We start from the raw sequence: 69,523 nt of genomic DNA, 5'->3' as shown, positions 1-69,523 counted from the left end.
TACTTTCAATTATTACCACATATTCATAGTAATCACCTCTAATTAATTACCTTCAAAATACATCTATTTTTTCCGAATACATTCGTCTCGGACAACACCATTATTTAGACATTAAAGACATTCCATGATTCACCGGTAACCATTAATCTCATGCAATTGGTGTTTTCGTACATAACAATATTTTTTTTTACTTTGGTATTAATTGATTGAGCTGTAAAATATCTAGAAGGTTATATTATTAAACTTTTTAAAATTTAGAGATGGGTTTTCAAATTATTTTTTACAATTAAATAAAACTAATTAGCTAAATAGGACAAAATTTAGTTATTAATGAAATTTATGGCGTCTTACAATAATTTTTTAAAAAAAAATCACAAATGATATGATTATTTAACTTTGGATACAATTGAAAAAATATTCCTTCTATTTAAAACACGGTTGATTTTTTATTTGTTGGTATATGATTTTGTTTACTTTGAGAAACATATTATTACTTTTAAGTGCGGAAAGCTGTATTAGATGGAAGTCGTTACAATATGGGGTAAAAAAAGCCAAAATAAGTGATTTTGCTTCACATTTTGCGAGTATTGTATTGGGCCGGAGCGAAAGCAATTGTGATATCATGGCCGGAAAATTCATTAACCAATAAAATTTTAAAAGTACCGATGTTTAAGAGATTTGGGCTTTGTATTGGGCCGGAGCGAAAATAAATCCATAACCATAAACGAATCATTGTCCATTGATGAATCCAGCCGTAAACAACAGACTACAGAGTAGGGGACACATAAACATGAAAAATGGGATTATTTTATATTACATTATCTATTTCTCCCTGTATGATGTGTCCAAATGTTAACCAAAGTATCAACACATGTTAACGCGTCAACCGGCATGATCTAATGATATTAGAATATGAGGACAAATACTTTCATATAACATGTACTAACCCTGAAAATAATGTATGACAAAATCATGACCCTTCACTACCCCCAATTGTGGGGCATGTTACATGGTTTTACTTAAGAGTTATTTGCATCAACCACCCCTGTGAAATATTGAAAATGTATACTTCTCCCCTGTGAAATTTTAATAGGCATCTTCAACCCTGACCTTTTAAAAAATTAGTACACTCGCCCCTTCAGATGAGTGATTGTTGCGTACGCGCCCCTCATTTGACTGAGCAAAAATTTTGATATTTTTTTTGCACCAAATACCCCTGTGAAATATAAAAAATGCATATTTGACCCCTGTGAAAATAATTTTTAAATCTATTCAACCGATAATACATAATTTTTATTAAAATCTAATTATAAAATATTTAGCAAATATTTTTCATTTTATTAATTTTATTTTTAGTTTTAAATTTATTATGATTATATAATTGTTTTCTAAAAAATATTATTATTTTATCTTGTTATCATTATTTTATTAAACTTTCTTTTTGTTTCCAACTTCTCCATTAAAAATGCATTTATAAACGAGATTTAAATACCTAAAAGTACCAAAATATTAAATCAAAATGATAAGTACCATACATTTTTAATTTTATTTATTTTTATTTTAAATTTTAAATTTTAAATTTATAATTTTTAATTTATTTATTTTTAAAAAAATTATTACTTTATCTCGTTATCATTATTTTATCAAATCACTTCTTGTTTTCAACTTCTCCATTAAACATGATTCATAAATAAAAATTTAAATATATAAAAATACCAAAATATTCAACCAAATGATAAGTTCATGAATGTTACTTTTTCGATTTATAATTATATTATAATGTTATATTTTATTATTTATTACAAATTGTGCAATGCATATTCTCGAAAAATTTAAATTTTGGTTCAATAATATATAGTACTAAATCGAAAAAATAATATGTTTGAAATTATCAGTTTAGTTCAATATTTTGATACTTGAAATTATTTAAATACTTGTTTATGAATGCATGTTTAATGGAAAATTTGGAAATACAAAGTGAATTTAATAAAATAATGATAACATGATAAAATAATAATATTTTTTAGAAAATAATTAATTAATGATAATACATTTACAATAAAAAATAAAAAATAATAAAACAAAAAATGTTTTCTAAATATTTATAATTGAATTTTATTAAAAATTGTGTATTATCGGTTGAATAGATTTAAAAATTATTTTCATAGGGGTCAAATATGAATTTTAAATATTTCACATGGGTATTTGGTGCAAAAAAATATCAAAATCTTTGCTCAATCGCATGAGGGGCGCGTGCGCAACAATCACTCATTTGAAGGGACGAGTGTGCTAATTTTTTAAAAGATCAGGGTTGAATATCCCTATTAAAATTTCACAGGGGAGAAGTGTGTATTTTCAATATTTCACATGGGTGATTGGTGCAAATAACTCTTTTACTTAATTATATTTGTGAAACAGGTTGATCTGATCTAAATTTATAACGAAAAATAATATTTTTAAAAATTTGATCGGAGATCTGTTTCACAAAATTGTCATTAAGAAGATATCATAACATTTTTTTTTCAATAAAATACTGATTATTAATTTTTATTAAGTGAATGCATTTTGTGGTAATTTATTATTTAAAACAAAATGAAGACGAGGTTCGATGAGTTTTTCAAATAAATAATCAAGATATCCAGATTAGTTATTTAAAATGAAGTTTAAAAAATTGTAAAGTTTATCAATATTAATATCTCATTTATTGTTCAACAGAGACAAAGTTTTGTTACGTTGAAATATTCTGATCTATCTTCTTGGATTGAAGCTTCCGCCTTGCGAATTCACTCGGAAATAGAAATCTTATCATCCAATATTTTGACATTGTTAGACCAGAAATATTTCGGACGATGGTTTCATCTCATTTCCAATTAAAAAAAAAACAATATAAATTATTATTTTAAGACCGCGTTTACTTGCTATAATAAGTATATGATTATATTAACAATCTTATGCAATCACATGTTTACTTGCTTTTTGAGGGCCCGTATTAACTCATAAAGTTCATCCATATTTACTTAATTTAAACTTTAAACTTTGATGATTTATCACAAATAAATGATGTGATAAATAATCATTTTTAACTAATTATGTTTTCAATTGAAAAAAATTACACTAATATATTTAATTTACTTCCCAAAAAAAATAATATATGAAAATCCCAATTAAAAAATTATATAACATGAATATAAATTTCAAATACTTTAAGATATATTAATACATTTCATTAGATTTTATCCTAATTCATGAGAATTTTTTTTAACTCAATTTATTAATTTTTTCTTTAAAAAATAAATAATTTTTATACTCAATAATTTTGGTCAACTTAAATAATTTACATGTAGATTAATAATAATTTACATTTTTCAATAAAAATCACAATCTCAATTTTACAAATAAAAAACTAAAAATAAGATTATATATTATAAACAAAAGACAAAATTGTAACTCGTAACTTAGTCATAATATCTATCACATAATTGATACATCAAAGTAAACATGTGATTGCTTATGCATCATTATTCAACATTCTATAAAATTAGTTTAATAGTCTTAGTATTATTTATCTATATATAATTAATCTCACTAAATGAACACAGACTAATTGTTTGCCGATAATTACTTAAAACTATACCCAAAAATAATAATGAACGCATGAAAATAACCATAGTTTCTTGATTATCTGTGACGGCCCTTGAAACTCGATATTATTCGCAAATAAAATTTATATATATATATATATTTATCGACTCAGAACTTGGGACAAGTATATTATGCCTTGTATTATTTTTTTACAATAATCTTGGCCTATATTCACTGTATAAGTAAAATACACATTTCACTACTATATGAATAAATCTACTGGTATATATCATACTTTAACAGTGTAAATCTAAGGGAAAAAGACAATTTTACCTAATTAACCAAAAAAAAGAGGCCAACAACTACGGAGCAAGCCACGACCCCGATACTCCTCTGCTTGAGAACATGCACCAAGTACAATGCAACATCATATGCAATCTTTCTTCCTTCATTCACCAACACTCTGTGACGTTTCCCCGCAAAAGCCAAGAGCACCACCACCGTTATGCATGCCAGTGTGGTGGTTCGGACGGTTAGAACGACGGAAACTACGAGAACAAAGATAAAAGAAAGCGGGATGATCATCGACAAGAAGTAGAGAGAAATATAATTTTTTTTATCCGCGATTGAGGAGACAAATATATAACACGAGATCAAGAACATGAAAAGGCAAGTAGTGTTCTTGGTTGTTTTGGTGAATAGATTCATGCCAAGATGATTGGATTAATATCAAGAAAATGAGGGGATCGAATCGGATGATGTATTTTTTGAGGGGTGTAATTTGGGTACCTTTTTATGTTATTGGAAAGTAAATGTTGGGCACTGGAAGCAATGTGGCGCACATGGCAAGGTTGGCTAAAGTGGTACCAACTCCAATAATATAATCAGGAACTCTTCTTTGAGTATGATTGATTGGTCATAATTATATAATTTTTGAAGTCTTCTTATTTGTATTGTTATTGAAAAATAAAGTGTTATTTTACTATTACTATTAACATACATTGAATTCTCACTTTTGTTCATCTCCCTATTACATTTGGAATATCGTAGTTTTTGTTTACACAGTAACCGATGCTCAAAGTTCTCGTTTATTAGCAATAGCATTGACGATTTTTGTTTCGCCCTTTTAAAATAAGAAAGAGGTGTGAAAACGAGGGGCTCGAAGTTTAGGTACTGTTTGATGGATTGGATTGGATAACATAATTATGGATTGTTTAGCTAATAATTATTAACTCATACGTTAAATATCTCAGTCACTTTTTATTATCACACATATCTCATGTATCTTGATCACATATACACTGAGTTAAAATTTTACTTCAAATGTATATCATGAAAAATACCAAGAGAATTATTCAATTGAACCGATTTATATTTGAATTGATACTAGTGATTGGTACACGGTTGTTTTCTAAACTGATATAATGATTTTTCAACTATATTAATAGGAGAATTTCTTCTTCTTTAAGGTGATTAGTATTTTTTTCATTTTTTTAATATTTATATTAGTTCAGTTAAATTAAGACGGCTACAAATATAAATGTATATTGGTGCATGTCACATTGACGAACCAAATTGATTAATATACCGACTTAAATCAACAATAGCTTATGTCAATCAATTTAGATATCCCACAACGTCAAAGTTTCCATTTTATTTCATGTATATTGATCGAATTTAGCTTTATTAAAATAAATAAAACCGTGACAAAAAATCTATAGCTATTATTTTAGTGTTTAAATAAAAAAATAAAGTTATTATTTTCTTAAGATCTAGCTGACCGACACCCGTTCAGAGAAATCAATTCCAAACATTTATTTTTAACTAATTTTGATCAATAATTTCGTTAGTTGTAACTACGCAAATTCCTTTTCTGTGGGCAAGTCAACTAGATTAGCTTATCTTAGCTTATTAATGCACTTGAAAATGCAAAGTAAAAAAAATATACACTTCTTCCTGGAAATAACTAATTTTGATTTCTCCACGCCATTATTAATTTGAAAATATCCGAGTATATACATTAGGTTTTTGGCTTTTTGCGTGATAAATTATAAAAACATCATTGAATCCATCGTTTATTTGAAAAACATTATATGTAAAACGAAGGTTATACACACTGTTATACATTATATTTTAAATTACAAAACTATCTCAATGACGAGAGTCACGAGATATTTCAATTAAAGTATTTGGGATAATTTTATAATTTCAAAGATAAAGCTGTAACATTAATTATACATATAAAATGACTCTTTTTACACAAAAATTTTTATGCCGAAAACAATACATTTTAGTTGTAAAAATGGACAGAGTTGAATAGTTGACCATATCTCACGGATAAATATCTATGAGATTATCTCACGAAGACCCATTATTATTTTTATATATTTTTATTATATGTTACTCTTGAAAATAAAAAATTTCATCTCGTATAAAACTTAAAATGTACATCTAGATTCTAGCATGACCATAATAAATTTTTCCCCCTTAAAAAAAAATAAAAACTTGCCATTATCATCAGGTTATTGGGCAGGCTCTGAAGTTAATGGGCTGGGCCCATTATGATCGTGACCCACCAAGGATATAAGATTAGGATTCTTCCGCTACGGTGGCCGAGTTCGAATTTGAAAAAATGCAGCAATTCCCGGCGTTCATGGCTGAATATCCATGGTCCACACGCATCATTCCCACTTCGTACTTGCTCCCTGCTCAGTGGCCTCACCCCCAAAACGACGAGCTCCTTCTCGCCATGGAAGAATCCGAGTACGAAGAAAAGGTCATTTTTTGTTTCATTTCATTGATTTTATACGCTACCTGTTAGTTTCGAGGTCAAGTGTGGAAAATTTCGATGTTTTTATTTATGTTTGGGCATTTTTTCTCTTGAAACTAAAGATGGAGATATGGGTTGGATCTATTTTTTTTATTGGGACGTAATTCTGCGGTTTGTGGTTTGAAGGGTTCGCAATAGGGTTATGCTTTTTGAGATAAAAGACCGATAGTTTTTGGTTGAGAAAATTAATTTAGATTAATGATTTTGGCTCCCTTTATTCGTTTGTATTATTTTATGTACATGATATGAAAGAATAGTTATTATGCATTTTGGGTTTGCCATTAATGTGGGAACTGAATTTGGTTGCTTAATCTAAATTATAAGCAATTCATCTGTGTTCTGCAAGTTTGTTTGTCCTTGTGAGTGTATCACCAAACGAAGTGAACAACCACAGACGGAGCTCTGATATTATCTATCATTTCACGGGTATCTTCGGGACAAAACAGAGAAAGCCGTTGTGGCCAATTGACAGGCATCACAATTTCGAAAAACTTCAAAATATCATTAACTCCTATTAATGGAGCTTCATAAAAAATTGCAATTATAGTAATGATTAGACAATTAGTTAATTGATAATTTGGTAGACCATTAGATGCTAAATGTTTTCTGCAGAGTTGACCAATTTCAACTGCTTAAGAATTGAATGGGGAGGATTCGATTCTGCGGTCTTAAGCATTGAAGTTTTAATCTGAAGGCGATGCATTATTTGATCATGCATATCAGTGATCCGGGGATTACTTTGTTCTCCTTTTAACATAGAGATATGTAGATGAAAGAGTGGATAGCTAACCCGAGAAGTTTGGTACTAGTCGGAGTGACGATGATATTTAATCTAATCACAATGATAACATTCCTAGTAAATGTGTAAAGAAACATATTAGGGGAAGTATGACATCAGTGACCTTCTGATTAAGAAATCAAATATATGGTTTTCCAGTGTTTATATACATGAGGCACGAGTTTAGATCACATTATAAATGGTGTGGGTCATGGTTATCAGATGACGTAGGGAAGCGATTGTTTGAACTTCAAATCTCCCTACATCCAAGAAAAATCGAAGAAATCTTGTACATTTTCTTTGTTTTGGTACTCACTGGGATAATCTGGTCGGTGAACTTCTGATCCTCAATTTGATTTTTGACTTTTGAGGCATCTGTAAGGTGCTAATCATCTATGGTCAATGTAGTAGGCTTAGATGTTGAGTATAGCTGAAACTTAAGTGAGTTTGTTTGTTAAGTTTTCATTGCTCATGGGTCACAAGACTCATAACATACACACATGGAGGTTGGAGCTTTTTGACAAGGTTTTGAGAAAATGGAACATGAGATATACAAGTATGTGATGCTTTTGGAATTCTTTCGTATTGGTTTTGACAATCAGCTAGTTATAATATACTTTCATCGTCCTAATTTTGAGATTATTAACCAGGCTACAGTCTTCAGAACAGAATAGGTAGAGAACTGTTGCTCCGTCCTCTCAAATCATCCACAACGATTTGACTAAGTGGAAAAAGAAAGTAAGCTAAACGGCTTCTCTCAGAAAATTATGTTTTTGAGGAGAACAGGGATAGTTTTCTCTGTAAACTTGAGATACATTATACTTAGGCTCCGCTTGGCTCCTAGAACAAGATAATTGAGGATCTATAATACGAAGATAATGAGCTTAAACATACAAGTAACAGAATAATTTTCAACTTCAATTATCATTGAACTTGAGCCGCACGCTGGATGAAACAATGATGCAGACTCGTATTCGTCACACGAAGTGGTGGCTTAGTGTTGAAAAGAACTACCACGTTTTAAGTCCAACAAGGCTTGAGAAGTCTCCAGTCATACATACTTTTTACGCTATAAAGTTCTGAAGTCGTTGCCCCTTAAAGTGCATGGAATGGCTTTAAACCAACATAGAACATATTCTTAACTGTTTACTGGCATCTACCTTCTCAAATCATTCCAGTGATTTACTTCTCATGGCTGAATTTTCTTGCATTTATGTTTGTTGCATCTGTAGTGTAATGAAATTAGAAAGGCATGTAACAACGTGATCATCATTGGGAAGGCCACTGCTGATAATGATAAAGAAGATGCTGACAATGAGGCAGATGACGACGACGCTGACAATGCCGAGGAGTCGGAAGGCGACGAATTCGATCAGGAAACTCGTTGAAATGTGTGTAAATTTGCAACCCCTGCATTCTACCGGGGAAGTAGAAGAATTCTTTATCTTCAGTATCTTGTTGTGAGAGTTATATTTGATTGTTGTAAACAAGAATTCAATGATTTTGAATGATTTCATAGGTCAATTTTGTGATATGGATATTCTATTTGAGTCACCTATGAAATAATATTATTTTTTATATTAAAATATTATTTATTATTGTAGGTTTATATTAAAATATTATTTATTATTGTAGGTAGGCCAATAGTGGTTAATTAATAAAATATTAGACCAATTACTATCAAATAATCACCAATTATCAGAGTAAGGACGTATCCTTTTATCTCCAACAACATGGGTACCGAAAATTTCACGATAAAATGGCTGCCGATATGTCAAACACGAAGAAAAAAATATGATGTGGCTGGAATTTTGGTTACTTGGCGCAGATTGAGGACATGACGGCAAAATTTTAGGTTAACGGTCAGGAAATTTGTAATGTGCAAATTTGAGATTTTATTGTGAAATATATTATGGCTTACCAATAATAGCATCAAATTTTTGCAACAATCTTCCGAAGGTCCGATTTCTTCAATGGAATGAAGCTGGGAGGCGAGAAGATCTTAATTTTTTTTGGAGAAGAAGAAGCTTCGTGGTTTTTCAGAGGAAAAAATAGAGGACTCTTTCGGGTGGATGCGAATAAAACCCATGTAAAATATTTAAAAAAAATTAAAAAAACCCCAAGGGCATTATAGGAATAACATACAAATTTTTTAATTTAATCAATCAAATATAAATCACACCAAATACAATATATCTTATCATATCTCAATAATCATATGTACCAAACATAATATATTTTATCATATCCTATTAATTATCTATATATTTCATTTAGTTATCATTCTTTTATTTATCCATCAATTATCACATCACACGAACCAAACGGTGCCTTAAAACATATAGGTGTCTTGTGGTCGAGTTTACTTTCGGTTTTGAAAAATTCATGTAGGTCTTACTCTGTGTGTTTTATTTGATAAAAAAAATTACTCTTATCTCCTGTGTATTAAAGGACAAACTCTATGCTATTATTCGAGAATTACACAATGTTATCTTAAAACCATTGAATTACATTAATATTCTTATATATTTTTACGAAGAAGCCACTCCGAATCTTGAAATTCAATCGTTGAATTTTGACACATTAATGAGGTGAAACAACATATAAATATCTGTATTTGAAAGGTTTATTTTTAACTATTAGACTCAGCTGGTTCATTGACAATAAAAATTTTCTTGTTTTTTTAAAGTAATATAGACATGGTTTTTGGGTATATATATGGACAAGCATTTATAAATATCATACAATGACAAATTTTCCAGTGTCACGCAATTTATGCTTCTCAACGCTCGTCACTACCTTACATCACAAGTTTTATTCCTTTAGGCTGTGAGCTGTAAGTTTGTTCGTCACGTATATGCATCACCACCATCATTATATTTCTATGGCAATGACAATATTGACACTAATTAGTGGTACTTAAATTTGACATAAAAATTCGTTACATTGTGAATTAAAACTGAATATTCGTGATAACTTAAATTAAGAACATTCACAATTCTTTCATATAATTTGCTAACATATATTATGGTTCCGTTAGGGAAAAACAGAAAAGAAATGGTATTCAACAGAATATTGAAAGAAGTTTAATAAAGTACAAATTAGTACTTAATAATCTTATTAACCAAAGTATCATTTTTCTCGTTCCTTTTCCATTTATCTCCGTTTTCTTAGAATCAAATACAAAATGGATTCATTATTTTGCTAAATCAAAAATTATAATTAAAAAAAAAAAGACAATTGGACTTTTAGATATCTAGCTATCATATGTATTCTCCATGGATATTCTTTTTTTTTTTTTTTCTAATCCTTAAAATTCAATGTTTGGTACGTCATAAAAATTAAGAGTTATTAATAAGATGAAATATTTAATAACAAATACTAATAAACAAACAAATAAACAAAGAGAACCATTATTAAGATGAAATATTTATAACAAATGGATGCAAAATTATACAAAAATTGCACTTTTATTCGGTGTTATATATGCATTGGCAGACGTGGAAATCAGCCACTAAGGCCTCTACCGTAGACAACACCTCAGCACTCACACGTGAGCCTTAAATCTCAATCCCAAATGAACTCTCCAATTTTCCGATTAACGCACCCAATAGCAATTCAATCTTCTTCTCAGCTCAAATTTTAAAACCCAAAAAATCGAAATCATCTTGTTATATTTCCCATGGCTGAATGGATTCAATGAGCATCGTCCTTTTCGTCGTTTGTGCAGACACACTAATTAATGAGAATGGTTTTGGTGCGAGACATGGTGTAAATGCCTTGAACTCCAACCTTGATAGCCCCGATATTTACCTGCGGCGATAGGATATCTCACCGCCGGTGAGGAAAAATGGTGCACAGCCGCGCACGGAGGTGCTGCGCGATGGAACACGGAGGCGGTCGTGGTTTTCCTACGCGGTTTCGGAGCTGCAGGGAAGTCGAAACAGGACATAGGAGACGACGGAGGGGAGGCTTTTTTCCTTGATTCGATCGGAAAAAGCACGGCTCTGATTTTCGATTCCGGCGAGACTCTATCGTACTCTTCGATCACATTTCGAAGATCTTCATCCGATCTGATCGAAACCAAAATGTCCAGATCCTCACTCGGCAACTTACACTTCAAACGCATCGAGGATCCGCACGATTCATCGAATTTCACCATCAACTCTGTAATTTAAATACACAAATCAGCTCACTATTCAATAGTTCGCATATTTTCTGATAATAATCAGGAAAAAAAATTAAAAAAAAACGCATACGAACAGAAGAATCAAAGCACCTGAAAAGGTAACGCAACGATCTACGTTGAGTACTCGAGTGTAACCGCCGATGTAGCGCAGCGATGTCTCGGAGGAACCAGGGATGATCTTGCCGCCGTAACTGTATAGAAACTTGATGCTACCGGTGCAGTTCATGCTTGGATCGAAAGCTTCAGTCTTCTTTGCAGAGAGAATAGCAGAAAAGATAGATCAAACGAAGGAGAAGATGTTTAACTGAGGAATGCAAACGACTTGGGAATGAATTTGAGGCCTATTTATAGAGCTTCTCAAATTTGAACGACACTTTAAATTTGTATTACTGTGTATATTTCTTTTTTTATTTTTTCGTGACTACAAGTCGAACTTGATTATTCTTGGGATATCCCATTTTGGGTCATCTTCACATTCAATGTTAGAAATTTAGAGGAACGGTTAACTTTTGGAGCTTAGAGCATATTAATTTTTTAAAACAATATTCAATTTCATAGTATAAAATAAGATTTGCAAACATTATTTTGGGAAGTATTTGTTAAATAGTCAAACCGTTCAAGTTCATGATGAAATTTAAAAGAATGATATTACATGTACATTAATATTTGTATATAAATCTTGCATCACAATATATTTGACATAAATTTCATTTGTCAAAATCTAATTATATTTAAATTATAAAATTCTGCAATATAATAACAAAATTTCAGATATAATCTATATAAATAACGATACACTTTATGTAGCATTATTCAATTAAAATTTATTGATCATATATATATATATATATATCATGGTGAGTCGACATGTGTTTATAAAGTTCTACACACCTTAGCTTTTTTTTGCAAGAAAAAAAGCAATAAAAAAGAATTAGAATAAGTGGCAGCAATGAGTTGGATTGGTTACGTGGGCCCAAAGGGGTAATCTGATTGGCTGCTGCCACTGGACCCGCCCGTTATTTCTGTTGTCTGGTTAGGCCCAAATTACCAAACCCTCTCATTGTTCGACACGCACGTCCAAGTCCTAAACCGCATTCTGTTTTTTAGTGTAACGTTTTTGGTTTTGCTTTTCGCTTTCGAACAACATTTCTTTCAGTAAACCCCAATGCCCCATATGGCGTTGAACAACCATTTGTTATATACGAAGAATAATTAGGTAAACGACATATGGTATTGTGCAAGTGAAACGACTTCGTTTTGATTCGAGTTTATATAGTTTTTTATTTGAACTGAGATGATCATCATCTCAATTCAAAACAAAAATGTATGAGTTTCAATAAAACCATTTCGTTTACACGGTAAATGATATTGTTTTTTCAGTTTTCACCGAGTGCAAATTATTTGTATCCGAATAATTAGATTGACGTGATTTTTCATCTCTTACGTTCAAATGTTTATTTATTATATCAAAGTTTGTTTTTATACAAAGAAAAAAAGAGAACTTTTGAAAATTAATAATGAAGCAAAATACATTGAACCTATATAGTATTACTCTTCGCGGAGCTCGAGGGTGTTGTAAATAAATCCAATTCTTGCATTTTATTTTTCATCCCATTCCTAATACGTTGAATCACCCAAAGAATTGATTTACGCCTTATTTTAAATACCAAGAAGCGACATTGGCCTATATTTATGGGAGTCCTCGAGCCATGCAACAACACGTAATAGGAACATGCCTTTATGATCTTGGAACAATTTCACCTTCTACCATGATATAACATAATTAAAATAGTACGTCCAAATGCTTTTTTTTTTTACATTACTAAGAGATTTATTATAATTGAATTTCGAATATGATACTTAGTTTTAAATTTAAAATCTCATTGTGAGATGATCTATAATTAATCGACATCCAAATACATTGTATAACTAAATTACTTCAATATAATATATTTAGGAATTTTTTTCCCATTAAATTTTCATAATTTTGGGTTTAGATCCACCAAAATTTCGAAGTTTGGTACTTTCAGAACACTAACTTTGAATATTTTTTTTTTGGCTTTCGGATTTATTTCGACGGAATGTGAACGCGAATACGCGATTCTAGAAATACCAAAATGACATTGAAAAATATCAAGCATGTTATCAACGAGCGACTGACGTCAGCAATCGAAGATGACGTCGGCAAATCAGCAAAACACATAAATATTTAAATCATGCATATAACAACATATGAATGGTTATATATGAATGATCGATAATGCCCGTATATACAACATCGGAGAAGCCATTATAAAAATGGCGAAAGTATCTATCTACATATCCACGGTATTGGAAACAAGCAGTCGAATGTCGATGTGTGTCTCTTTTGACACGTCGATCGCATGTTTACACATGCCGACCCTTTGCAGTAACTAACCAAAGGATCGAGGCCACGTATATGATTTTGATTTGAACATACGTTTGCATAATAGAATTAAGGCAAACAGACCATCGAAACAAAACTGATTGGATGTTTCCACTGTCGGATTTTCCAATTGTTGGATTAGGGTGACATGTGTCCCCGACCATTTATTCCAAAGTTTGAACATGAAAACTGGCACTACTCCAGATTTTTTATTTTTTTTATTTTATGATGTCGATTTATCTGTGAAGAGAATTTTGTTGCAAAATTTACGTATTACTCTTTCTGCTGTCTCGATCATACGTGTTTTATTTTCTTTTTATGATTGTTATATATAATTCAGTCTTCATATTTACTATGTGTTTGGATAAATAAAAAATTAAATTTGAAATAGATTTGGATTTCAAACAGGCCGGCCACCTAGGCGGCTGCCTAGGATCTCCCCTTAAGTGGGCCTCAAATTTTTTTAAAAAATATATTGTATTATATAAATATATATATATATAATAAATATATATATATATATATTTGACATTGTGATCATCCATGATGTGCACTTATGTGTGCACCGCTGACGTGACATCATTTACATCCAATAAGTGAACGCCACATCAGCAAGTGCACACATAAGTGCACATAATAGGTGCCCACAATATCAAAACTCTATATATATATATATATATTTATTTTTTTTGAAATTTTATATTCAAAACTCTAGATAGGTCATGAGTCTCTAATGATTTGTTTAAAAAATTAAACATTGTCAATCTTTGTGTTTTTGCTCCTTTTTTTTTTCGTAAAAAAGAAAAAAAAACTTTTTATTAGATATAAAGTTATTTTTTCGTTAAATTGTTTTATTTAGGTGAGTATATTGCTCAAATTGAGTCAATTATCATGACCTTTTTTTTATTGAATTTAATTTTTATTGTATGTTTGTGTATTGCGGTTAGTACTTTAAATCTCATATCAACAATAAATATTTGTTAACATTTAAATTATTTTTTTATTTGTTTGTTTAAATTCGCACTGTGAATTATGACGAGGAAAAGAATACATTTTATTTTATTTATTTTTATTTACATCATGGGTTTCCTAATGTTTGGATATCTTATAGGATATTATTAACCATACCGGTTACGGTAGCTTCTACTGAAAAAAATTTCTCCAAGCTGAAGTTGATATAAAGAACTTACTACGATCAACTATGTCACAATATAGATTGAACGGTTTGACAATATTGTCTATTGAAAAAAAATATGGTAGTTAATCTTGAATATGATGATTTAGTTGATAATTTAAATTTATATTGACCATAAGTTAGTTTGGGGCCTCCAATTTTTTGGAGACGACCCTGATTTCAAATCCATATAATTAATTTAATTTTTTTTTTGTTTTTGGTAGAAATTTTAAATATAATAGTGTGAATTGATAATATAAATTTTTAGATAAATTATGTTTTGTAAAATTTGCAAAGAAAACTTAAAGTCTATGAATAAGTTATATAAATTTAATTTTTTTAGAAAAATTATTATTTTTAAAACTCAAATTCTATGAAATTCCGCGAAATCCGACCAATTTCATAAGAATTTCATTCGGTTAAATAAAATCTCATGAAATCCTATTGAATATCAACGTCTTTCGAAATCTCATTTCACCAACCACTATAAAATAGTATTTGTAATTCTAAATCCCACCAAATCTTATGGAGATCTTTTGTTTCAAACACAGTGTTAGAGGTACGTATCTTTTCTAACTTGTTATTTGATTCTAAACTTTGTTTTCTCCATGATTTTTTTTTATCAACGTGGAAAACGAATAACACTTGTATATTTGGGATGCTGATTTTTCTATTGGGATGTTAGACTATTTCTTGTTTTATAGTTTAATTTATTATGGATGATGTGATGATAGTTTAATTCAATAAGATGAATTAACATTTACACTATGATAATTATGACACTCGGAAAAACCCTCTCATTTAATTTCTCCATTTTGGGATTTCTCTTTTTGGTATGGTTAATTTTAATGCTGAATTGCTGATTAAGACGAGTGAGTTTGTTGATATTAATAACACCTAGTCAATTTTGCACATAATGTGCGTACGAAAATTAAATTTTTTAAATCAAAATATAGTTTTTATTTATCTGTTGTAGATATTTATATGAACTATATAATGAAATTAGGGTAATTTTTATTTAAATTTAATGTTTGAAATTCTAATTTTTTATGATTTTTTAATTATTCATTTATTATGTTTTTTTTTTATTTAAAAAGTAACGATATTTATGGGGAAGAGATAATTTGGGAAAATTTTTGGTGCGAATGACCAAAAGTAGTTATCATCAATATATATCTCGACATTAATAATAGAAACAGATAAGAGATGTTCATAAATAAATGTAATGAATCAAGTAATTTTTATTTATTTATTTATTTATTTATTAATTAATTAATTAATTTCTCCTTTTGACTCTTTAATGTGATTTTAATTTGTACTAAAGACAGCCAAATGATATTTCATTAAATTTTAGCTTTATGTCATAACTCATAAGTTGCATTATATATGACATATGGATCTCACGTGGAGTTTAAAAACACATGGATCTCATACGTACAAATAAATATGAATTGTTAGATGTACATATGAAGATAATGTGCTAAACTCGACTCGTGAAACATATATTCATGGATGCACTATTAAGTAAGTGTTTGAAAATATAAACATAGGTACTTAAAAAAAAATAGCTGAATGGGATTGCCGAAAACTAATTAGCAATTTATGCATCACATGCTATACGTATCTTTTATTATCGTAGTGTTTGAGAGAGCTTTTAGGAAGCACTTCTTATATTTTCCTTCACTAAGAGCTTGTTTGGGAACAGTAGATAGTTTAGAAAAATCACTTATTTTTTTTAAAAAAATGATTTTATTAAAAATTTATGTGTTTGGTTACAATTGCCGTTTTTTAAAAAAACAATTATTTAAGTTCAAATAAATGCTTATTTAAAAGCCAGAAATTTTGGCTTTTTGGCTTCTCCTTATTTTTAATTTAAAAAATCACCTTTTTAACATTTATTCAACACTAAAACTGCTTCTGCTCTTTTTAATAAAAATACTTTAAAAAGCTGGACGTATTTAAATATTTTTTTAAACCAATAACTTTTGTATCCAAACAGGCTCAAAATTTCACCAAAGTTCAAAATTTTGTGAAAGTAAAGATGAGAAATATTTTTTAAAAGCTATCCCAAATACTACCTATATCTAACTAGCGTTCATGTGCGTCTCATGTGAAGCCAAAAAACATATAAATTTTAAAAGCTAGTTTTTAAAACAGAGTAATAAAAAACATCAAGCATTTCTCACATAGTAGCGGTTTTGGTATTCACAAATTGAGATTTATATTTCAACTCTCACTCTCTCATATTTTGAAGGTCAATATATATAAATTAAACATTTTTACCCCATATGAATACTGATTTTCAAAGCTTTTTAAAGATATTTGAGACAAACCACGTAAAAATACCGAATGGTTTTTCTAACACTCCCACTCTATAATAGTAATAGATATGAGAACATCTTAATTAGTAAAAAAAAATACCGAATGGTTTTTCTAACACTCCCATGCTATAATAGTAATAGATATGAGAACATCTTAATTATACTAATTATATAGAGTTATGGTGTAATTTTGGATTTGTCTAGAATATCCTCCATTTTATCAAATTAACTATATGGTTTTACTATATTATGATTGCAAACTTTATATTTTAGTTTTCTCTTCTACCATTTCAAATTCAAAAATTAATAATTTTCATTTTTGTTAAAAAAAATATAGTTTTTTCTACGAAACATACGTATCACGTGTGTCACGACCCACTAATAAAAATAATGGATAAACTATTGATTTCACGTAATATTTTGATAATTTAAAATATAAATTGAAGTGAGTATAAAATTTTATCAATGCAAGGTATAAATTAGGGAGAAATTAAAAGAGAATCTGGTTTGAAGACATGAATAAAAATCATTATTTTGTTATTAAAATCCAAAAGCAAAAATAGAGGAGAATTATAGTTATGGAAAGGTATATTTGGAAATGCATATGCATTTGAGACCTCTTCTGGCACAATTTACAAAACCAAATCAAACCCTTTCAAGCACCCGAATTTTACACACTGTAGTTATCAAGAATAACCTCTCTTCCGACCCTTTCTATGCCACCAAAATCACAAGATTCTATGCCTTAAACAACGATCTGATTTCGGCCCGCAACCTGTTCGAGGAAACTCCCCAACAAAGTGTTTATCTATGGAACTCCATTATTCGGGCCTATGCTCGAGCCCACAAATTCTTTGACGCGTTTCTGCTTTTTAAACGTCTGTTGATCTCTGAAATAGAGCCTGATAACTACACTTTTGCATGCATTTTACGTGCATGTTCGGAAAGTTTTGATTTTCAGGGAGTGAAAGTTGTGCATGGGAAAATGATTGCTTCCGGATTAGGATTGGATTATATCTGTAACAGTTCGCTTGTTAGTTGTTATTCGAAGCTTAGCCTAGTGGCTGAAGCGAGCAGGGCTTTCTTAGTGATAGATGAGCCAGATTTAGTGCTCTGGAATGCTATGATTTCTTGTTATGGAAGTTGTGGAGAGTTGGCAAAAGGGATAGAATTGTTCAACGAGATGCTTAAGATCGGAAAACGGCCCGATGGGTATACAATAGTTGGATTGATGATGGGTCTGACCGATCAAGGTTTGCTTAAAATTGGTGAAGTTGTTCATGGTTTTTGTGTAAAATGTGGTCTGATTATGAATGATCACGTAGGGAGTGTGCTTGTTTGTGTATATTCAAGGTGCAAAAACATTGATTTGGCATGTAGTGTATTTGATAGTTTACTCCAGCCAGATTTAGTTACATGGTCTGCGCTAATAACTGGTTTTTCTCAGGCTGGAGATCATGTAAGTGCTTTGATATTCTTCACAAAGTTGCTTATGGGCGGTGCAAGTGCGGATTCTGTACTGCTTGCCAGTGTGTTGGCAGCTTCTTCTCAATTGGCGATTCTCGAGCCAGGTTGTGAAATCCATGGTTATGCAGTGCGCCATGGAAGAGACTCCGATGTGATGGTATCCTCTGCATTAATTGACATGTATGCGAAATGTGGTTTCTTGGAATCGGGTATTCGAGTTTTCAGAAACATGGTTGATAGGAACATTGTGTCCTACAACTCTGTTATTTCGGGTCTTGGTTTGTACGGACGGCCAGACGAAGCTTTCAAAGTTTTTGAGGAACTTCTTGAAAATGAACTCAAACCTGATGAAGCGACATTCTCCGGCCTTCTTTGTGCGTGTTGCCATGCCGGTCTTGTCAATGAAGGTAGACGATATTTCAAAAGGATGAGAGACGAGTTCGGGATTCAAGCTAAAACCGAGCATCACGTTTACATGGTAAAGATTCTTGGGATGAATGGACAATTGAGAGAGGCCTACGAATTCACTAAATCCTTGCCAGAACCAGTGCATTGCAGTGTATGGGGAGCACTCCTATCATGCTGTGATGCTCATAATACCGATAATTTGCCAGAAGTTATAGCGGATCATGTTATCGAAAATAAGTGGAGAAATCGCGGCTATGATGTTATGCTTTCTAATTTATATGCTGGCAAGGAAAAGTGGAATGATGTGAAGCAATTGAGGGTTGACAGTGGAGGGGTCCAAGGGAAAATACGTGGGATCAGCTGGATTGGAGTGTAGTAGTTTGGCTGTAAAATACATTCCTTGTTCTAAAGTGTGTTTTAGTCGATCGATTCATAAATTTTTAGTATTTGTTTTATAAAATAGATTCATTGAGGCATACAATTTTATATGATTACTCAATTGCATCTGAAAAATATTTCAAAATGAATAACTGTCGGATTTGTATATTTAATGTGTGATAATTAAATTACAGAACAAATCTATCCAAGATCTTTCTTCTACTCCAAATCTCAGTTCAAACGATTATGTGGCTTCTTTGTACTCAAATTCTCTATTTATCATGCTTTTCAGTACCACAATTAGTCATCCAAATGACCAGCCACGGAACACACTTATCTTCCAATCCTTACGTCGGGAATGTGGGCTATCATGTGCCAATCCTCACCTCTTTCTTTCTCATACCTCCTTTCCAGTTCCGGGCATTCCCAAATCCATAAACTTTCGAGATTTCGCACTTGTGGAAGTGATGTCAGACCCGGGCATTTGTATATGCCAAGCTTCTGAAGACGAGGGAATATTTCTACAGCATTTTCCTCTGCAAATCCTTTTAGATTGAGGAGGCAATTCAATACAAGCTCTTCTAGGGATGAGAATTTTGCCATGCCTTCTTCGACTCCATGTTCAAGAATGTACTCCCCACCAAGATTCCTCAAAACCAATATTTTGAGACTTGGCAACTCACCTAGTTGTGGAAGATTTAGACAATTCGGGCAGTTCTCTAAGTCGAATGTAACTAGATTCACTAAGCTTGGATTCCTCAACCATTGTGGAAAGTTCCTTCCATTGAATCCATCTATTCCGATGGTTTCGATGTTTGGGTGAGGTTCAAGAGCTTCTAGTACCATTTCATCCATATTCTCCAATACTTTTGACGTGTTTTTACCTTCCCATCTTAATCTTAATTCACGAAGGTTCTCTTTCTCACCAATATTCGCTGTCTTCGCATCCGGAAGGTTCTTCACTCTTTCAAGGTGATTAATAAGAAGCTTGCTTCCAAGATTCAAGAACTGCAGTTCACAGGGTTGATTGCCTTTTCTATGACCCACAACAAACTGAGTCAATGTTTTGAGAGAACGTAATTTCCCCATTTTTGGTGGCATCTCACTCAATGATCGGCATCCATCCAATAAAAGGTGACGCAGATTTTGTAAGCATCTCATACGTTCAGGCAACTCAACAAGATTATGGCAATAATTTAGCTTCAAAATTTTCAGATTCCAAAGATTACATGTGGCACTAGGAAGTGTTCGAATATTAGTTGAAGACAAATTCAGGTACCTCAAATGTTTCAAATCGCAAACAGCGGAAGGAAGATTCGTCATGCTCGTTCTACTCGCATCAAGCATTCTCAAACTACTCAATTTCGATAAACTGGTATGTAAATCCATCTCGAATTGGTAGCTAGGCGGAAAAGCCACATGATGTGTTTGCAAATTCACTTGGCGGATTTTGGTTTTCGATGCACTTTTATCCTTGCATTGTGCTTGAACTTTGGGAACTTTATTCTCCATCAGTACTGATTGAGCGAGATCATGAACAAGATCATGCATCGTGAACGTTGTTCCTTTGGAGTTTGTGCTTACTTCTTGGAACAAAGATCTCAAGACTAGTTCGCTCCATATGTTATTACCAACATCCTCCTCGTCCAATATTTCGTTGGATGATGCAATATACCCATGAGCTATCCAACAATGTATCAACTCCTCTTTGTTGATCTTTGTGTCCTTCGGAAAGACTGAGCAATAAGCAAAACAATGTCTCAATTGGAAGGAAAGATTTTGATAACTCAATTGCAAGGCTGGTAAGAGAAGAGTTTCTTCTGGTTGCAAGTTCCAAATTTCACTACGTTGAATATGAACCCAGTCCTTCTTCTCCCTCTTGAATCGTAGAAGACCTCCGAGTGCCTTCGCAGCAAGAGGCACACCGCCGCACTTTTCTACTATCAGCCTCCCAATGGGTTCGAGGTGAGAGTGTTCCTGTTCCTGATCTTGTCCGAAAGCACGTTCTTTAAACAACGACCAACAATGCTCATCGGACAATCCTACTAGGGAATAAGCGGGAAGTGTTCCCATGATCTCCGCAACCTTTCTAAGGCGTGTGGTAAGAACAATCGCAGAGCCCTCCGAGCCACATGCTACTGTGTTCTTCAACATATCCCATTGCTCTTGATCGTCGTTCCACACATCATCTAACACAAGCAGGTATTTTTTCTTGTTCAGCAACTCCCGGAGGCGGCGTTGTAAAGCATCCAGGTACATTAACTCCGAAGCACTTCCACTCCCAGTCGCAGACTCTATCATGGACTTAATCAAAGTTTTCAGATCAAAATCATCAGAGACACAAACCCAGATTTTCATATCGAAATGCTCATCTACTTTTGTATCGTTAAAGACCATCCGAGCAAGAGTTGTCTTGCCAAGGCCTCCGACCCCAAATATCGGCAACACCGAGACTTGTTCGCGGTCTTTCACCCGATTCACCAAGATCTCCACAATCTCCTCTGTTTCTTTATCCCTCCCATAAACTCTCACAGGCTCATTCAAAACAGAACCCGTCTCACGCGTGGCGGCATAGTTATTTGTCCTGATCTCCACACCCGTTTCACGCAGATGAAACTTGTGTCTCTCGGCAGCAATCGCATCCAATTTTCCGGTGGCATCTTCCATCCTTCTTCCCATTTTGTGCCGATAAATAATATTTTTCAAACAACAAAAAAGACTAATGAAGTTCTTGCTGTTTTTACGCTCCGATTTCATCATGACCTTGGTGGCGCACTCGTCCAAGATATCATCGATCTCGTAAGTAAGATCGGCGACCTTGCGTAGCCAATCTCTTACAGCCTTGCTTTCCCATTTCTTGGTTGCCGCATCTTCTAGCACTGTTTGGATGGTGGTGAGCGTACTGGAGAGCTTACTAATCTCCTCCTCCACACCTATAATCAATCCAACCTCCCGATGGACAAATTTATCCAGATTGACCAATAAAATACTAAGAAAAGCGGCCTCAGCCATTTGGGAGAAATATGGTTATGGCTCTGAGAATGAAAATGGTACGTAACCAACCGAGGTTCCAGTTCCACTCTCAAATATTTTAGCTTTTGAATCAAAGGTCAATGACTCGCTTATCTTATTTTAACGAGTACAATAAAAATTTAAATTTTTTTAAACGATTTGAATAAGATATTGTTTAAAAATTTTGACTTGTGAAACTCTCTTATATGAATTATTATATTATTATACATTATAAAAAGGTGAAAATTTGAAAAATGACATTGATCGATTTGTTTTTTTTAAAAAAATTAAATTATGAACTGTTATAAAAAAAAAAATTGAAATGAAGTTCAAACATTATTGAAAAACCAAATATCAAACAAATGTTAAAAATTCATATGATTTCAAATTCATGCTCGAATAATGATCATTTGGTTCAATATTTCATATATATATATATATATATATATATATATATATATAATCATTCATTCCCCTCGCAATTTGCAAGTCAATAAAAAATCGGATTGACTTTTTTTATGCTGTAGACGTGTCTGATTTTAATTTTTAAACGGTATTGATTTGATTAATAAATAATTAACTACTTGATAATGTGAGACAATATTTTGCCTTATTTACTTTAATTGATTTAGATGCCGTTGACATGTATATACAATGGTATAAAGATTATTCCTTCTATAATTCATTCATATTAAATAGACAGTATCCTTTACATTCAACTATTTTTCACAATAAAAATAACATAAAATTTGAGTAAAAAATATCATACAAAAATGTGCTCTGATCTTTTTTTATATAAACTAGTGACGTAACACACGTATTGCATGCGCAACATGATATATATATATATATATATATATATATATATATACACACGTAAATATTTTTTTTAAGGTGGTTGGATTTTTTTAGTAGGATTTTGGTATAAATTTACATTAAAGAAGGACAAAATAGAAAAAAAAAATTTGGTGTGTTCATGCCACATCAAAAATAATTTTTTTAATACCTCAACTATTATAAAATAGTAGAGATAATTAACTATTTTTGAGTTGATTCCAAAGAAGTTAATGGAGCTCAAGCCAGCTTACCATGGTTGGGACTTGAATATTATTAATTTCGAATAAGGAGTTGGTGGTGTGAGTTTTTCAATCTCATATTCATTGATCTTCAACAATCATATTAACGAAAAGTGGGCGTGCACCAAGCAATCAATTGAAAAAAAAAACGAAGTATTTTGAAATACATTTACTTTGCAAATTATTCTTTTATCAATGAAATAAAAAATATTTTTGGACCAATTAAACTGTACAATACAAAATACAATGGGTATACTCGCATACCTTTTTTTTTTTTAAGGAAAGTATACTCGAATACTATTACAACTCAAAATGAATATAATGGCCATGAGCCGTGATGAGAAAAAAATATTCCTACATGTTAAATGTTTTTTGATCAATGACAACTTTATTATTTTTCCTTTTTTTATATGGGAAAAGGATAAACGCCGTTATGAGATAAATTATTATTAAATGAAAAACAAGCTGGTTAGTGTGTTATTTAATTGTCACTCAATCAAATATTGATACTCATGTATGTGTTTCGTTTTTTGTAACAAAAAAAAATAAAAATAAATGGTGAAATAATAAAATAAAAAATGTCATTTTTTTGTAAATAAATATCTACCAAATGACAAAAAAAAAGATAAATGTAGTATTTCAGTAATAAAATAGTTATCAGATGATAAAAAAAAAAAGGAGATCAACGTACCAAAACCTCGTACTTAATATAGTACAAATATATAAGGATATGTAATCAACTGCATCCAACAAGTTAATAAAAACATATTTACATATATCAATAGAAATTTTACTTCAATTGCCATGATTTTCAAAGCTTATAGTTATAGGTATACAAATGTTGGTGACGAAATATTGAATATATCATCTAATTTTGCGTATTGGAACAACAATGCATGTTTTGGCAAACTCGGACTGTATTGATGGTGGAAGCCCTCTCTTCAATTAGATTGGACCCAATAGTTTTTAATTTTGGGTCAAAGTGCTCAAGTCCGTATAGCAGCCCAAACCCACTAAGCTTGTTTGAAAAATAATGCTAACAATAATTAAATTATTAGTATGTCGTTATATAAAATAAGTGTATTGAGCTGATAATATCTCAATCTGTTAAAAATATAGACCATTGCACACAGCCAAATTAGATACAAATTTGACTAGGTTCGCTAGGTCGGCCTGCCTAATTTTGGGTCACGAGTCGACTTGCCTCATTAGTTTGTCTTGACATGTCTAAATAAAATGATTTTCAAATAAAAAAAAAAGATGATTCTCAAAATAATAATATTAGTATGATAATAAAATGGTGATTATTTAATGATAGGGGTGCAAACGAACCGAGCTTGTTCGTGAGCTTTACGAGCCCGCTCGATAAATATTTGATTCGTATTCGAGCTTATCGAACTCGAGCCGAATTCGAATATGTTCGAACTTTTTTTCGAGCCAAACTCGAGCCAAAATTATTCTGTTCGATAGTTCGCAAATAGTTCGCGAGCCTTGATATTTAATTAATATAATATAATTATATAATAAATATATATACATTTCGAACCTTTTTGAATATTTTGAGCTTTTCGAACCATAAAATCCGAGCAATAGTTCATGAATAGGTTCGAATATTTCGAGCCGGTTTGAGCCAAAATATTTGAAATTATCGAGCTTCGAATCGAGCTCGAACTCAAATATACTCTTATCGAACCGAATTCGAGCATTAAAATTTTACAATTATTCGGCTCGATTTGGTTCGTTTGTACCCTTAATTTAATGCACAGTTTATAATAATGCTACAAGTTTTTGTGGCATATGTATATGTATAAGGAAAAAAGCACCAAAATATTTGCATAAATCACAACTTGAAAACTTGACGGTATGTGAACAACGAGATCATTAATAATTGTTTTTGTATCAATTTTTTTTGCGGAAAAAAAACAATACAAATTGCCTACTGAGTGCCGAGTTGGTGAACATAAAACTAACATATCGAAGATGCAATTTCTTTCGCTAACATCGTCTTGGTCAACATAATACAAAAAAAATTATAGTATGCATGATTTATTTGGTCGATGTAATTTGAAGACTATGAAAGAAAGGGAGCGTCGAGTTGTTGAGTACAAACCTAAATTGTCATAGATTCTTTCTGTTTTACTAACATTTTTTCGGTCGAACGTAATGCACATACAAATTTATATAATATAATTTATCTTATTAGCGTCATTCACGGCTTACAAAATATGGGGAAAACTAGTTCCTCACGGAAGTAAATAAATAGAAATTATATCAACATGCATTAATATTATTCGAACCATCACTTTAAATCAATTGATTGGAATATTGAGTTATTTGCACCAAATACTTTTGTGAAATATTAAAAATGTACATTTTTTTCTTGTGAAATTTTAATTGACATCTTTAATCCCAATCAATTGATTGAGATATCGAGAAGTTGGAAACACGAAGTGAGTTTAATAAATAATGATAGCAAGACAAAGTAATAATATTTTTTCCAGAAACAAATTAATTAAGAAATAAATTTTAAATAAAAACAAAAATTCATAAAATGAAAAATATTTGGTAAATATTTTATAATTGGATCTTAATAAAAATTGTGTATTATGAGTTGGATATATTTAAAAATTATACTTTCAAGGGGTCAAACATGTATTTTAAATATTTCATATAGATATTTGGTGAAAAAAATCAAAATGTTTGCTCGATCGCATGAGGTACGCGTGCGCAACAATCATTCATATATGAAGGGGCACGTGTGCTAATTTTATAAAAGGTCAGGGTTGAATACCTATTAAAATTTCACAGAAGAAAAATGTTTATTTTCAATATTTCACAGGGATGTTTGATGCAAATAACTTTTCGAATATTATTTACATTATTTTTTTCATAAATTTGTGCGAGACTAAAATATTTTAATGGGCTTATTGGTAGTTCTGTCGAAAGAAAAAAGATTAATATAATATTTTCCGATAAACGGAGTAGGTTCTCTATTTGATTGCGTTTGGGTCGGTTCAAACTCAAGATCGCTTGGCCTCGTCTCTCCCCCTCCCTCCACTTCTCTCCGATCCCTAACAGCCACCGTAGCTCGCCGCCGCCTTAATCACTCGCCATCAATACGCGCATACGCACCCTTTTCCATGTTATAGTATCCGTCCCCATTCAATTTTTCAAAATTTCCTCTTCTGTTCGAAATTGTTATTCTCGCAGATCGGGGCCTTCCGCAGATTCGAGAAGCTGTTTTTTTTTCAACCCGGTTTGCGCTCTTTCTTAATTTTTATGGTGTTATGTGCTTGTGTGCCTATTAATTAGTAAAGTAGGATTTTGGATTGAAATTTGGGGTAGAAAATGGGATCTAGGGTTACGATATTGGTATTTGAGGTATCGATTATCGAGACTAATCATTTTAGCGCGAGGGACACCTTCATATGTATTATTTGTGTGTATAGTTATGCATATGGATATCTGGCTTGCTTTGGGATTACTTTCTTCAATTAACTGGACATACTGGGAAAGAGAGACACAGCTCGTTTTTGTCGATGTCATTGTATTACAAACAGTAGAGTCAAGCGCAGGAGGATTAGGCCGAGTCACCTTGAGGTGGCTAGTACAGCTTGACAAACCATCAACTTTGTTCACATGCTATTTTTCCCTTATTTACTATAGTTGAATTTAGGGCTTTTGTTCATTTAAATACTTAGAGCTTTGCTTTTTCTGGGCGTTCCATCAAGTGAAAACCTGTCATTGTGTACACAAAAAAAACTTCTTGTTATTGAGGTCCGATGCATATCTGCTGCAGTTGGTTGAGTATCTGGTTTGGTGCTCAGAATTTTAAGAAACTTTTAGTTGATTGGGTGTTTGTGTGAAACTCTGGGACCTTATGGTTGAGTAGCACACCTTATGAGGAGTTCATGCCACAAACCTTTGGTCTCGTGACGAAGGAGTTTCTCTTCGACCTTTTCATCTCTAATAACTAGAGTGAAATGGCATGATGAGACCCTCAAACCTCGTGTTGGTTTTCTCACTGCACAGGTTAAAAAATGTCCGTAAGAAAAATAAAGTATTGTCCTCTATATTTGGAACTATTTAAAATATCAATTTGTGTACTACACGGACCTCCTTTTTTTTTTGAACTTTTTAGGGCCACAATCTAGGCCATGTGTGGGGTCACTGCAGTTTCAGAAGGATCAATTGATCACTTATACTCGCACTGTATACAATATACATCCCTACATTTGATATTGAAATAGTTTGTATTGGAACTCTGGGAAAACTAAAAATTAAATGGAAGGGGTGAACTTTTTGAAGAATTTAATATAATTTTAATTTTAATCAGTACTTATGTTTCGTGCAAACATGTTTATTTTTTTTTCAAATTGACTATCCAGAGTTTGTGGAAAGGATTTTTTTTCCATTTTTTCTTATATTTATTTTGTTATATTATATTATATTCGCCATGTGAAGTTGATATTTTGTCGTATGATTTTTGTGGCAGTTTGATATGTAATTAGCACCTTATTTAATATGTAACTTTTTCTTCTATCTTAATATGAGTAAGCTTTTGAAAATTCTATTATTGCGAAAACTTTAGTTTGAGAATTAATTTGATCAAATGCTATAATATATCTCATCTTATATGATACTCGATTTCTTTGAGATCGACACAGATCCATAAAAAAAAATTGTAATGTCATCAGTTTCATTTAAAAGTTCACTAGAACAATTTAAAATTTCAAATTATGTGATAGTGTGATAACACTTGTTTGAGATAATGCTATTTGAAAATTTTCCCACCTTAACCTTCTTGGAAAGTTCTACCCCTGTCTGACCTAGCTGGTTGAATTTTTTATGGGCCTGGTTTATAGTATTGATCTGTTGGTTGCCAGCTCTCAGGGTTTTGAGACAATGTAGTTGACATGAAGCTGATAATAGTAGTGAAGACTGCCTAATGTTTCTCTGTCTCATGAACTATGCTTAAAATGCTCAGCACAGGCAACTAGAGGGCCTCGTTGTAAGCTGGCACCTTTGTCTAGAACTGGCACGGGCTTGAGACTGAATATTATTGGTAACTAGGAGTCTAGGAGTGAAAATCCATTTTTTAGGAAGTATTTTTGCTAAGTGAAACAATAGTTTTACATGCTTAGTTTTCTTTTATGCACTCAGTGTTCTCTATTCGTGTATGTTGCTTAACACGTATATAATCATAAACTGTTATTACTATTTAAGCATTTTCCAATTTTTTTTCATTTACTTTAATATCACTCAGTTTGAATATTTCCCCTGATCTACGTTTTGTTTCCTTATTTGTGTAGGTTGCGTGAAGTTTTTTGAATGAGATTGGCTTTTCAGTTGGGCAATGAATTCAAGTATGTTGGCTGGAGAACGAAGGTACTTATTGGTGTATTTTTCTTGACCACTAAAGCTCAGGTAGATTTGACTGAAGCTGTACCGTTACAAAGAAATAGAAGATGGTGATTTATTTGAGGCCCTATTAACTGTTGAAATACCCTTAGTTTTGGAATTATTGGCGATACTGCAGTATATATGCAAATTTTATTGGATGCTCGTTGCTGTTATGAAGATACATAGTTCTTTTGGGTTCAGTATTAAGTGTTTTATGTTTTTGTTAAAGTTATATTTGGTTGAACTGTTTTCAAATTCTTTATTTCGTTTACAATGTTTCTTGTGTTATTGTATGTTTTCAGTTCTGATTATATTTCTGGGTTACCTTCTCTGAGTAGCTGCCATCCTATGTCATTGTGTTTGTTTCATTCTTGGGGAGATACATTCAGTGCCTCCTGAATTTTCTCGTCGATAAGATTTGGAAACTTATTTTCATATTTCGATGCTTCTAGTTTTCTTTTGATCAACATATGTTTGAATTCTAAATTCATTGTCTAATGTTGACTCACCTCGTAGATGGGCTTCTGCAAGACGGGGTGGAATGACAGTTTTAGGGAAAGTTACTGTTCCAAAACCTATAAATTTACCAAGCCAAAGGTATGCATAATCTTGCAGGGTCCTCACTTCTATCTTAGCATTTGCATTTGGAGTATGTTTTCTAACACCTTACCCTACTCTATTTGAAGGTTAGAGAATCATGGTCTTGATCCGAATGTTGAAATAGTTCCCAAGTGAGTGATTAGTGATTTTCTTGTTGCCTATTGAAACACGAATGCCTTTCTTTCGAATTTTCTGCTCAGTATAACCATGTTTTAAGTTGCTTTTGTCATGTCCTTTCTGTACCTTTTTGTCTATTAAAATTAAAATAAAATTGATGCAAACTCTGTTTCTTTGCAGGGGTACACTTAGCTGGGGTAGTCGTCCTTCCTCTGGCTCAAATGCATGGCTCTCTTCTGCACCGAATGCTGATGGTGGAACTTCTGCACATAGTCATGTTAGTGGACGCCCTTCATCTGGTGGGAGTGGAACTCGACCATCGACGTCTGAAAGTGACCGGACGAATGTACCTGTTTCAAATGCATGGGGTACAAATTCTAGACCTTCGACGGCTTCTGGGTCATTGACATCAAATCAGACATCGTTGCGACCCAGAAGTGCAGAAACCAGACCCAAAAGCTCGCAGGTTTCCAGATTTTCGGAGCCTGTGTCTGAAAGTTCAACTGCATGGGGTGCAAGTGGTGTCGGAGAAAGATTGGTAGGGTCAACCTTGTTTCCTAACATCTACACTTTAGTTGCCAATAACAATATACTTAGTGAAAGCACCTAGTTCAGTTTTCTCCATTTACGTCGTTGTAGACATATAGTGACGAATGATGTTCATGAACATGTATTTGTGGAGTGCTGCTGCAAATTTCATAATGTGCCTACTGTTTTTGTAAAATTGCAGGGTGTAAAATCCCACAAGGAAGATGGATTCTCCCTGAGTTCTGGAGATTTTCCAACTCTTGGTTCCGAGAAAGAAAATTCTGTGATGAATATGAAATCACAAGGTTGTTAGTTTTATAAGCAGAATGAATGCATGGTTGTCATTTATTGGTGCTTCTCAATTTTTTTTAAAATTTGATTTCTGTTGTTTCCGCTGTTGCATTTTCATGTGTCAAGCGACTGAGTTACACATTTGATGATGCAAGCAAATGTTGATTTCAGTTGGTTGAACCGTTTGAAATTGTAATTGTCTCCTTTATCTAGAAGCTAGATAATCTGCTCAGATACATTTTAGCATTAAACCACTATTATTTGACTTTTATTTTCTCCTCACTTTGTTGTTAACTTATATTTTGCGCATGTGTATTTACATCTTGTGATTACATTATGTTTGCATGGCTCACGTTTGGTCATGATTTTTAACAGATAATTACCGTCCTAGCTCAGCTTCTGATAGAACAGCTCCGGCAAAAGAAGAGGATGCAAAATTTCATACCGGTCTATACTTATCTTTCTTTTGTTGATCTTTCTTGCATGTTATAAATTGCTATCCTGTATTCCATTATCATAGTCAGTTCTTTCAAATTTTTTAATGCTCTGCTTCGCTTTAGTACAGATCCCCAACGTGGAACTACGAATATATTGAGGACTGATTGTCCCCGGACTGCTGAAGATGGCATCTTCCCTAGAGTGGAAAATTGGCAAGGGGAGCCCCAGCAGTATTTCAACCCCAATATTCCTTCTCAACACTTTGATGCTTGGCATAGTCCTCCTTTTAATACCCCAGCTGGTCCTTGGTATAGGGGTCGTCCCCCAGGACCTGCATTTGGAGGTCATGTTGCTCCTGGTGGCTTTCCAATGGAACCTTTTCCTTACTATCCTCCTCAGATTTCACATCCAGGTGTAGGCGGTGCACAATCGGTTCCACCTGGAGCGTCTGGTCCTAGGGGAACCCATCCCAGAAATGGAGATTTATACAGGCCACCGATGCCTGATGCCTATGCACGGCAAGGCATACCATTTAGGCCTGGATTCTACCGAGGTCCCCCTGTTCCACCAGGCCAAATGACTTTTGATGGTTATTATGGACCGCCACGGGGCTATTGCAGCAACGAGCGGGAAATCCCATTTATGACAGCAAGGCCCCCTTCGTACAATGGTTTTCAAGGACTGGGTGCTCATGATCCTGCTAATTTCCCTGGTGGCACTATCGGACATGGTCCTTCTGGTAAAACATTGCCGGCGCAAATGGAAGCTGATCACCAATCCCATCAAAGAGTTCCCTCTAAGAACCATAGTGATTGGTATCAAAAAGATGAAGAAGATAACTGGGATCGGGATATACGTCCTAATGTCTTGTATTCTGGTAAAGGCAGCCTTCCTACAATGCCACCCCAGAATAATGACTGGGGGGCTGAAGATGATGTGGAAAAGGATAAATATGCCAGGAGGACAGTACCAAGTGACTACTCAGCTCGCAATTTTGAACATCAAGGACATTCACCAGACAATGTCATAGTGAGGTCCACTGAGAGTATGGGCAGTGCAAAATTGGTTAATGATAATTTGACCAATGAATTACCAAATGTGGCATCTTTACGGACAGAAGTTTGCCAGATACCTCTTGCTAATGAGAGAAATCCATCTTTACAAGGGGAAACAAAAGATTCAGTACTGATGCAGAAACTTGACATTCTAAATGCCAAGTTTCGTGTTTCTTCTGATGGGCAGTCTGATGTCCCGAATGCATTCAACAGGGAGGAGCGTAAGAGTCGGTTTCAAGTTGAAAAGAAGATGAATAATTGTTCTGTTGAAGGTACTAATGCTGCTGGATCTAATGAAAGGGTTTCCGCATCTGTAGATTCTGGCTCTGCCCTGCATCAAGGGACTGTTCCAAAACAGTCAACCCCTGCTGTATCTAGGTCAGACAGGTTTTGTTTCTTTTACCTTTTTGTTTTTCTTGCCATACCCATTGCTAAACAATATATCTCAAATACATAGGAGCTCATATCATGGTGGGCATGGTAGAGTTAATCGTGTACGTGACCCTAATGATGCTGAAAAGACTGCTGAGGACTCTATGATAGATTCTGTAAGGAAGATTGAAGGAGAACCTGCTGAGGGAACATCCGATCCATCTGATATCCAAGAACAGGTTCTCTTATTTAAGTTACTATTCTTTTCTCTGCAAGTTGAATGTATCTAAAAGTTTTTGTTACCTTATCTTTGTGCTTTAACCAGCGTGCCAGGAGAAGAGAAATGACAATGCAACGCGTGCTGCAATTGCACAAGGAAGAGGAAGACCGCATAAGAGAGCAGAAGGCGAAGGCTTTGGCTAAATTAGAAGAACTGAATCGTCGAACCCAAGTAGGTGAACCTGCAAACAAAAAGGAGACAACTGAGACCTTTGATGACATCCATGGGGAGCAAGAGGAATTGTGCACCCTTGGGGGAACAGTGTTGGTTGATCCCAAGTTTCAAGCTCCTGGTCAAAATCTAGTCTCTGATTCTAATGTTACTGCTCTGGAGAGTGGTATCAGTCAGTCTGGGGAATCTATTGAAGTGACCAAAAATTTGCCTGTGGAGCCACCTCAACAACTGGAACCTAATCGTTCACATGGTCATTCATTGCAGATGAAAGATCTACACAATGCTAGGAAAGTAGGCATGCAATTGAATGATGGAGGCATCTCTAAGCACAATCGAACATGTTTTAAACAAAAGCTGAATAAATCACTGGTGAAAAGTTCACATGAAAAATCTGTTGCAAATATTGCATCTGAGGCACCAGAAGATATTGTGAGCTATACATCAACTGAGGCTGCTTTAAGTGAAATTCAATCAGGTGACGAGTCAAATGTGCTCAATACCTCCAACACTGTGGCCGAGCCATCCATCCAGCAGAGAAGGAAAAACAATGGCAGCAAAAATAAGCACAAATTGGATGAGGCCCCTGTTTTTCCTGTTTTGTCACCATTTCTTTCAGACAATAATCCTGGAAAGCAGTCAGTTGAAGATGTTGAGTACAAGGCTTCCTGGTCAAACCCGGATGACTCGGCGGTAACAGTGACCGATCTCGATGTAGAAGCAAAGGCTGCCAAGACGTTCTCTTCTTTACCCAATGAAGAAAGTCACAGCAGAGTAGCAAATCAGTCGAAACGTCAGCCTTTTCGAAAAACTTTAAGAAGTCAACAGCCCAATAAGTTTTTGGACGTTCATCATAGTAGTGATACTGTTATTTGGGCCCCTGTGCGCACGCAAAACAAAATCGAGAGTGGAATTGAAGTTGACAAAAAATCTACCGTGGAATTAGACAGTGCCACAAACAGTGACAATATGGCACAGGGTAATTCAAAAGGAAAGAGGGCTGAAATGGAGAGATATGTTCCGAAGCCAGTGGCTATGGAACTCGCTCAGCAGGGAAACACTCCACATACGCCTTCTCCAATAAACTTGGTTCAATCAGATGAGGTTCCTGGTATTTTACAATTCGGATCATTTGGTGCTGTAAGCCCTCAATCCATGGGCTCTGTGACTGTCTTTGCTGCGTCTAAAGTAGAGACAAAGGAAGGGGATGACAAGCATAAGATTCCTAAAAAGGAGCATGGAACATGGCGGCAACGGGTTTCAACAGATTCATCCAAAGGTGGGAATCTTGGGCCTGCCCCGGTATCTGAACCTTCTAAGGACGTCCCAAAATCTACAGAACAACATCAATTCATAAATTCTGAGACAAATTCAACAAATCCTGATACTTCTGATAGCCATAGCATCTCCAATAACGCAACCACAGCTGCAACGAGCAAACTTCCTGCCGGGAAAGATCATGGGCGAGGAAAAAGGCACCTACCTTGGGTTCCTCGAAGCACAGGAAATAATCCTGATCATGGGGATATTATCTGTAATGAAATTCATAGTGGCGCTCTGTCTGCTGCTGATGTGGACCGTCCAGATAGGACTGTTGTTTCAAAGGATAGTCGGAGTCGTGGAGATCAGTCTGTGTCTCATTGGAAGCCCAAGTTGAATTCGAAATTTACAAATAACTTGCATGGTAACAAAACTACTGGAATTGAAACTGTGATGATGGAAATAACTGGGGCCTCGAAGAAGGATCATCTATCTCAACAAACAGCGCAAGCTTTACCTCAAAATGATAAGCGAAGCCGCAATTCATATCGACCTCAGCCTGGCCAATCTGTCTCTGAATCTAATGTGGTTGAGCAGTCAATTGCAGGCAATCAGCAAGAGTTCAATAGAGAAAAGAAGCCTTCCTCAGCAAAAGAGCCTCTCTTTTCACTGAACCAAGATCCCATCAACTCCGCTGAATCAGCTCCTTCTGCAAATAGAGATATTAAACATGAGCATGATATCTCAACAGGCTCAAGGAGAAGTAGCAAACAGAACTCCCGAACTAATAGAGTCCATGAATCACGTGGAGATTGGGCTTCGGGCCCAGAAAATAGGCCAACTCCCGCACATAGATTTCGGGAAAGGCAGAGGCGGGGTGTTCACTATGAATACCAGCCAGTTGGACCACACAAGAATAATGGACCTGAAAAGCTTGATGGACATGCAGATGGAGCTAGTAATGTTTGTCTAATAAACCAGGATAGGGGCCAGAACCACCCCAAACACTGAGGAAACTCTCGCTAGGTACGAACTTGTGCTGTTTCTGTCCACTTTGGGTTGTACTGGTTTTAATGTGAAATTTGAATTTGGTGTCCTGTTGTTTCCGGTTCCAGTTATCCAAACGCGGATCTTGGCTTGTTTAGGAAGGTGGGTGTTGCAGTTAGATTTGAGCTAGATTCAGTATTTATATTTTTTAATCCAGTTTTGTCTCATTGACAGGTGACACACACATTGATCGAATTAGGAGCCTAGTAGAGGCAGATCTTTGGGTGAAGATGTCGTGTTTTTTGCAAGTGGTAGTTCCATTTTACAACTGTAATTGTTTCGATACGCAATAACCTGACTTCGATTTAACCTTAGCGAATATGGTAGCTATGTGTATTTTGTGGCAAGATTCCAGATTTGCTACTTCCTCTTGGGTGCTCCTTTGTCTTGTATGTTATTTAAGATCCTGGCTATTAAGCCGGTTAGAAGATACGCTTATACAAGCTGGTGCACACCACTTGTCATACAGGTTTAAGAATGGTGTTCAAAGCTTCAGCGTTAATGCGATCTCTTGAATCTCAAAGCTTTAGATTAACGTAGTGTTTGGAAGATTTTCTAGAAAGCATTTTTCTGGTTTTTGTTAACAAAATTTTGAAATTTTGTTAAGAAAAAATGGATAAGTGTTTCCTAAAAGTTCTTTTAAAAACTACCTAAATGACATCTCCCAATCTAAAACTTCAAAGAATATTTTGGTGCAGCCCCAAACATTTATTTCCTGCTATTAATGCTTGTTTTTCTAGGGACCAACTCAAAAATGGTTAACCTACTAGAGATGGGCAATGGGCAATGGGCATTTTGAATTTGATAAGTTTTTAAAGTAAGTATTAAAATTTGAAATTATTTTATATCCTTGTGTCGTATATATATGTAAATTTTTTTTAGCAAAACTTGTCCAATCGATAAAATTGGGGGTGGGGTTACTGTGTTTGGAAGGGCGGTTCATGCCATGAAAGAGTTGGGATTTCAACGGCTGCAGCCTGCAGGTTACTTAATTGTATCATGGAAGATCGGTGTGCATTTTCTCGATTTTACATGGTGGTTTGTTAAATTTATTAAAAATAATTCATAAGTTCTTAGATTTTATAAGTTATTTTAAGAGTTTATAAACGGTTAGGTTTTATTTTAAAATTAAGTTGTTAAAGTTTTTGGATCAAATAAATGAATATATTTTATGTTAATATGCTTGGTATTATAAGTGTTTTTTTTTCTTAAAAACAATAAAATCTATGACAATTACTAAGAATGATATAAAATCAGTGTTTTAAAAAACGGGATTAAACGTGAAACGTGATCAAAATACTAAGATTCGGATAAAAACGGGAAAAAAGTCAACTATAAATTAACCATATTAAACGTAATTATAAACGTGATTTTTTTTTAAAAAAAATTATTTTATTTTTTAAAAAAATATATCAATTAAAAAATCTCAAAATAAAACCATTTTCTTCAAAATCAAAGAAATACATCCGATGATATATTTTTAAAAAATTTTCTTCAAAATTCTTGTGTTCCAAACACTATTTAAATTTTTTGATGTGATCTAACTATAAACAATGCTAAAAATTATAATTTTGATATTTTTGTGCTTTTAAAAATTTGAGAAATTGCGTGTTACTATTAAATTTATTATATATATATGTGTGTGTGATATTTAGTCTATATATTGTGAATAAATAATTAAAATTTAATAAAAACTTAAAACGTTTTAAATTATATTAAACACGTTTAACTTATGAAGCTTGAAACTTTATCAATACGTTTCGTCATGTTTGCGTTTTTTAGAACCTTGCATAAAACTATAAAAATAATGCAATAGTTGTTTTAACATATTAATAATAATCACGACTCATGAGTACAATTATAATAATTATTAACAATAATACTATTACTATTTATATTTATAATAATAAATTAATTATTATTAAAATTATAATAATACTATCAAGTGTTTTTTTTGACGTAGTACAATCAGGTGTTATTATAAATATAGTGAATCATATCTTTATAATATTAATAACTTTATATTAGTAATAATATAACATTAGTAATTATTGTAATCATAATATTAATATAATAATTATAATTAATTATATACACACGCACTCTATTATGTACTACAATTAAAATTATAAATGTATTAATAATAACTAATTATTACAATTAAATATTAATTTGTAATATTTATAATGATAATATAATAAATAAATAAAAAATATAATTATTATTTGAGAAAAAAAAATCAAGCGAATCTTATATTAAAAAAATTAATTGGTTATTTCAAAATAAGTTAAATCAGGGAAAGTCTCTACATTAACGAAACACGTGTATAAAAAAAATGATTTAATTGGTATGCTCAAATTTAGGAACAATGAAGAATCAAGATAACCTGACAAAAAAAATTTAAAATTAATAATCTATTCATAAAATAAAACAACTAATTAAATTATTAGATTTAGATTGATCCAAAACATGTTGATGAATGAAATTTATGCGCCCTAAATTAGTCAATTGTATTTGTACCCTTCAAGTTTGGGCCTGATGGGCTTGTACCCAATTGTTATTATTACATTACATCCTGAAAAGAATCGAATAGGAGTCTCTGTTCAGTTTAAGGTATATCTAGAACTGAAGCCCTTCCCATCGTAAAAAAACCCTCGTTGGCGCCGCCGCAAAAAGCCTCACCTTTCATCACCACCGCGGGACTCTTCTAAGGACCTCTGCAACGAAACAGGTTTATTACTTTCTTATTTTAATTTGATACTTTTGGAGTTGTTGGTTTTGATTCGATTATGTGGGTCAGGTTCGAAGTTTAATCTTACGTCGTCTGAAATTTCTTTGCAATGATGATTTTATCCAGATTTCGATCAACAAGAGCCCCGAGGAACCAATTCCCGGTTTATTGGACACGATGGCTTCAAAATTTTGGACTCAGGTCTGTTTCTCTTGAAGTTTGGATTAAACCGTGTATATGGGTCTGCACTCTTTGAGCTTTTAAAAAGAATGGATTTTGGTGTAATTAATTGATAAGCCATTGTTCGTTTTATTGTGGATATGTGCTGAATTTGATGAGAAGCTTCCTGACGTTTCTGTAGATAGGTTTACTTTATATATGTGTACGCCAACATATATCGATGGCATTCTTTTGAATGTGGTTTGTTTTTTTTTTTTTCCCATGCGCTTATGGTGTTTTTTTTGGGATGCTAGGGTGACAGTGAAACCGAGGAGGAGAGCGATTACGATGAACAAGAAGAAGAAACTGGGCCGGTGGAGACGGCTCCAGAAACTGCTGCAAAAAGGTATTACTATGTGAATGAAAGTGATTCGGATGATTCTGATGGGCAGAAGAGGGTTGTCCGGGCTGCCAAGGACAAGCGATTCGATGAGATGACTGCCACTGTTGATCAAATGAAAAATGCCATGAAAATCAATGATTGGGTCAGCTTGCAAGAAAGTTTCGACAAGATCAATAAGCAATTGGGAAAGGTCATGAGGGTAACAGAGTCGGACCGGGTTCCAAATCTTTATATAAAAGCCCTTGTAATGCTCGAGGATTTCTTGAATCAGGCCTTGGCTAATAAGGAGGCAAAGAAGAAAATGAGTAGTAGCAATGCGAAGGCCTTGAACTCCATGAAGCAGAAGTTGAAAAAGAACAATAAGCTGTATGAGGATACTATTGCCAAGTGTAGGGAGCAGCCAGAACTTTTCGAGGAAAAGGTTGAGGATGAGCAAGAACCTGAAGATGATGATGAGGATGAAGATGAGGATGATGACTTTGATGAGGACCCTGCGACTCTAGAATCTGAAGAGAGTGAGGAAGAAGAAGAGTTGGGAAAGGAGGCTGCTGAGAGTGGACTAGGCTGGGAGAAGATGTTGAGCAAGAAAGATAAATTGATGGACAAGCAGTTCAAGGACCCGAGCCAAATAACATGGGACACCGTAAACAAGAAGTTTAAGGAGATTATTGCTGCTAGGGGTAGAAAGGGGACTGGAAGAATTGAGTTGATTGAGCAGCTCACTTTCCTAACGAGGGTTGCCAAGACTCCTGCCCAGAAGCTTGAGATTTTCTTCAGTGTTGTCTCAGCACAGTTTGACGTTAATACGAGCCTCAGTGGTCACATGCCTATTAATGTGTGGAAACAATGTGTGCAGAATATGTTTGCCATTCTCGATATTTTGACCCAGTATCCAAATATTGTCGTAGGGGACACGGTGGAGCCTGAGGAGAATGAGACCCAAAAAGGAGCAGATTTTAATGGTGAAATCAGGATTTGGGGAAATGTGGTTGCTTACCTTGAAAGGATTGACGTGGAGTTTTTTAAGTCACTTCAGGTTATTGATCCACATACCCGTGAGTATATTGAGAGGCTTAGGGATGAGCCTACATTCCTTGTTCTGGCTCAGAGTGTGCAAGAATATCTTGAACATATTGGAGATTTTAAGGGTGCCTCAAAGGTAGCTCTGAAACGGGTTGAGCTCATATATTATAAGCCGCAAGAGGTATACGATGCAATGAGGAAATTGGCTGAGCAGTCAGACAATGGAGTCGAATCTGGAGAGGAAGCCAAAGCTGAGGAAAGCAAGGGACTATCAGCGTTTGTTGCAACTCCTGAGATAGTTCCTCGCAGATCTATTTTTCCCGAGAACAGCAGGGCATTGATGGATGTCCTTGTATCACTCATTTACAAATATGGTGATGAGCGGACAAAGGCTCGTGCCATGCTTTGCGACATCTACCATCATGCCATCTTGGATGAATTTTCGACATCTCGTGACTTGTTGCTTATGAGTCATTTGCAGGAAAATGTACAACACATGGATATTTCGACCCAAATACTGTTCAACAGGGCGATGGCACAGCTTGGTCTATGTTCATTCAGGGTGGGGCTTATTGGTGAATCCCACAGTTGTCTGTCAGAGTTGTATTCTGCTGGCAGAGTGAAAGAATTGCTGGCACAAGGTTTTTCCCAGAGTAGATATCACGAGAAGACACCAGAACAGGTATAGTTTGTTATTTATAACTTTTTTTATTCATGTAACAATTTTTTTTGTGCGTCATATGGAAGCTTAATATGCTCAAGATAATGTTAATTTTTTAGCTGCTAGCAGGCTTGAACTTTATATCTAGTTTAAAAGTCGTGTATTTAAATACATCCAGTGAAACATTTATGTCCATGTGCCCCGAAAGATGGAAACATCAATTGCTAATGTTCCTGATATTTGTTACTTCTGATTGAGTTTTCTTTGCTGCTTGGTGTTTCCATTTGGTTCATTTTGATGTGCATCTGGCTCACAAGTTAATATTATCTCCAGGAGCGACTGGAGAGGAGGCGTCAGATGCCGTACCACATGCACATTAATCTTGAGCTTCTTGAAGCTGTCCATTTGAGTTGTGCCATGTTGATGGAGGTGCCTAACATGGCAGCCAATGTGCATGATGCCAAACGCAAGGTCATTAGCAAGACTTTCCGCAGGTTACTCGAAGTGAGCGAGAGACAGACTTTCATTGGGCCCCCTGAAAATGTCAGGGATCATGTAATGGCTGCCACAAGGGCACTAAGGCAGGGTGATTTTGAGAAGGCCTTTGATGTTATCAACTCTCTGGATGTTTGGAAGCTTCTTCGCAACAAAGATAATGTTCTTGAGATGCTGAAGGCTAAAATTAAGGAAGAGGCTTTGAGGACCTATCTTTTTACCTATTCATCCTCCTACGATTCCCTAAGTCTTGACCACCTGGCTAAAATGTTTAACCTCTCCAATTCACAAACACACGGTATTGTGAGCAAAATGATGATTAATGAGGAGCTTCATGCTAGTTGGGACCAGCCCACGAGCTGCATCGTTTTCCATGATGTTGAGCACACGAGACTACAGGCTCTATCGTTTCAATTGACCGAGAAACTCAGCATTCTCGCAGAAGCCAATGAGAGAGCAATAGAGGCACGGATTGGTGGTGGTGGATTGGACGGTCTTCCTCTTAGGCGCAAAGATGGACAAGATTATGCAGCAGCTGCTTCAGGTGGCGGTAATAGGTGGCAGGACTTTACTTTTAATCAGGGCAGGCAAGGTAGCAGTGGTGGGAGGACAGGATATAATGCTGGTGGCAGAGCACAAGGCGTCGGTGGTGGTTATTCAAAGGATCATACTCGAATAAGTGGTTACCAGAGCTCCCGGCATCATGATGGGGGGCGGATGAATCAGACTGGAGCATCTGCCCGGGGTGGCAACATGGATTCATCAACTCGGATGGTGAATCTCAACAGAGGAATTCGCACGTGATGGGGATCTTTGCTGTTTGAACTGGTAGTACCGGTTTTGTCATTATTGAATTTAGCATTTTAAGATTTTGTGATCTTTGAGACTTTGACATTATCATTATAAGAGGAAAAAACACAGTTTTTTGTGGTGATTGTATTCATGATTTTTATTTTTATCTTTTTAAGTATTTTTTTAAAAACCCTTTTGAAGTCCTATTTATTCCTTGGTTGACAACTTGGCATGGAGCTTCTTGTTTTGATCGACTTCTGAATTTTTTGGCCATGAGATGTGTGTTATTCAGATTAAATGCACGTGTGTCGCATGAAAAACGTGTAAAAGTCAAGTGAATGATAGAATGTTAAATTTTCATTATTTTGCCGGTCAAATATTGCTACCGCTGGATTATTTATCGTGCATGAATTATTTGGTGCATTCTTGTTTTGAATTGGCATTGGGTGCATGAAATCCATCCCAAAATCGATTTATTAGAAGGATGAATTTTTTTGGTATTTTTCTATTGCCTTTTCTTGATTCTAGACGTGCTAGTGTTATTTGGACCATTTGGGCTCCATTTTCTTATTTCTCAAGGCATAAAAGAGAATCCATTCACTTTTCTTTTCTTTTTGCTTTTTGTGCTTTATCTTGTTTGCTTCATTACTTGTCCTTTATTTTATTTTATTATACTTTTTGCAATAGGTGGATGCGTATGTTTTCCTCTGTTCATACTTTTCCAGGAATCATAAACTATGTCTTAAAGACTATATTTTTTTTACAAAAAAACTTTTAAGTTAATTTTTCTTCTTAAACAAAAACATTTACAAATGAAATTAGCCAACTATCATTCATGTAATTCCCTTCTTGAATTTTATTTCAGTCACTATTCATAAAAATAATTAATTTGTATGACCAAAGTATTTTTCCAAAGCCATCTTTTCCACGTACAAGTATGCAACAAATTTTAGCTAAATCAAGTATCTAAAATTTTTTATTTTGTTTTTAAATGAAACCTAAATCAATTATCTGAAAATAAAAACATAATATAAATGCATATAGATATAATATAATATCACGTAATGATATTCATATATTATATTACACACGACTCAACGAGTATTGCGTGTGTCTGCACTTAATGTTAGTCTCTTACGAACGCTTAAGAGTCAGATACATTCTTGGATTCCTCCGTTGTTGTGTGATCTTCGACTCTACGTTTTCTTAGACATTTCCATGTCCTTGTTGGACTGAGTACTTGTCATGCTAGGATAAGACTCGCATGATATGATGTCTACAGTCGAATGCTTATTCGAAGATGAGCTATTCATCTCACAAGATTTGGTTGTGCCATCCGAAGACAGCATACTCGAATTCTGAAACGGCTGTTGCTGCGGTGAAGGCAATACGATATCGTCGGTTTTTAGCATCTGAACCACTTCAGTCATCGATGGGCGCAGCAATCTACGAGTTTGTGTGCACAAAAGCCCGATTTGAAGTACTCGGGAGGCCTCTGATTCTTGAAATTCACCTTTCAGTTTGCTGTCAATTGCTTCAGTAATGGTTTTGGACTTGTAGTTTTTCCACACCTGAGCATGAGTATATGATTTAGCTTATAAAAGATTCCTTATCATCTGGTTTTCACTTGATTTGAAGCTCAGGAAACCAACCCTTTTTTCAGACATCAAACATAGGAAAATCAGTTGTGGGACATGAGACTTACACACTGTAAAACCGAGCCTGAATCGTTCGCGAATATGCTGTTCTTTCTGCCGCATGCGATTTCTATAGCCAGCACTCCAAAAGCATATATATCCGCCTTCTCTGTTAAACATCCTTGCACCAGATATTCAGGGGCCAAGTACCCTCTGCAGCCAAAGAAATACAAATCCATGTTGATTTGAACTTCATAATCTACTTAGGTGGAATATCTTACTTTCTTTAGATGATTGGAAGGGTGAAACTCACATAGTTCCCGCGACTCCGGTGCTGATATGAGTTTTATTATGAGCAACACGACGAGCAAGACCAAAATCAGCTACTTTCGGCGTGAGGGTATCGTCCACAAGTATGTTACTGCTTTTGATATCTCTGTGGATGATCTTTACTTTACAACCTTCGTGCAGATGCGCGATCCCCTCGGCTATTCCCAGTATGATATTGAATCTCTGATCCCAGCTCAAGAGTTGGCTAGTTTTCCTATCTGTCAGTTGGAAAGTAAAAACTAATTTAGTGTCTGATCATAACATTGTATGAATGGTGTCACATTTCAGGTCCTTACTAGCAAATGGTTTGCATGTATACTGGCTTTACAAAAATGAATAGTCAAAATTATTAGAGTAGTTGTTACGACCCTAAATTACAAAGTCGGAAGCAGCCACAATGGTTTGTACAAGAATTTCAACAAATGAGACTTCATAGGAATATGTTTGAAAAGACAATGGAACTGATGGTACCAAAAAGCAGCTGATCAAGACTTTTGTTTGGTACAAATTCATAAACAAGAAGACTTTCAGGTCCTTCGATGCTGCAACCGAGAAGTCTCACGAGATTCTTGTGCCGAATCCCACTTACTGAATGGACCTCATTGAAGAACTCGTCCGCCCATTGCCGAGAGTTGAAGAAGAGTCGTTTGACAGCGACTGTCGTCCCATCAGAAAGCATCCCCTTGTACACAGAGCCAGCTCCTCCTTGGCCTAATTTATTCGTCGGATGGAAGAAATCCGTGGCCTTTTCAAGAATCTCGTACTTGAAGTTCAGTTCCGACGAGCTTACAGAAGATGGGAGTCGAGAAACTTTCCTGTGAGCTGTTTAGAATGTAATGAAACATCACATAAGAAAAGCTATACAAAATGTAGACAACCGAGGAAATCCGTTGCTTCGTGACAAAAATTTCACCTTGTTTACTGCTTGCGTATATCTTATACCCAATAAACGCTCCGAGCCCAGAAAAAAGTAGTAGGACTATTGACAGCATGGTAAATACAAGAATTGCAACATTGTTATGATCTCCTTGTTCTGGTAGATAGATATCAAACTGGTTAGAGATCTATGTAAAAGTACAAAATAGTAAATATCAAGCAAAACTCTGAAAATCAAACGAGCCAAAAACATGTTTTACTACATGATCAGCTTATGGTAGTGTCTGAGAGAACTTCTACGAAGCATTTCTCAGCTTTGTCTTAAGACTTTTAACAAAAAATGTTTGGAATTTTGTGAAATTTTATTAACGAAAAGTTGAGAAGTAATTCCTAGAAGCTCTCACAAACACTACCTATAGATATGTATAAAATGGATAGTTTAAACAGGTCCATGGAAAGGGATATGATGAACAATGGAAATATAAGCACGAATTCGAAAGGGAAAACTACAAAGAAATTCATTTCCCCTACTCTTTTTGTTTTGGGCAGCTAATGCAGAATCGCTGAAGAACTTCGTGGTTGAATATCTCAAGTAGCAACCGGCATTCATGACATGTCCTTCAGCTCCAGGCAAACAATTATCAATCTCAGCGCGAGCATCAGACAAACACTGAGTACAATTTTTATGCTCCATGTTTTCCAAACACTGTCCTAAAGCATAAACACCAAGTAGTCCACTCTTTCCCTCGGATGCTCCGAACCCTTTACTCGATCCAGCTAGTTCTGTCACTTCTGTCACTGCTTGATGAACTTTGTTAGCGAATTCCGTCTTCATGTACTTATCGTTGGTGATATCGGTCGGATCATGACAGAGGGGCGTCAAATGATCAATTTTCTGGTCCGTTTCATTGAAGAAATTGTACTGCTCGTACCGGAGAAAACAACCTTCCAAGAAAATTGAGCCTCCAACAGCAGGAAGACAAGCACTGAGCTTTTTGTTTGCCTCATAGAAACAAATGTGGCAATCTTGTGGTATCAGATCAACATGGCATTGAAATATACCAAAAATCTGTGGTTCTGGGGATAAAACTGATCGCATTCCAAAGTAATCGAAGTTACTAATATCACTTAAAGCTTGCATAGCTTGAACATAATTCTTTCTGAGATTTATATCTCCGGAAATTTGAGAGCTTTTGCATGAATAACCGACCACAGCGATCCGTGGATCAGAATAGGAGGCGGGGATGAAGAAGAAGATTAAAACGATCAAGAAAACAAAGCAAAGAGGACGACGAAAAACGGAATCTATCAAATGCATTGGATCGAGGTTCTGTTGCGAGTTTATTGATTTTTCTTCGAATCAAAGTCGAAAATGCTGCAAATGGGATTGCTCCAGATAATGATTTGGTCCTCCTCTTCAAATATCCAAGAAAATTTCACGCCCGAATTGGGACAAATCTATGCATACAACAAATGGAAGAAATCGGTATACAGAAATTTTTTGAGCAAAAACAGAGGCGAAAAAATGGATAATTACGCCCCTTTCCAAAATGAAAAACCAAAATAATTTAAAGGGTAATTCCCTTGTCTTCTTCTTATCGTCCTGTGTTTTTTGCCATTCATGAGTTGTGCTCTGTTTCTAAGAACAGAGAATTGAATCAAAAATACATATGATATGGCTAAAAGTTATTTTGTTCGGAAACAGAACGTGATTTGAAAATTTTGGGGTTTCTTCTGAATCTTTTGTCGCCGTTTCCCATGCACGTGAAGGTTTGCATTAAAGATTGGTGAGAGATTTCTGATCAAATGTTAAAATTTCTTTAATGTGAAATTATTTAATATTATGTAGAAAATGTCATATTTAACATAACAAACTCATGTGAGATGTGACATTAATCAATTTTATTAAATACATTTTTAACTATCAAATCTAAAAAAAAATAATACTTTAATTAAAAAATATTGTTTTTACAGCTGCGATAGATCGAGTCAATTCATCTTACGAATAAAGATCCGTGAGACCGTCTAACAGAGAACTACGCTAAAAATTCGGTGCATATGTTTGCACATATCTATTACCCCTTAGAAGCAGTATTTTCAAAACCGGACCGAATCGGACCGACCGGTTCGACCGGGAACCGGTCACTGATCCAATGCAGAACACTTCTAAAAACCGTTTTAACGGTTGAATCGCTCAAAACCGGTCAAAAATCGGTCAAAACCGATCGAACTAGTCAATAACTGGCCCAGAACCGGTTCAACCGGTTTTTCGAATTGTTTTTATTTTTTTTTTGAAAAATTAGTTTTTATTTTAAAACCTTAATTTAATATTTTATTATATATATATACATGGTTATTTTAAATTTGTATTTCGTTAAAAATATTATTTTAATATTATTAGAGTTTTTTTAATTAATTTTTTTATTTTTTAAAAAATGTATAACTATAATTAATATTTTGAATATATTTATATAGCTATTTAATTTTTAAAATATGATAAATATATTTTTTTCTCTATTTATATACATCTTTTAGGTTTTTAAACTTTAATATATATTATTAATTATATTATATTATATAAACGGTTTTCCGGTCCGATCGTTTGATTAAAACGGTTCGATCGGTCGGATCTTTTTTTCAAGGTAGACCGATTCGATCACCGGTCCAATTATAAAAATATTGCTTAAAGTTAGAACAATTATTTTGATAATTTAATAGATGGACAAAAATACCTCTTCTTTCTCCAATAAAGGATATTAAATCAATTTAAATAATTCAAAAAATTACTAAATTATTTGTTAATCATAATCAATAACTGAAAGATTTTATTTTTTTTTATAAAAAAAAACCTTAAAGATTCAAACAAACATTTAATTGCATTAAAATATGTAAATGCGAGTTATCTCGTGTATGGATTGCGACTATAAATTAATGCTTAATCAATAATCTATTTTGATTTACATAATTTATATGTAAAAAAAATTTAAAGATTATATTAAAATCAAAAATTTTAGGATCCTTTTTTTAAAATAAAATTTTGAATAACTAATCAGATTAATTATTAAGTAGGGTGAATTTTTATTGTTTTTGAAATTTATGGTGTTTTATGACAATACCTTAAATTTCTAGATTATGGATGATATGGTTCTTTTGTGACCATTTCTTGTAATTTATTTCACACCACACAACGTTTCTTTCTTTCTTTTTTGTATTTTTTTTTTCCTGAAAGTCACACAACGTTTCTTATAGTTTAGTGAACAATGTCGTACAACTGCTTAATTTATTCAATAATCTATTATATATTCTTTAGCCAAAAAAAATTGTAAAAGAGCTGGATTTTAGGAAATGAATGTAAATAGAATTAAATTCAAGCAAACAAGGGAGACAAGATGCAACAATCAAACATGTCTTTATTGTGGGGATTGCTTTTCTTGCTCCTTTTGTTTGTTGCATTAGATTATGTCCACTACCCATAATTTTTTTAAAAATAAATAAATAAAATAAAAGAGAGAGAGAGAGATAGAATCTATGTAGTACTAAAACATATATATTGTTAAATCAAATTACTATTATAAAGTTGAAAAAATTGAAAGCTAAAAGCCTAAAGCGGTTGCAAAGAATGCATAATAATGAAGATTTTATAATTAAAAAAATGAAGTTTTTTCAACCAAAAGCCTAGGTTTGGGATGCTTTCATAGTTTTTAATTTTAATTTATTGACCCTCAATTTGTTTTTTGTTTTTGTTTTTTTTGTCAAAAAATTACTTCTCATTTCCAATTGATATACACCTCATGAAAATTTCAAATAATCCCCTATACTGCAAAATTTTAAAAGGAAAAAGTTTCAAACATTTCAATTTCAAAAAAGATTTCTTTCATCAGATTATACACATACTTCAAAGTCTAATCTTGAACATTTTATTTTAAGCTAAAAATATTCACAAATCTGACCGGGTACCATCCAAATTTCCCAAATATGAATGGAAAAATTTGACATTCTCTCCAAAATTTGAGATTATAGATATATTGTATAGAAAGAGTGCAAAAGGTAGAATCTTTATCATGAGGCCAAGAAACCGTAGAAAAATTAATCAGTCAAACGTAAAAAAAGAAGGGAATTAATTTACTGGTTGTGGAAAACGAAAAGAAAGCCACCAAACAGTCACACGATGAATGAATGGTAAAGTGAAAGCAAACAAGAAGATTAGGGGGAGAGAGAGAAGTGTGAAAGAAACAAGAAATTTAGGCCAAAAAAATGGCGAAGAACATTTCTTCAACAACAAAGATTAGTCCTCTTCTCGCTCTCCTTTCAATACCAACGAATGGAATCGTTTTTCTTAACCGAAACAACAACTACAACTCTTCCACCACCACCATCCACTTTCATTATTCTCGCCATTATTATTCTTTCCCCCCCTCGTTTCTGTTCACTTCTCTCTCTCTTTCATTATTATTACTGCTGTTTCCACCATCCCTTTTGCCCATTTCCCTTGAAATCATAACGGCAAACATAAATAATTTTTTTTTATTTTTTGAAAAAAAATATAAAGACAGGCTCTTTGTATTGGTCGTCTCTAAATCTGAGCTGATCTTGGTGAGTTGTTGTTTCTTCTCTTTATTTAATGGGTTTTTTTTTTCTATTCATATGAGTTGTGTGTGTTTTGGGTTTTGTTCTTTTATTTGCGATGTTTTAGTTTGGAGTTTGATTTTGTGGGATTGCTGTTTTTTTTGGGATTGTTTCCTTGTGGGATTCTTGAGATAGGTATCTATATGAACGATTGATGTGTGCTTGATTTTTGTAAGATCATCAAATTGATAAGGTTGTGAAAATCATTTTCTTGGCATATTTGTGGTGCTGCTTGGATCTAGCTAGAGTTAATTCTGTGATTGATTACTTGTCCTGTGTGGATTTCTAGTGTTTGCTGGCATCGATTGAATCGAGATTATCAGCTTCTATAAAAAGATTGTGTTTTTAAGTGATACCCAAGCTACAATCAATTTTCTAAGGTCATCAGTGATGTATATGAAACTTTCTTGAATCTCATACAATATCGCATGATTTCAGGAAGATGTTTGGAGGAGGCGGAGCTAATGAGAACACGGCGATTCCTGCTTTTTTGGGGGACAATCGCCTCCCGTTTGATAATAATACATTACCCCAGCTCCAGTTATTTGGACATGGTGAGGTTATTTTCATACTTATTTAAGAAATTGTAGTTCAATTAGAAGTTTTCCCCGTTGTTTGCTTGATCAATATAGATGCAGCTTGTATTCCGTGACTAAAATTTTCTCAGATAGCTGCGGTACACACTATTTGTGTAGACTGTTATGACTGCTGTCACGCTAGACGATCCTTTTTTTTCCTTTTCAGAATGTGTTATACCCTTGTTGACATGAATTATGGCGTAGGCTGTGCGCTCGTATGACAAACCACCATCTGGCTAGTGGCTCCTGAAACTTCTGATGTAAAATTCGTTAGCCTGCTATTTATTGGGTCCCTGAAAATGATTTTATGAACTTCTACAGAAGGATCAACCTAGAAAAAAGCAAAGCACCAACTAGGTTGTAGGAGGTTAATTGGTTCTTGGTTTTCCAACTTTGCCTCTGTTAGGATGTATATATGGCACTGAGCAGATGGAACAAAGCAGTTGCAAAGGCAAAAATGCTCGAAAAGCTTATGTGAAATTTCATGATTGTTCCTAGATTTACAAATAACATTGTCATTCTTGAAACTACCGTCTTGATTCTTGATGATAATTCATTTCAGATAACAATCTTGAACTTGTGTTTCAGCTCCATCTGTCCACGAGCATGCATCCTTGCATAATGTTGCCATCAAAAGAGTTAGGGAAGAAGACCTTGTTTGTACACGACAGAAGCGTCCCATATCTTCGAACAAGAATTATAGTCCAGAAAAAGTTGCCAACATCGACACTCTACCAAATCCTAATCTTGTATCCACTGGCCTCAGGCTTTCTTGCGAGAAAGAGGAGCAAAATTCTTCAGTTTCCTCTGGCATCCTATCTATTGGTAATAACCTTAAAATGGAGATGGATCGGCAGACAGAAGAATTTGGTCGATATATTAAGCTTCAGGTATCATAATATTTCATACATCCCTTCTTAACACCGTTAAATTCCTGCAGGCTCATACATAATTTAATACACCAGGTGTATAAAATGAGATTGGACTTCCTAAATTTTTCATTTTAGTTTTGCACCAACGCGAAACTTATGGCTCTGCCCCTGTACACCGGCACTTTTTTATGTTCTCAACCTCTGACAGTGTATCTATCTATAGGAAGAAAATATTCTGAAGGGTGTGAGAGAGTTGAATCACAGGCACACGGTTTCTTTGTTGAGCACACTAGAAAAAGGAGTCAACAAAAAACTACATGAGAAGGCGCTTGAAGTAGAGAACGTAAATCGTAAGAACAAAGAATTAGCGGACAAAATAAAGCAAGTTTCTACTGAAGCTCAGTCGTGGCATTATCGAGCAAAGTACAACGAATCAGTGATCAACATTCTGAAGAACAATATCGAGCAACTCATGGCACAAGGCGCATCTCGAGCTCATGAAGGCTCCGGGGACAGTGAAGTAGACGACGCAGTTTCAGGCACAAATCATCGACAAATCATCAGTGGCTTGGAAAATCGAGGTTGTCAAACAGGCCGGCTAATATGCAGATCATGCAAAAGCAAAGAAGTTTCGATCTTGTTACTGCCTTGCAGACATTTGTGCCTCTGTACAGATTGTGAAGGGCTTTCTGATATTTGCCCAGTTTGCCAGGTAATGAAGACTGCAGGTGTTCATGTACACATGTAATTCAAAACATCGTGTTTCATAACTTGTTTTCATCAATACTTTTTTCCAAGGAAATGGATCGACGTGTTGTTTCTTTTGTCGCTGCTATGTCCAAAAATGTAAATAAATTCTTGTCCGCAACTCATTTCGGACAGGTACATGAGATGTGCTTTTATACATTCAGCTGTTTGTCAGATGAGAACTGATTTATCTCTTTACAATCATGCAACTTTAGTTATAAATTTTTTGTATAATTATGAACGATAAAATATTAGATTCAAAATGAAATTTAAATATTAAGAAAAAATGGACTAGTGATAATCTTTTCACAGGGATGCAGCATACCTACGAAGTTAAACTTAGCTCAAAATTCACAGTATCAACATGCCACTGTCAAATTTACCTTCACTTCAACTCAGCCTTCTTCAACCAAGAAACAATGGCAATGTATATCTTCGTTCCATATTCAGCGTCTTGAGTTCATCAAAAGCAGCAAAATCTTAACTATCATTCAGCACTATGAGACTATAAGTTGCGACTGCTCTCCTCTTCAATGCCTGATTGTGCAAATCGCAGTCTGAGTACTTGAAGAGTGTCTTCAACTCTTACTCCTTTATGAACCAGCAAAACCTTGGATGATACAGAACGTCTGCCATCTCGGAAGCTGTCCTTGATGGATCCTCGTTTTTCCTCCAGTGTCCGACATAGCTCATCCACCTCCTCTCTGTAATAAAATGCATCGAACCAATCTTTAACGAAATCTTATAACCAGCATACTGCATAGAGGCCACTCATTTCATTCAAGAAACTTGTATACCAATTACCAAATACAAGTAGATAACACAACTGTAATTAGAAACCGAATTTATTTGCAAAAACAAAGAAAATCCCACTGATTTTCGAGCACAGTAGCAGACTATAGAACTAGTTAGAACAAAATGAAAACAATCAACAATAAATAAAATTATTAATAAATAAATAAGCCTTGGCAAAATGCCAATATACTATTATTCTTTTGAAGACTTAGCAAAATGCCATACTGGAATAATGGGACAATACCTGTCCCACCGGCATATTAGATCTTCTCACGAGTAATGGAAGTGATTTGGAAGATTATTAACCAGAAAAAATTAATGATCATGTGGAAATTGTTAACAACCGTTAAAACTCGGAAAATTCCAACTATGCATAATTAAATACCAAATTAAACCAAATTTGATTTGGTTCGGCTTGTTTTGGATGGTCGATTTTATTTTTATTTTTAATGAAATATTTTGATTATTTCAAACATAATTTAAATATTTTTTAAAACAATTTATAAACAAACAAAGTTCAATATATCAAAACATTTTATAAAATGTAGTGTATGATAATTTCCACAATTTTTTGCATCCTCTCGCATGTAAAAGAAAAATGCTAAAAAAAAAAACAAAATCAATAACGATAATCAAACAAAAAAATCCAATATATTCGTCGAATCAGTTTGGTTCTATTCGGTTTGGATTTTTATCAATAAACTTTGGATAAACCCAATTTTATGATGCGATTAATTTGAATACCGATGATCTGAAAACCACCCATTTTAATTGATCGACTCTCGTTCATGCCATGCACCTTAGCACACGAGATTAAAGCCCTTCCGTGGCGGGTATGCTTTGTCTCTTCGTTTTCAAATTTGCAAAATCCCCACAATTTTTTTGTTGTTATTCCAATCGACCTCAGGAACAAATTCTACCATCTTCTATTGCCTTTTTTTGCTGATTGAATTGGTGTTCAGCTTCGAAAGATGCAGGTGAGTGCAGTCATCTCTCCATCGCCAAGCTTCAACAGCTACTCCAACTGTAATTTAGCCCAAGTTGCGGCTAGGGTCGTTCAAGATGAAGATAATACAACTATCCCAGGAGTTTACGAACCGGTGGAGTCAGATATTGACGGTGGTGGTGGCGGAGAGGAGGAGGAATTCGACTTCGCGTTTGTGAGGCGGGGTGGTTCGGAATCATTCTCCCCAATTTCAGCTGATGAAATCTTCCACAACGGTATGATCCGACCCGTTTACCCGATTTCCCACCCGAATTTATTGCTCGGGAATACGAAAGATCATGGGAGAGCAGACGAGACCAGGATGAATTCGGGCTTGTTGAAGGGTGTGAAGATAGGGACTCCACTGAGGAAGCTTTTTACTGGAGAAAGGGAATCATCGACGGCATCCTCGTGCTCTTCTTCGGAAGCCGACGAGTTGGATGGAGTCTCGTCGGAGATGTATTGCGTGTGGCAGCCAAAATCACCGGCGGAGGGCCGGTTGAAGAAGAGCAGCTCCACAGGGTGGAAGTTCAAGGGCTTTCTGCAAAAGAGCCACAGTGTTGGCAGCAACGGCAGCTTCGCACTTGCGTCTCTTGACGACGGTGGGCGAAAAAGAGATGAATGTGTCATGTTGTCGCCGGTGAGCCGGCATGGTGCCTGGAAGGACGACTTTGTGTGCTCTTCATCGAGCAGAACCGCCGGTAAATGCATACCACCGATGTACAAGCGGGACGCCGGCGAGAAGCGGCGATCCCATCTGCCGTACAGACATGATCTAGCTGGTTTTTTTGCTAATGTGAATAGGTTTAGTAAAAACTTTCACCCTTTCTGAGATCATATTTGGGCTAGCTGGTTGACCAGAGGGCAACAAGGATACAAACTGGGATATAGTTTCGATTTGTTTGTATAAATTTGGATGTGTTAATTTATCATTTCTTGTCTTTTATACATTTTTTTTAATCATTATTCAACAAAATATTGGAAAAAAAATCTGCATATGAATGAGAAGGGGTGAAAGAATCTAATAATTTTTATATTTCCCAAGTATCAGGATTCAGTACGTGAACCCACTTTCTCCAAGTGGGTCTTCCCCTAGCTTGCAAGACGGCATTTCATTTCAAAGAAACTATCAATAATACATAGCAACACGTAATTTTGAGCGACAGCAGCTCAGTGCATATCTGTTGCATACTGGGAGAGACGAGAGTTGAGAATCAGATTACACTTCCTTTTTCCGAACTAGAACGTAGTAAATTCGACCGCAGTAGCGTGAAAGCACTTGCTCACGGCAGTATCCGTTCAGTCTTGAATTTAGGTCAGTGGTCATTCAATGGAGTCTCTGAAGCAAGTTTTCCACCCTGATTTTTTGTTGCGTTGGACTCAATGACTCCGTCTGCAAGATTGTGTTTGCAACAAGAATAACAATAGAAGGAGAGGTAGCATTCACCTACATAATAAAATATTCTTGAGCTAAGAGAAGGTAGGACTCAAATGTAAAAGAAGACACCATCAGGCAACAAAACATGTAGTAGTAGCTGGTAAAAATAAGCATACCCAAACACGACCATTCAAACCAACTGCAATCTCAAAGGCAAGTTTCTTCCCAAGCGTTTCAAGAACTGGGCACGTTGGAGATTTCAGCAACCTGAAATGGTGGTTAAGATAAAATTGAGTGAAGAAGCAAGAATCGTTCATTAATTGAATGTAAAGACACAAGTGGGGAAAAAGGCAACTATACATTCGAGATAATCCGGTTGATGATTCAAACATGAACCCATCTTTAAGGGGGCCATATTCTGCTGCTTTCCCACTGGCTATAGAACGCAAAAGAAAAAATAAGATTATTTACACACATAATTAGAAACGTACCTTTGCTCAAAACTTGCAAGCTCAAAATATAAGTTTGTGTATAAGCAGTCAAGAAAGGTAAAAATACCAACCATCCATGCACGATAACTCTGGGTTCATGCCAGTGTTTGCCTTGACAACACGGACATACAACAAAGTCCCCATCTGCAGACAATAAAAAGTTTCCGATGAGTAAGAATTACACTAATGTATTCAAACATTCAAACAAGGGCATATTATCATAGAATCATAACTATCGATGTGCACAGAACCACCAGCATATCTAAATATTTTTGCAAGAAAATAAAGTATGTAACATGATGCACAAAAATTTATGAGTGCAGAAAACCACTTGTTCATCACAAGCATGATCTCAGTACCTACAGAGTACAGATGATAAAGTGTTGAAGGAGTGCAAGATGGAATAACTGATTAAATGCCGTTTAGAGCTTTAAAAAGTGGACGAACATGTGCTACAATGGAAATCAAATCAAGGACGAGAAAATACACACACAGCATAAACTTACGTTGAACTTAGGAATGTTTCTCCTGGTTCCACCTTCAAAAGCAAGCACTGGCAAATATGCCACTGTTGGACCTTTTATATCCACGAGAAAATTCTGTCTCGAAAAAGAACAAAGATGGGTGAGCTCACAAAAAATAGTGATTAGCATATTTTCAAATTATATCAAGAATAAATAAATGAAGTCGGAATAATCTATTTTTCAAATATAAGCATACAAATAGAAATTGTTTCTACTCATAAACATAGAAACGGAACAAAGAAAGCCAACAAATGATTCCTTTCAAGCAAGTGGTACATTTTGGCTTTAGTTTGGGAGTTGGGATTTGGAAAGAAAAGAATGGGAAAAAAGAAAATTTTAAAACTTTAACTTTTTGGGAGATTTAATGGAAGGAAAAGAAAGAAAATGTGTTATATTAGAGTATTCCTTCCAAATGTGGGTGGAACTCTTCTCTTCTTTTCTTTTCTCTTCAAACTTCCAAACTAAGCTTGGAGAACTAAAACAACCACTAGACTTGCAAGTCTTATTTTAAATTATTCAAATAAGCATCAGTATGACGAAAGAATTTTAAACAGATAACGTACAGTTGGAAAGGGCTCTTCTTTAACTAGGAAGAATGCAGTAAATGGATGTCGGATGATTAGTGATTCTTAGACAAAAAATGATTACATCAAGCAAACCAACTATCAAGCTATAGTAAAGCTTCACCAATAGGGTTTTACCACACGGAGTCAAAACCAATAGAGGTGTTCTCTTGACTACTTTCATACTCAACTCCAAGCAATTGTTTGAAACAAAAGAAAGATAACTACAAGGACCAAATAGAATTATTAAGCCTTGGAAAAGGTGCCCAAAGTCATATAACACAAAATAAAGATCTATCAGTGAACAGAAATACTGTCTGAAATAGCAAGAATGACTTGATGCGATAGTCACCCTTCCAAAACATCAATGCTAAATCAAGAATACTTACATCAGCTTTTGTGTCAACCACTATTCCAAGAACATTATCCCCAACAATAGGTATGTACTGAAAAGAGCAAAATTTCACGTCAATAATGGATCCCTGGTCAGCAGATGTCACAAAGAAAACAATGCTCTTCACAAGAAATAACTGTCAAAAGTTAGAATTATTCAAATATTAAGTATCGACGTGACATAAAAAGAAAGAGATATCAACACGATAGAGATCGAAAGAAACATAAACATAAGCAGCGTAGCACATAGTTCTTCAGTGCGTTTTTATTTCAACAAGCAAGGTTCATAGAGAAAATAATCCAGATTTTGTAGTGAGTGACGACGTGATAATAAATACAACTGACCAGGAAGCAAAACGATCTCTCTGAAAGATCACTTTCTGGAAAATTAAAAGAGACCTAAGGTTCATAGTTCATAAAGGATTACTGTTTCGATTTCGGTTTCAGATACAGATCTTATCACAAAACGAAATGCATTCAATCTGCGTTTCAAAGTATAGAGATCTGCAAGAAAGAACCGTTTATTTTCCATGTCCAAAGTCTAATGCCTGATGCTCTACATGAAAAGAGAGGCATAAATATGACTTCACAATATACACGTGGAAGCACATAGGTCACCAGAACTTTACTCAAAATGCAGTTATACTAGTTTAGTGATCGAAAGAGAAACTCTACATAAAAGTAAATCGTGCATGTAACATTCTTAGAAAGTTAGTATCCAATTTTTTAAAACTTAATCTGGAATGAGCAGATAAGCTAGAAGAGGTTCACTCATCACAGTTCCTTTTCTCACTCATAAAAAGTAAATCGCATTAAACTCACCCGTTTATTGGAGCTCTCAATCCAATACTTATTTGGTTTTGAAAACCTTAGGATGCCTGCTTTCATAACAGAGATCACATCACCATCCTGAAAAATCAAGACCCATACAATCAACATCTCAAGGAAATAAAACTAACAATATGTAAGACAACTAACTAGCAAGTTGACAAAGTTATGAAAATGGGCATAGTCAGAAGGGTAATATATGAAAATGCAAATAGAGGATAAGTCAATGGGCTAAAATAGAATTAACTATCAAATAAACCCTAGTTGAAGAAGGAAACCTGACGGAGGCCACCACCGAGCTTGATAGTTTGATTTGTCAAATGGGAGAGATCCAACACCACATCCCCTGGAAACTAAATTTAAAAAAAAATGGAAGGGTTATACAAAATCAAGCAACAAAAACTAATTCATACGGATATACAACTGACTATGATGACATGTGAAATAAAAAAATAAGTATCTTATTGACTGTACTCACTACTTGTTGATCCACCAAGCTTGAGGAAGAACTTGACGATTTTGAATCCATTTATCTACGAATAAATCAATCATTCAATTATGCTATCGTGGATCCATGGTACCAAACACACCATTAGTGATAGAGTATCGTACCAGAGTTATGTTATTAACTAACAAGCGCTTTAAAACCATGTTTAATCAAATTAAAAACGCAGCCACAGAGATAAGTGTCAACTTAGTGAATAATCAGATGTTCTTACAACTTTGGATAGGTCTTTTGATTAAGTTGACACTTAAATTATGCTTAGTTGTCAGACTCTCAGCACAAATAGGATGTTTCAACAAAAATAAAAATAAAAAAATGGGAAAATAACCAATAAGAAAAATAAAGACGAGTATTATTGCTTATTATTATTAATTATTTAACACATAAATGGGTGAAGAGAAGAAGGAAATTCAAAGAGAAGAAGAAGAAGACACGGCAAAATGCATTCAGAGGGTAAAAAAAACCGCCCAAAAAAAAAAACAAAACAAAACAAACAAACAAACAAACGCAGGCTTGCCCTTAGAATTTACACAAGAGTGTGAAAGTTCAGAAGCAAACTAAAACACCAGCAAGTGATGTACAAAGAACACGGCGAAACATACATAACCGATTTTAAATGAGCGCCGGGTTAGGCTCCGCAGCAAACTTTTTGTATTAAAGAAAAACAGGACCAAATCTCTGTTCAATGATTCAATCCGAAAAAAATTGTTCAGCTGTTTCCTTTTTTCGATCCAACTCTAGTCTAGAATATATTTCATTGCTCCAACACATTCACCAAACCCAGTATCTTTACAAAATTATGGATATAGGTCATCGTTTTCAATCCGAAAGAACTGTTCACTGTAACAACAATGTATAATAATAAATAGAAACGAAAAATAGCTTAGTTTACAGTTTCCGTGCTGCTTCCGACCGACTGACCGCCGCCTCGCGTCGCCGCTCTTTCTTTTTGGTTTGTTTGTTTGATCGGGCCGCGCCGCTGCTTCTAGTTAAGAGGATTACCCAAACACTGTAAGCAGGCCCACCAGCCACAGAAAAAAGCCCAACCCCGGTTAGCCCGTTAGGATCTTTGTGTTTTCTAAGGTTTTCATTTACTTTCTTCTTCTCTCTCACATTTATTTATGCCTTTTTTTTTTTTTTTTTTTTTTAAAGATGGCTTTCATTTACTTTCGGGAAATGAAAGAGTAGAGATAATTTACGGGATGATTAGTAAAACAATTGGATATGTTATAGAGTGGTTATGGATAAATGAAAATATATTTATTTAATTGATTGAATTTATTATTGGAATTGTGATTTGAAATTCATAATTTTACCCGAAAATTACGTTTGAAGGAAAGAGATCGTAGGGTACATGAAAAAGTTTTTCCATTTTGATTTTTATTCATATAGACCACATATTATTTATTGTTACTGAAATTAATTAAGGACTAAAAATCACTTCAAAATCTAATTATTAACCGGCCTCGAGTTAAAGAAAATTTTTATCTTTTGCATGAGTAAGCGCGGAACTATAAATGCGGACAATACATAATTTTAAGAGGGATCATTTGTCTTCCTATTCTTCTATACAAGAATAGAGGTAGAGAAAGCTCCCTAAGAAAACACCTGCAGGTTAATTGAGATTAAGAGTTCTATCTCATATTAATCACCCCAAATAAACGATATATACATGCACGTGATTGTTACAGGAAACTCAGAATTCACAAGCAATTAACTTCATCACATCAACATTTTCTATTAAATATATATATATATATATATATATCATACATAAATATATACCCAATGACACCAAACACACCGCCGTAAGTGATTTAAGTATTAATTCGAGGAAATGTCACGCAAAACTTGATACCAGAGATCCATATACTATAGAAATCCCGATTATGTGCCAAAAAAAAAAGGTTATGTTAAGATAATACAATTAATTTTAAACCAGCGAAGGCAAGGAGATAGCACATCTGATGGTCCATGTAAAACCACTGAACATTCAAACATTGTGGCGAAATATGTTACGCACATCACAATGTATGTGTACTAACCTCTGAGGATATGTGAGGTACCTCTGAACACAAAAAACATGTCCCAAATAGGCACGAAAAAGGAACCAGAGCTCCAAACCATATCAAATTCTTGGATCCCAGGTGGTTTTAGTACTAAGGAAGTTATGGGGAATCACAAAATTCGATTCAAGAGTGACGAGGCAAAGACCCTTCGATCACAATCTGTACAGGCTCTGTAGATTCCACACTGCGAGTTGCTGCTAGCCGCCCTCTACTTGCCTCAGTTCCACCACTGTCTGTCTGAATGCCAGACAGAGAATTCTCCGAGCTGACAGTGCGAAGCAAGCTTTGGAACCTCAAAAGATAGTGCTGACTACGAGATTGGTTTCTCGAGTATCGAGTTGTTATCACGAGGTTGGAAGATGGTCTCTCTGAATCGGCCCGGATGCCAGATAATGAGGTTAGATCGAGGTTTGGAAAGACAGAACACCGGCATCTAGGACATTTCACATTTAGCCGAAGCCACTTGTCGATGCACTCCACGTGAAAATTGTGTGCACAAGGAAGACCCCGAACCTGCATCATGTCCAGTGAGGAAATTTGCGCAAGTACTCATAGAATATCATACCCGTCTCGTATTAACAGCAATACTTCCAGGGAAGAGAAGTTCTAATTTTCATGCTTGACTGGAATAGAATTGAATAATGTAGAATCAAGCATATCAAAAACTAAGTTTGATGGCAATTCGGATCTTTTAAATTGTACAATAGATGAAACATACATGTTGGTTTCAATTGATGTATCATATAGGTAATCACACGTGACACTAGATTGAATTGTTGCTCCGAACATATTACATGGCGGCAAAATAATCACAAGATAACAGAATCTTAACAGCTAGCATATCGCTAAAGTATAGTGAGAGCAATATATACTGTGATATCAGCTATGGTCGCTCAGAATATTAGGTTGATTGAACATAGATAAACTCACCTCATCCCCCACATGAAACTCTTCCAAACAAATAGGACACTCGCTGCAATCTGTAGGAACTGCCTTCAGCCTAAACTTCGGAAGTTCTTGAATAAGAGCCTCCACAGCTTCTTTCTAAATGTTGAAACAAATATCACCAAATTACAAAGAAAGCTAATAACACGAAGGGAATGAAAGAATAAAGTTCCATAGTAGTACTTTGAGAAGAAAGAAGCTAAATTTTGAATGCTTTAAAATATTTGCTTCAAATCAAACTCAAGAGAGAGATTAAATCACAGAACATTGAGACAGGCATGTTTCAAGATACAGCAACTGATATAGTTGGCAAGAAAAATAAACCAAATAATTGGGTCGAGATCTCGCTCTTAAGTTTTTTAAGTCAAACACTTTAATAACCTGAGCCGGGGTCAAGTATGGTCCAGGTTGGTATGCAGCGGCATCTTGGCCCATCCCTCTCATTTCTTGGCCTGCAGCCTCGAGTGCCCAATCTGGCACTCGAATCATGTCGATCAAAACCTGACGTAAGAGTATAAGTTTCAACATGTCAAATAGCATGAAAAATAAAATAATGGTTTATCATGTAAAGAAGACTTTGCTTGCCCAAGCTTGTTTTGAGCATCTTATAAGTTACAAAAGCTTATAGATATTTAGCAACTTATAAACTTATCTTATTTTAAAATTAATTTCTAAAGGAGTTTGAATAAAATAAGTTTTCGTAGAAAGAAAAAATCAAGAAGGGAGAGAAAACAATCAAATAATCAAATGGCATAAAAAAGTGAATAAAATGGATCTGAGAATAGTTTAGAATATAAGAATAAATATTGAGACTATTTTGAGTACAACTTATCACGAGATCTTAAACATAAACCGGCATTATTAGTTTTTCTTTCGAAAGATCTTATAGGATCATAACAGCTTATTATATAAAATCCTTTTTAAAATTTTTTTTATGATTTTATCAAACACTTTCAAACAACTTATAAGTTGTGAAACATCTTATAAGCTGTTCAAAATAGCTTAAAGGGTTAGCCAAATAGTCTCGAAGAAAGAGCTACATACACCATGTGAACAGAGATATAATGCCTCATTAAGCTAAGAAGAAAGTTCAGAATCAAGATCAGTTAAGTTAAGCTACAAAGCCTACAATAAGAAAGACAAATAGCAACATCTGTGAAAATCCTTGACCATAACTCTGACGTGGTTTTATCACATAGTGTCTTCCCTTTTACAAGAGAAATGAAATGATAAAACAAAAAATCAGATATGGCTGTTAGCATGCTTGATTGGAAGGATGGAGATCGAAATTTCAGGTCATAGGTCAGCAAGGAGGGAATAATAATAGCATTACTGCACAGAGTAAGTTACAGATTACTCTCACTTAAACAAGAAAATTATCAGAAGATTATATGACATTGATTGCCTAACTTAAAGAAGGAAAGACCTTTAAAAGTTCAAATTTATGACGTTCAGCTACATATAGAAAAGTTGAGAACATACTAGCAAAACTTTTAATAAAAACTTTGTTATCCTTTCCTAGCATGTTATATGACGAAGCATTCAATTAGATACATTCCACGGGTTAATTTCCTTTGGATCGTGCAATCTTTAATGTGGGGTCCCCAAGTATATTAATGTGTGGGTCATATTTTGTCGCAAGTACTCCAACGGTAAATGATCGTGGAGTTTATCTCATCACACATGGCGTTGAATATCCTTAAATGGCAATGCAAATTAAAAGTATCATGATTTATCATAAACAGTTCCAAGAGCTTACTCCATATTCCGAAACAGAGATTCCTTGTTGAGCACGCAACATAAGTGTTCTTCTTCTAGTCAACCACTGGAATAAATGACGAAAAAGAACAGAAGATAAGTTGAAGAAAACCGATGAAAACTTTCGGGGGTACAAAACATTGCGCAAAACCTTAACTGACCATTCCTATACAGATACCGGCAATGCACATAAGTCCACAATAACTGAACAACAGCCAAATAAGGAAACCCCACTTCTGACCTTCTTCAGGCAGCTGTAAACGGTTCAGAAGTCATTTCTATTTCTGGCATGAGGTATACTATCCATTAGTTCGTACCCAGAAGAGGAAATCAAAACAGCTTACACAATCTCTTGAGCTAGTGAACCATACGGTACCAATGATGGTCCAAGCCCACAAGAAGGGATATAGAAGCAAAGCAAGATTGGACAGTACAACAATCCTTCCACAAAAACGTGCATATCTCTGTTGCCAACCAAGATCCCTATGGCCATGACAAATGCCACAAAAAGAACAAGGCCGCTAGTTACAACTTGAAGGAATTAACTTAAAGAAAAAGAAAGGTGAGAGGTAAGTGAATCCGAAGTTGTAAGTCAACGTCACATCCGACAAATGATTAAAACTGTACAAATTTTTGGCTTAACACAACTTGCTAATAGGAGATTTTAATAAAAGCATGGTTCTTTTTTAAGGCTAGCAAAATGATGAGAGAACTATTATGCAAGGAACGCAGGGCATAATATAGAGATTCATAATACCTGTATACCATGACTACTAATAAAATTAGAATCTCAAGATTGAACGAGGAAAAGAAGGCCTTACAATCCCATCCCAGCAGCCAGCCCGTTATCTACAAACATCAAGAGCCGAAAAACAAACACTACTGTATAGTCTACCTGATAAAGAGAGGAAAAACACACATACATTTCAAGTTATAACCTCGAGATCTCATCAAGACAAGGTGACATCTCCACAAATTTACTGAAAGCATAAAGATCACTTACCACAATCCATATGTGCAATGGATGGATACATAAGTGATATCTCTTCCAATTGATTGCCACAATAATTCTAATGAAACAGTAAAGGAACAGTACAATACCCACGGAGCAATTTTAAAACACTAGATTTTCATACTCTGATTAACATAAAACGACTGAAATAAGAAAACAAAGTGTTAATACATTCGAATCCAAGATTTAACATGAACCGAACTCTTGAAGAGTCAGTGAAAGGATACACACTTGTTGCAAGCATAGACATGAAGAATCCATCGTACCTGCAACAAACCCTCCTCAGCGTAAATGCCCACATTTCATTAAAGAAAAACAAGTTCGTAAAGGACTTTGATTTCCGATTCTTCATTTTTTGTTTCTTTTTTCATTTTTTTGTGAAGGATTTCCGCATTTAACAGAAGAAGATATTTGAACTTCGTTACTCGTGAAACTCGAAAGGCACTCAAAAGTACTCACCACTTGAAATCGATGCCTCGGACTGCCATTGAAAAAATCTTAGCTCTAAACACAAGATTTGATTCTCATCACGTTAACATTAGCACAGAATTCGGGTTGCGTTCCACTGGTAGTACAAATTTTTTCGTTAAAAAAATAACAATAGAAAAGACAGATTTTGGGCTGAGAGAGGAATAGTAAAGACAACATCCGAAATGGGGAAGAAGAGAAAGAAGAAAATGAGTAAAGTTGTGCAGGATTTGAAGCAACCTGGCAAAAGCAGAGAGAAGCTGGATTCCTTTGATTCCTTCTTTGTTTATAAAGGTGGAAGAGAATTGAAGGAAATAAAAGTATAGAAAGAGAAATGGAGGTCAACAAAAGTCTCACTTACGGGTCAGACGATGGTGTAGGTGACTACTTAAGGGGTGACCCCATTCGAAGGGTCCCACACTGAGCCGCCCCAAGCCCCGGCGTAAAGGGAGGTAAATTAGGGTTATGTCTGGCCAGGTAAGTACCAAGGAAGAGGAAAGCTCGCAAGCGCGATAAACAAGGCCAAATACACCTTTTACGGGATTCGAACACTCGTCACCTTCTTTTTCATCAAGGCCTTTGCCAGTTCAGTTGTGTCCCTGGAGACGTGTAGGTGACTACTTAAATTTCTATACAACGTGGTTCAAAAAAAAACAAAAAAAACAAAAAAAAAATCTATACGTCGTCTTTTATTAGGTTATTTTGAAACAGACGGTTTGTTTAGTACAATTTGTGATTTGAATAACGCTAAAATACAACTAATATATCGTACAACGATATTTACAACAATTATCTTGTGATATTTTGCTATTATTTCGTGATATTTTGATATTATATCGTGAGATTTTGCATTCAATAAACGATGAAATTTGATAAATTAAATTTTTGTATTGAATTTTATGTGAGATAAAAATTGTTGTACAAATTTCGTGCTACATCTAGCATTGTCCGTAGATCTCTACTCTAAGGCTTCGTTTGGACAACAACTTCAAAAACGTTTTTATAAAATGATTTCTTAAAAAAAATTTATAAAATATTTTCAAAATTGTTTTGAAATAAATATGTGTTTGAACAATTAAATAAATAAAACAGTCACCATTACCAACTTCACAATGTCGTTCGTGTAAACTTAATAAATTTGACCGAAAAAACTGTGATAAACAATAAAATAATAAAAATAAATTTAAAAAACCAAAACGAAACAAAAAACGAAAACGACACTGTACTTATTTTAGGAGAAGAGTGTGTCACAAGACTTTCTCTTAAGTAATGATTTTTTTCACTCACTTTGTATTTTGTTGAAATTTGTATGTTTGAGAAAATAAAATATGTATTTCCATGAAACACAAATGTCGATAAATGTGATTTGTGATTAAAAAACACACACACACATACATATATATATATATATATTTGATTATAATTAATAGTCAATTTTTTTGTTTTTAGTTCTATAATAATGATCGAAAGCTAATATTTTTAGCCCCTTTGGGTCAATAATTGGGACCTCATAATCATTAGCCAATAAGATTTTTTTCTCGTACATTTTTTCGTCCATAGTTCTATATTCTGGTGTCTAGAGAAACCACACCAATCTATCCCGAAATTGGTGGTTCTAAAACTCAATTGGAGTGAGGTCTTGCTGAAAAATAGTTGGATTCTAAGATGATAAAAAGCTTAACACCTTAAAAAATTATTTTTTAAATGAAAAAAATAAGAAGGTCGTATTGTTCAAAACCCCAATTATGACATGTTTCTCTGTCACTACACACTTCACGCATGTTATATGGAGTATTACTCTTATGATGTTTTAATACAAGATTCTTTAATTTTGAAATCAGATAATTAATTGATTATATTGTATGAAAATATTTGGAGAATAACATTCCAATCGTAGCACGGAACATTTGCTTCTCCATCTACTTTATGTAGAGTAAATTAAATGAGGGAAAATGACAGCGAGTCCTACCTAATGGTAATAAGCATGCTAATGTCTAGGCTGTCAGGATTAGTGGCTTTTGTTTAGAGAAAAAAATATATCTTAATTTTCAAATCATAAATCGAAATAAATTGTTTGTTTTTAGTTTAGCTTAAGAAAACAAAAAAAAATTACGATCTTTCGACTTTCAAATCATAAAGTCAAACAAATTTTTCATTTTTATTCTTGAATTCTTTATATGTATCCATAATTCTTTGCGAAATTGATATTAAAAACCGCTGTTTGAAAACTATAAGTTATAATTTATTGAAAACAATTATTGAAAAGTAGCATACTTTTACCATTTTTAAAAAATTTATAATTTTTTATTTCTTTTTGTTATTTGTAAGAATATGGGTTATGTATAATGCACCATGACGTCAAAATGATAACTTTAGATCACTCGTTTATTATAAGTATAACTGGGAGGTTAATGCTTTTGTCGAAAAGTTATTAACCAGAGGAATGAAATTATGCAGTGTAACATCTTGGTGCGGATCGTGGTCTAGACGATATTATGATTATGAAAATTCGATCTCGATTGATAACTCCAGAATTTTTATCACTGTGACACACGAAAAGATCGGCAAGCAAAGCAGCTCTTCATTTAGCGAATGAATCTATTAAGTCGGACACTAATGTAGAATGGTTTAACTGTACGTTTTCATATTCTTTTAAGAGTATTGTACTTTCGAACTCTTTGAAGATGAATTGATAGAATATGTGATTAATTATCTCGAAAATAAAATCCCTCTATTTATTTTCACAATTCCCTCCTTTTCTTCCTTCTCAAACACACATACATTTTACACATACATGTTAATATTAATATATATATTTAAAAAAAAACCCAACCCTTGGCCCCACTCTTGTCGCCTTTCAATCTTCACTCTTATTGGATCACCCATAAAAAAAATATATTATTTTTTATTGTAAATGTAAACAGGGCTTATCTATGTCACTAGAAATCTACTCCATATATATACATGATTGTGCGGGATAATTCGTCGTAAGAAGCAAATACTTTGCAGTCTGTTTTACGTAACTATTGTACTTTTAATTTTTAAATGTAAAAGCAACCACATTAGGTTCTCTAAAATCCAATTTTACCTTAAATTTTAGATTTTACATGCAAAAACTTCTACATCAGCAACCTTACACATTCCTTAAATTTACATTTTATGAACAATATATCTTCAAATTTAGGAATGAAATATCTTCTCAAAATAATAAAATATTATTTTTCTCTTACCCTCATTAAACCTCTCATTCTCATTATATTATAATAATAAAATATTACAGTGGGAAAAAATAAAACAAATTATTATATGATAAAAAATGATTATGTAATAAAAAATATTATATAGTAAATCTCTTCCCCAATTTTTTTTTATAAAAAAATATATACTATTTGATCAAGGAACACATGCTACAACCCATTGTATAGTATTTTTCGTTCACAAGGCTTGTTTGATTTTTTTAAAAATATATATAAACATCTTGATCGAAAAACAAATGTTACAACTCAATGTAGTATGTGTTTTTTCGTTCACGAGGCTTGTTCAATTTTTAAAAAATATATATATAGACATTTTGATCGAAAAACACATGCTATAACACATTGTCGCATGTGTTTTTTTCCGTTCTCAAGGCATGTTCAATTCTTTTTAAAAAAAATAGACCTTTTGATCGAAAAACAAATGCTACAAGTCAGTACAAATATAATAATAAAAAAACGTGGAGGATAGAGAAAAAATAATTAAAAAATAAACATATGTTATGTTGGTCCCAGGTGCGGCATTACGAGATAGAAACTATGGAAATTGAAGAATAAAATAGACACCAAGATTTATGTGGAAAACCCCTAAAAATTATTAGGGTAAAAACCACGGGCAAGACTTAAAGATTCCACTATAATATTTGGAGAATTACAATATCTCTCTGTGTTTCCAAAGAGACACACACTCTTTTAATACAGGAGAAAACCTATCTCACAAATATATAGAAATAACTAGGAAGAGAAAAAATGCACTCAAGAACAGAAGAATGTTTGAGGCTGAGGGATACTGGTAAATGCTAAGAATGCATCTATTTATAGATGCAAATCATCGTCTGAACCCTCGATGTGAACATGCAAAGCAAATTCACAATTGAATTTGTTTTGCATGCATTTAATGCATTCATCATTCAACGGGCCACCAAAGAAGACTTTTCTTCGGACATTTGCCGACATTTTTTCTACTTGGAGATTTGATTGAGAATCAAGCACATCTCCACACATCCTTTCAATCTTGTCATTTCCACTGTTTACGTTTCTCCTAGGCCACTTGAGGGTCTACACCACTCAAACTTCTCTGTGCTCACTGGCTTGGTCAGAAAATCGGCTATGTTATCCTTAGTATGGATCTTCTGCATATCCACACTTTCTTCCTCTACTACTTCCCGTACAAAATGAAATTGAACTCCAATGTATTTACTCCTGGAATGAAAGGCTGGATTCCTTGCAATGTGCAAGGCACTCTGACTGTCACAAAACAGAGGAATCTTTTTTTGTTTGTGCCCAAGCTCCTCCAATAACCTTTTAATTCATATTGCCTCCTTGCAAGCTTGAGTAGCTGCCATGTATTCTGCCTCCGTTGTAGATAACGCCACAACTGTTTGCAGTTTTGAAACCCAGCTGACTGCACCTCCTGCAACTGTAAACACATAACCAGTAGTATATTTTCTCTTATCTGGATCACCTGCGTAGTCTAAATCCACATAGCCCTTGAGTGTAAAATATGATCCTCCAAAACATAATGCAGCATTCGAGGTACCCTTAATATATATAAGGATCCTCTTAACCGTGCTCCAATGCTCTTGTCCAGGATTCGCCATATACCGACTGACTGCTCCCACTGCTTGTGCAATGTCTGATCTTGTACAAATTATAGCGAACATTAAACTTCCCACTGCTGATGCATATGGTACTCGAGACATCTCCATCCTCTCTGCTTCACTGCTAGGACACATTTCAGAGGATAACTTGAAGTTAATAGGAAGAGGGTTTGAAACTGGCTTACTATCTTGCATGTTGAAGCGTTTCAAGACTTTATTCAAATAATTTTTCTGAGAAAGCCAAATCTTCTTATTGCTTTTGTCTCGGTGAACTTGCATCCCTAGAATCTTGTTTGCTGGTCCCAAAATCCTTCATATCAAATTCCCTAGCCAACTGTGCCTTTAATTCTTGGACCCGATCTTTGTTGGGACCTGCTACCAACATGTCGTCCACGTACAACAACAAAATGATATAATCATCATCACCAGACCTCCTGAAATACGTACAAGGGTCTGCACTGAGTCTGTTGTACCCAAGGCTCATGATATAGGAATCAAATCTCTTGTACCAACACCTCGGCGCCTGTTTGAGACCGTACAGAGATTTGTTCAACCTGCAAACCAAGTTCTTTTTGCCTTTTTCTGCAAAACCTTCTAGCTGGAGCATATAGATTTCTTCTTCAAGATCGCCATGAAAAAATGCAATTTTCACATCTAGTTGTTCTAGATGTAGGTCAAACACCGCACACAATGCCAATACTACCCTGACTGTTAAAAGTCGAACCACAGGAGAAAATATCTCATTGAAGTCAATACCTTCTTTCTGAGCATACCCTTTGACAACCAATCTTGCACGATACCGCTCCACTTGGTTATTGCCATCACGCTTGATCTTATAGA

At 34.3% G+C, this 69,523-nt stretch overlaps 10 protein-coding genes across 15 annotated transcripts; 6 read left to right on the top strand and 4 right to left on the bottom strand.

Moving 5' to 3' along the window:
- The first annotated feature begins 6,194 nt into the window (after window positions 1-6,194).
- LOC140884291 (uncharacterized) lies at window positions 6,195-8,722 on the top strand. The gene is made up of 2 exons (XM_073291006.1): window positions 6,195-6,358; window positions 8,423-8,722. The coding sequence occupies exons 1-2, from the start codon at window positions 6,215-6,217 to the stop codon at window positions 8,576-8,578; spliced, it is 300 nt and encodes a 99-aa protein (XP_073147107.1). The 5' UTR covers window positions 6,195-6,214; the 3' UTR covers window positions 8,579-8,722.
- A 9,088-nt stretch (window positions 8,723-17,810) lies between these two features.
- LOC140884412 (putative pentatricopeptide repeat-containing protein At1g64310) lies at window positions 17,811-19,623 on the top strand. The gene has a single exon (XM_073291163.1). The coding sequence runs from the start codon at window positions 17,880-17,882 to the stop codon at window positions 19,530-19,532; it is 1,653 nt and encodes a 550-aa protein (XP_073147264.1). The 5' UTR covers window positions 17,811-17,879; the 3' UTR covers window positions 19,533-19,623.
- A 244-nt stretch (window positions 19,624-19,867) lies between these two features.
- LOC140878460 (disease resistance protein RGA2-like) lies at window positions 19,868-22,546 on the bottom strand. The gene has a single exon (XM_073282061.1). It carries the CDS (start codon window positions 22,544-22,546, stop codon window positions 19,868-19,870), a length of 2,679 nt encoding a protein of 892 aa, XP_073138162.1.
- A 4,057-nt stretch (window positions 22,547-26,603) lies between these two features.
- LOC140879563 (protein MODIFIER OF SNC1 1) lies at window positions 26,604-35,684 on the top strand. 3 transcript variants are annotated; one of them, XM_073283324.1, is made up of 12 exons: window positions 26,604-26,878; window positions 28,935-29,010; window positions 29,542-29,622; window positions 29,712-29,756; window positions 29,923-30,280; window positions 30,473-30,575; window positions 30,937-31,008; window positions 31,127-32,432; window positions 32,512-32,665; window positions 32,752-35,163; window positions 35,253-35,286; window positions 35,359-35,684. In XM_073283324.1, the coding sequence occupies exons 2-10, from the start codon at window positions 28,979-28,981 to the stop codon at window positions 35,146-35,148; spliced, it is 4,548 nt and encodes a 1,515-aa protein (XP_073139425.1). In that variant the 5' UTR covers window positions 26,604-26,878; window positions 28,935-28,978; the 3' UTR covers window positions 35,149-35,163; window positions 35,253-35,286; window positions 35,359-35,684. The 3 variants fall into 3 exon arrangements, with proteins under 3 accessions (XP_073139425.1, XP_073139426.1, XP_073139427.1); XM_073283325.1 differs by having other exon boundaries at window positions 35,342-35,684; XM_073283326.1 differs by lacking the exon at window positions 35,253-35,286.
- A 2,081-nt stretch (window positions 35,685-37,765) lies between these two features.
- LOC140880111 (eukaryotic translation initiation factor 3 subunit C) lies at window positions 37,766-41,618 on the top strand. The gene is made up of 4 exons (XM_073284229.1): window positions 37,766-37,915; window positions 38,042-38,116; window positions 38,389-40,182; window positions 40,495-41,618. Exons 2-4 carry the CDS (start codon window positions 38,093-38,095, stop codon window positions 41,458-41,460), a joined length of 2,784 nt encoding a protein of 927 aa, XP_073140330.1. The 5' UTR covers window positions 37,766-37,915; window positions 38,042-38,092; the 3' UTR covers window positions 41,461-41,618.
- Window positions 41,619-42,575: 957 nt separating this feature from the next.
- Window positions 42,576-46,008, bottom strand: LOC140880112 (cysteine-rich receptor-like protein kinase 1). The gene is made up of 6 exons (XM_073284230.1): window positions 44,823-46,008; window positions 44,329-44,448; window positions 43,887-44,237; window positions 43,399-43,633; window positions 43,154-43,298; window positions 42,576-43,019 (listed from the first exon to the last, which is right to left on the bottom strand). The coding sequence occupies exons 1-6, from the start codon at window positions 45,607-45,609 to the stop codon at window positions 42,645-42,647; spliced, it is 2,013 nt and encodes a 670-aa protein (XP_073140331.1). The 5' UTR covers window positions 45,610-46,008; the 3' UTR covers window positions 42,576-42,644.
- Window positions 46,009-48,470: 2,462 nt separating this feature from the next.
- On the top strand, window positions 48,471-51,305 carry LOC140883386 (BOI-related E3 ubiquitin-protein ligase 1-like). The gene is made up of 4 exons (XM_073289827.1): window positions 48,471-48,884; window positions 49,356-49,471; window positions 50,084-50,385; window positions 50,591-51,305. Exons 2-4 carry the CDS (start codon window positions 49,360-49,362, stop codon window positions 51,113-51,115), a joined length of 939 nt encoding a protein of 312 aa, XP_073145928.1. The 5' UTR covers window positions 48,471-48,884; window positions 49,356-49,359; the 3' UTR covers window positions 51,116-51,305.
- A 1,507-nt stretch (window positions 51,306-52,812) lies between these two features.
- LOC140885285 (uncharacterized) lies at window positions 52,813-53,782 on the top strand. The gene has a single exon (XM_073292244.1). The coding sequence runs from the start codon at window positions 52,881-52,883 to the stop codon at window positions 53,724-53,726; it is 846 nt and encodes a 281-aa protein (XP_073148345.1). The 5' UTR covers window positions 52,813-52,880; the 3' UTR covers window positions 53,727-53,782.
- Window positions 53,783-53,899: 117 nt separating this feature from the next.
- Window positions 53,900-58,643, bottom strand: LOC140883291 (uncharacterized). 2 transcript variants are annotated; one of them, XM_073289710.1, is made up of 10 exons: window positions 58,469-58,643; window positions 57,550-57,604; window positions 57,350-57,424; window positions 57,066-57,152; window positions 56,240-56,296; window positions 55,270-55,362; window positions 54,835-54,907; window positions 54,633-54,708; window positions 54,449-54,539; window positions 53,900-54,341 (listed from the first exon to the last, which is right to left on the bottom strand). In XM_073289710.1, exons 2-10 carry the CDS (start codon window positions 57,598-57,600, stop codon window positions 54,222-54,224), a joined length of 723 nt encoding a protein of 240 aa, XP_073145811.1. In that variant the 5' UTR covers window positions 57,601-57,604; window positions 58,469-58,643; the 3' UTR covers window positions 53,900-54,221. The 2 variants fall into 2 exon arrangements, with proteins under 2 accessions (XP_073145811.1, XP_073145812.1); XM_073289711.1 differs by lacking the exon at window positions 58,469-58,643 and adding an exon at window positions 58,179-58,417.
- Window positions 58,644-59,428: 785 nt separating this feature from the next.
- On the bottom strand, window positions 59,429-64,185 carry LOC140882083 (E3 ubiquitin-protein ligase SIS3-like). 3 transcript variants are annotated; one of them, XM_073287829.1, is made up of 11 exons: window positions 64,069-64,185; window positions 63,820-63,925; window positions 63,588-63,626; window positions 63,352-63,418; window positions 63,170-63,243; window positions 62,693-62,831; window positions 62,510-62,602; window positions 62,350-62,415; window positions 60,972-61,091; window positions 60,576-60,689; window positions 59,429-60,158 (listed from the first exon to the last, which is right to left on the bottom strand). In XM_073287829.1, exons 2-11 carry the CDS (start codon window positions 63,846-63,848, stop codon window positions 59,769-59,771), a joined length of 1,131 nt encoding a protein of 376 aa, XP_073143930.1. In that variant the 5' UTR covers window positions 63,849-63,925; window positions 64,069-64,185; the 3' UTR covers window positions 59,429-59,768. The 3 variants fall into 3 exon arrangements, with proteins under 3 accessions (XP_073143930.1, XP_073143929.1, XP_073143931.1); XM_073287828.1 differs by having other exon boundaries at window positions 63,820-64,119; XM_073287830.1 differs by lacking the exons at window positions 63,588-63,626; window positions 63,820-63,925; window positions 64,069-64,185 and having other exon boundaries at window positions 63,106-63,243.
- Window positions 64,186-69,523: the final 5,338 nt, after the last annotated feature.

The sequence above is a fragment of the Henckelia pumila genome, chromosome 2 (genome assembly GCF_033568475.1).
Source record: "Henckelia pumila isolate YLH828 chromosome 2, ASM3356847v2, whole genome shotgun sequence".
NCBI lineage: Eukaryota > Viridiplantae > Streptophyta > Magnoliopsida > Lamiales > Gesneriaceae > Henckelia > Henckelia pumila.
Note: the sequence above shows the minus strand (reverse complement) of the source record. Positions and strands in the feature narration are given on the sequence as shown.

Bases quoted from the DNA above. Each gene is read 5' to 3' on its own strand.
- LOC140884291 (XM_073291006.1), top strand. From the start codon at position 6,215: ATGCAGCAATTCCCGGCGTTCATGGCTGAATATCCATGGTCCACACGC. The intron at 6,359-8,422 runs GTCATTTTTTGT...TTGCATCTGTAG, and splicing joins AATCCGAGTACGAAGAAAAG to TGTAATGAAATTAGAAAGGC.
- LOC140884412 (XM_073291163.1), top strand. From the start codon at position 17,880: ATGCATATGCATTTGAGACCTCTTCTGGCACAATTTACAAAACCAAAT.
- LOC140878460 (XM_073282061.1), bottom strand. From the start codon at position 22,546: ATGGCTGAGGCCGCTTTTCTTAGTATTTTATTGGTCAATCTGGATAAA.
- LOC140879563 (XM_073283326.1), top strand. From the start codon at position 28,979: ATGAATTCAAGTATGTTGGCTGGAGAACGAAG. The intron at 29,757-29,922 runs GTGAGTGATTAG...GTTTCTTTGCAG, and splicing joins AATGTTGAAATAGTTCCCAA to GGGTACACTTAGCTGGGGTA. The intron at 30,576-30,936 runs GTTGTTAGTTTT...GATTTTTAACAG, and splicing joins GATGAATATGAAATCACAAG to ATAATTACCGTCCTAGCTCA.
- LOC140880111 (XM_073284229.1), top strand. From the start codon at position 38,093: ATGGCTTCAAAATTTTGGACTCAG. The intron at 38,117-38,388 runs GTCTGTTTCTCT...TTGGGATGCTAG, and splicing joins CTTCAAAATTTTGGACTCAG to GGTGACAGTGAAACCGAGGA. The intron at 40,183-40,494 runs GTATAGTTTGTT...TATTATCTCCAG, and splicing joins ACGAGAAGACACCAGAACAG to GAGCGACTGGAGAGGAGGCG.
- LOC140880112 (XM_073284230.1), bottom strand. From the start codon at position 45,609: ATGCATTTGATAGATTCCGTTTTTCGTCGTCCTCTTTGCTTTGTTTTC. The intron at 43,299-43,398 runs GTGAGTTTCACC...CTTTGGCTGCAG, and splicing joins ACCGGAGTCGCGGGAACTAT to AGGGTACTTGGCCCCTGAAT. The intron at 43,020-43,153 runs GTAAGTCTCATG...ACTCATGCTCAG, and splicing joins CAGGCTCGGTTTTACAGTGT to GTGTGGAAAAACTACAAGTC.
- LOC140883386 (XM_073289827.1), top strand. From the start codon at position 49,360: ATGTTTGGAGGAGGCGGAGCTAATGAGAACACGGCGATTCCTGCTTTT. The intron at 49,472-50,083 runs GTGAGGTTATTT...CTTGTGTTTCAG, and splicing joins GCTCCAGTTATTTGGACATG to CTCCATCTGTCCACGAGCAT. The intron at 50,386-50,590 runs GTATCATAATAT...ATCTATCTATAG, and splicing joins GTCGATATATTAAGCTTCAG to GAAGAAAATATTCTGAAGGG.
- LOC140885285 (XM_073292244.1), top strand. From the start codon at position 52,881: ATGCAGGTGAGTGCAGTCATCTCTCCATCGCCAAGCTTCAACAGCTAC.
- LOC140883291 (XM_073289710.1), bottom strand. From the start codon at position 57,600: ATGGATTCAAAATCGTCAAGTTCTTCCTCAAGCTTGGTGGATCAACAA. The intron at 57,425-57,549 runs GTGAGTACAGTC...TTTTAAATTTAG, and splicing joins GCTTGGTGGATCAACAAGTA to TTTCCAGGGGATGTGGTGTT. The intron at 57,153-57,349 runs GTTTCCTTCTTC...TTGATTTTTCAG, and splicing joins TCGGTGGTGGCCTCCGTCAG to GATGGTGATGTGATCTCTGT.
- LOC140882083 (XM_073287829.1), bottom strand. From the start codon at position 63,848: ATGGCAGTCCGAGGCATCGATTTCAAGTG. The intron at 63,244-63,351 runs GTAAGTGATCTT...TCTCTTTATCAG, and splicing joins CATTGCACATATGGATTGTG to GTAGACTATACAGTAGTGTT. The intron at 62,416-62,509 runs GTCAGTTAAGGT...CATTTATTCCAG, and splicing joins CCGGTATCTGTATAGGAATG to TGGTTGACTAGAAGAAGAAC.